At 44.2% G+C, this 60,948-nt stretch overlaps 1 protein-coding gene across 1 annotated transcript; it reads left to right on the top strand.

Moving 5' to 3' along the window:
* The first annotated feature begins 7,039 nt into the window (after nt 1-7,039).
* Nucleotides 7,040-47,235, top strand: DNAJC9 (DnaJ heat shock protein family (Hsp40) member C9). The gene is made up of 5 exons (XM_033943689.1): nt 7,040-7,434; nt 11,575-11,715; nt 33,903-34,160; nt 35,279-35,365; nt 45,384-47,235. The coding sequence occupies exons 1-5, from the start codon at nt 7,240-7,242 to the stop codon at nt 45,507-45,509; spliced, it is 807 nt and encodes a 268-aa protein (XP_033799580.1). The 5' UTR covers nt 7,040-7,239; the 3' UTR covers nt 45,510-47,235.
* The last annotated feature ends 13,713 nt before the right edge of the window (nt 47,236-60,948 follow it).

Genomic DNA, 60,948 nt, shown 5'->3' with positions numbered 1-60,948 from the left:
CTTCATACCTTTTACTAGCTTTGTTGCTCATCTCTGCACCCTCTCCAGCAGTTTTATATCCTTCTTCAGGTTGGGGGACCAATGTTGGATGCAGTATTCCAAGTGGGGTCTGACCATTACTCTATAAAGTGGCATTATCTAATCTAATCTAATCTAAATCTTGGGTTTATATACCACATCATCTCCGCAGATGGAGCTCGACACGGTTTACATGGTTAGGGAAGGAACGGAACTCCAGTGGAATTATATAAGTATGAGAGAAGAGAGGTTGGTGTGAGAGTGCCAGGAGCGGGACGGGGTTACGTTCTGGAGAAGAGCCAGGTCTTCAGATGCTTACGGAATGGTAGAAGGGGGCTCAAATTGCGGAGAGGGGAAGGGAGACTGTTCCAGAGCTGAGTGATTCTGAAAGGGAGGGAAGAGCCAAGTTTACCAACAAGGGAGATGCCTTTTAAGGAGGGGTAGGATAGTTTTAATTTTTGAGTGGATCTAGTGGAGGTTGGATTATGACCCTGACACAGGAAAAATTAGAAAGATATCAGAACTAGTTTGCCATGCATCCCCTGTGCTGGAGCAGAACGGAGGCACTTTCTTGTTGAACAGAGTGGCACAAAGTTTGATTGAGGGGTTGCCCCATTCTCAAAAGATCTTGTGGGTGACTTAATTGTCCAGGGACCACTCATAAAGGAGGAAGTACTCAACTCAGTTTGTCTGCGTGGATGTTGTCCTTTCCCAATGGGTATGTGGCTCCGAGAAACATTCTGTATAAAATAGCCCATTTCTACATTCTGATGGTCTCCCAATACAGTAGGTACAATCCTATCCCTCTCTGCTTCATATAGTATGTGACTTCCTTGTATGTTTGATCCAGGAGGGATGTGGGGAGAAAAAGTGGAAATTACTGAAATACTTATTTTTGTTTTCATAGGGCTAGGCTTATTTGATATTCTGTTTCTTTGAAAGAGAGAGGTTCGGTGGGAGACCAAGGGAACATGTTAGACTTAAGGAAGAAGATAATTGCACTGATGCTATTGTTTTCCATGCTGGAGTGGAGTCGAGCTAGCATTGCTGCTCCAATATGGAAATCAAGAAAAATACACTATAAACAACACTTCACAATTAAGATAATATAAACCAGCAGCCCACAAATGATACAATTTGATGTGTATGCTTTGATAGATTGTGAGGATGTGCAAAATCAAAGAAAGTATAGTGCTGAAGAAAAATATATGTGCCTGGACACTTCTTGTCCTGTTTGGGAGCAGGTGTGGTTGACCAATCAGGCATCTGCGTGGACGGCCCAGGCCCATTCTAGGATTAAGGAGTTAATTTCTATTGTAAAGGGATATCCTAATCCTAATTATGAAGATAAGCAATGCAATATTATTTATATGACTATCAGGCAGACTTCATGGAAAGAACAAATTGACAGACAGAATCAAGAAAATAGTGTCAACAACACTTTGGGATGGGAATATTAGTTTCAGGGATAGATCCAGTAGCCTGTTTTAAAATTCTAGTGGACAAGAGCAAGGCAGCCAGTCAGATAGACCAATGTTCTCTTCTACCCAAACATAAGCCTTTCAAACCTCCTAATGATCCCAAGATAATAAAGGTCTTGGAAATCAAAGATTTAAGACAGACCATTGAAATAGAAACAGGTTATGGGGATAAAAATGCCTGGGTAGAATGGGTTAAATTTACAGTAGCAAGTTTGCACATGAGTAATTGTTATGCATGTGCCTCTGGGTGTCCAGCGGCACAGGTAGTACCTTTCCCTTTGGGGTGGGAAAAGAAGAACTGAGGAATGCACTGCATGACGGTGCTGTACCAGCACCCGAATGGCTGGGGAAGAAAGGATTGTCAGTCTCTCTCTCTTGAATGTTCCCTGCTATGCAACCAAAAGGCAGGAAGGTACCACCTGTGTTCTTTACAGTAAGTGGGAATCACACTGCTTGACTCTCACATCAGGGAGCCGAGTTCACACACAATCTGGGGGAACTGAAGACTTGTATTACTATCTTTCATGTCACTCGCAGGAAGGAACAAAAGAACTACTCTGCACTGATAATTCCTAGAGCTGACCTATGGTGGTACTATAGAAGAAAGATCCTGAGACTGATACTTCCCCCAAAATGGAAAGGTACATATGCACTTGTATAATTGGCTATACCATTTACTTTGGAATTTGAAAGGAAGTAAGAGGAAGGAAGGGGTAGGTTTAAGCGAGACACATTAGAGACTTCATTTGATGACAATATATTTATTTATTTATTTCGATTTCTAGCCCGTTGTTCCCAAAGAGCTCAGAACAGGTTACAGGTTAAACATAAAATAGTATATAGTTAACAGGTTACACTTTACACTAGATTTGCCATAATTTCAATACAAGTTTCTGATACAAGTTTTTTTCTAGCTAGACATATTAAGGGTCTAATACTAATATACGTGGAGGGGCATAATTGAAAGGGACATCTAAGTCCATTTACGTCCAACTCGCAAGTCATTCAAAGTAAAAAACAGCTTAAGACACATTTTCGAAAAATACGTCCAACTTTTTTTTCGTTTTGAAAATTGTCTAATTATACGTCCTGCCGATTTGATCGTCCAAGCTGCTAAATTGTCCATCTTTATACCACATTTTCGTCCAACTTTTCGTCCAAGTCCAAAACACCTAGAACAAGCCCTGTTGGACGTGGGAGGGGTCTGCAAAGTGATGGACTGCATACCCAGACATGGCACCTAAATAGTGGAGTACCTTACAGGGCACTGCTGTAAGCTTCACAAAAAGGGTGTCATGTCTTCTCCTCACTACAGCTCCCTTATAGGTCATAGTGAGCCCCCCAAACCACCTCCAGAATCCCCTAGACCCATTTATCTACCACCCCAATAGCCCTTATGGCTGCAGGAGCCACTTATATGCCAGTAAAAAAGGGTTTTGGGGTGTAAAGGGGAGTGCACATGTTTAAGTATCAATGCAGTGATTACAGGGGCTTATGTGCTCCTTCTCTCTATGGGTCCCTAACCCACCCCAAGACAACTTAAGCTGCCTCTGTGCTGGACGATTAGGCTTTCCTATGCCCGGCTGCCAGGTGATGGTCTGGAGGCTGAATTTTAAAGGTGTGATTAATATTTTTATGGGGATGGGGGGGGGGGGGGTCGGTGATCACAGGTGTAGTGTGGGGGGGGGGGGGTCTGTTGTATGTGTTTTCAGTGCTTATTTGGTTAATTTAGGTGGGTTTTTGTGACTTAGACCATGTTTTACATGGTCTAAGTCATAACATCCAAGTTCCGTTGATCGTGGGCTGTATAATTTTCAGTTATATGTACATGCTGTACGACTAAGTCTAAGCCGGCCCACGTCCCACCCTCGATACTCCTCCTGAAACGTCCCGTTTAGTTTTGTTTGTTCAGCGGCACTATGAAGGCCTAGGTCGTTTAGAAATATGTCCAAAACCCGTTTTTAGTATTGGCACGTGGACGTTTTTGAGAAATGTTCGTCCAAGTGCCGACTTAGGCCGGTTTTTGGACGTATTTCTCTTTTGATTATGAGCCCCATAATATACAGTTTACCGGCTATAATTTACCCTGGTTATTCTTACAGTACAAGTTTTATCCTAATTGACACACAGACAGTTGGTTGTTGGATTTGTTGGTTGGATTTGTCATAATTATAATACAAGATTTTACCTTAAAAGCTTTCATTACATGATACATATGGGGTTCTGGTACCAATGTACATTTCTTTGGAGCCCATTGGTCAGGGGCAGGGGTTTAGGTGAAGAGGCATGTTTTTATTGCTTTCCTAAAGTTGAGTCCTTCAAGTGATCTGATCTGCGGGGGCAGTTGATTCCAGTGACTCGGTATGTAGTGGGAGTAGGAACGTCATTTGGCGGTTTGCAGTTGCAAGGCACGACTAGGGGGCATTCTGAGGCATATTTCACCTGGGAGCGGAAAGACTGGTTTGGTACATACAGAGGAAGCTTAGCCATCACATAGCCCAGTGCCATGTCATGCAATGATTTGAACATTAGAATCAGGCCCTTGAAGACACCAGCGAGCATACACTAGAGCCTTGGAGACAGGGTCATGGGTACAAAGGTTTTTTAAAAAGCCTGATCACCCCATTTTGAACGCACTGAAGCTAATGTACGTTCTTTGCCGTGAGACTGTTGAATAACGCATTGCAGTAATCCATGAGGGAAGAGTACTAAAGCATAGAGTAGTTAGGTGAAGTCAGACTCTGAAATGTATATACATAGATGCCATAGGGATTCCGAGGGGGGGTTCCAGATAAGTTTAAGGCTAGGAATCAGATAGCAGCTGGATTTGAGTCTGCTTTGTTTTGGTGGGTTACAATCAATAAAAATGTTGACTGGAGCAATTACATCTACTACAACCAACAGAGGTTATTTAAACTAGAGATGCAATAAAAGGAATAGCTGAACAACTTGACGCTACTAGCAGAATGACATGGGAAAATAGGATGGTATTAGACATGATGTTGGCAGAGAAGGGAGAAGTCTGTGTTCTGGTGGGGTAGCATTGTTGTACTTTCATTTCCAACAACACAGCTCCTGATGGAACCATTACCAGAGCATTGCAAGGATTCAACAATTAATAAACTAGGAGGGTGGTATATCATATGATGTAAACAGATTTCAGTGCATAGGACCTCTCATAACATATGTTATCCCAAGTCCACATTCTGTTTAGTTTTGAATAATCATTTATACCATGACCTCCTTCCCTTCCCTTAGTTAATGAACATCTATCTTTATTTAATTACATTAAAATCTAATAAATTGATGGAAATACTTCCGATTTGTTGTGCAATATCATAATTCATAAATTTAGTTGCAATAATTTTTACCAATTAACTATATGGCTTAAAATTACTAACAGCAACGCTTATCTTAAACAGCGAACTGCTGATCCAACGTTGGCTTTTTAAACTACAACTGCCCGATGCTCCACTTTTGCATGAGCATTTCAGTCAACGGACCTTCATTGGGGGGAGGTTGTGGTGCTGCAATTCCTACAACCTATAATTACAAACAACAAATTAAAAACATAAGATCTAAACCTAATGTAAATACAAAAAAACCCTTTCTTTTATTGCACATTGCCAAAACACTGCCCACATCACTCACACAAAACTCTATGTACCTAATAATACTACTCACATGAACAACCAGCATCTAAATTCAGCTCCATAAGTTTACTCAAAGTTCTTATCACTTCACAGGCACAAACTGCTGCTCGCACTGTATAAAAAAGTGTGTGATATGGTCTCTGCCATTTTAACTCTGTTCTCCGTGACATCACATGCACGGATTGTGCCTATGTGTGCGTCAGAAACGCATAGTAACTCCGGGCAACAATCACTATGTTAATCCTGTGTGTATAATCAATATTGAGCCAACCAGAGTACCAAAGTTAAATGGCATAAAATGAAATAAAGAGAAAGTAGATGTCTAAACATCCCACTCCCTGTTGAGTCCAGTTGGGGCTAAACTTTGCAGATGAAAAATCCAACGTTTTTTCTTTCTTAATTAGAATTGCGTTTATATCACCACCTCTAACTGACGCATTGACTACTTCCAAAACTACAAACTGAAGATCATTAAAATTGTGCGCATTCTAGGCAGTGGGATATCATGGGTGCAGCAATATCACACTGTCTCGGCTGAGACTCGGGCCTGGATTTCTGTAGAGATTTCTGGTGTGGAGAGATCTGGAAGTCATCAGCATAGAAATGATACTGAAATCCATGGGAGGAGATGAGTGCACCATGAATGTGAATATAGATGGAGAAAAGAAGAGGTCCCAAGAGCCCTGAGGTACACCGACTGATAGTGGGATAGCAGTGAAGGAGGAACCACCACTGCATACACTGAAAGTACGATGGAAGAGATCAGAAGAAATCAAGAAATAACAGAGCTCTGAAATCCAAGTGAGGACAGTGCATCAAGGAGTAGGTGATGATCAACAGTGTCAAAAGCTGCAGATAGATCAGAAGGATGAAGACAGAATAGAGGCCTTTGGATCTGGCCAGTAAGAGGTCATTGGATGCTTTAGCAAGGACAGTTTTAGTGTAATGCAGAATGCAGAAAAGTCTAATTGAAGTGGGTCAAGAGTAGCTTGAGATGAAAGTCCAGACAATCTAATTTAAACTAGTCTTCAGTTTATATACCGGGTTATCTCCCGTTGGAGCTCGAATTGGTTTCCTTTCTGCAAATACCTAAAAACCATGGCTGTTTCAAAAATCCATAGGAAAAACTAAAGCAACTACAGTTACACATGAAAGTAAAAAAAGATTAGTTAGATCTATCATAAAAGTAGATATTGCAATGCTGTCAATTGATAGATTCTATAGGTAAACCGTTTAGATATTGTGAGAACAACAGAGTTTTTACGACTTTACGAAATCGTTGTAGTTGTCAATCTAACAGAATCAGGAAGTCAATTCCAAGTCTCCACCAACTTGAAAGCAAAAGACTGACTAAGCGATGAACAGTGGAATTGAGCAGATTGAGCAGGAAGCCTGTGCTGTTGTTGCTCATATGGGTCAGAATTGCCCTTCCGCAGTGCGGGGACAAATTTGGTAAAACTGGCAAGGATAGAAGGGGCTTATTTTCAGATGTCAACATAGTCTGGCATCGATGCGTCCACTAGAGGGCGCTACCCAGACAAACAAGCTGTCTTTTCTCATCAATGAAGGACGGGTTGCCATAGTTGCAGAAGCTCAGGCCTAAGAGACCCAAGTGCGAGCAGAGGAAGACGCAAGTCTCTGGCTTCTTAAAAACGCTCACAATTGTGCAAAAAAACCAAAGCACTGAATATAAAAAAAACAATTAATTAAAAACTAATGAAATAAATAGCACAGGAGCCAACTTTTCAAAAATTATTGGGGTACTAAACCCAATGGAAATGACCTCTCCCTGGACATAGTGAAGGAATTTGTTCACTACCGGGGTGCTCAAGCTACCACAGAGCTGGCTCCTATGAATATAAATAGAGATATAAAAAGTTGCGTGCGCCGCTGCTCACGTGATCGGAAGTAGTTTATACTGTTTTCTTCGTGACGTCGGCGGATGACCGTTTGTGGCGCCAAAATTTTACTACGGATTCTGTGGGGGCAAACTAAAGTGAAAGGTTTCTCCTTCCTTCTCTGTTGAAGATTACATTTAGGGAGGGTAAAAGCCTTGGAAGTAAGCGACTCTTCCCCTCCTGTCTCCTATGGCCGCCATGCCGGGGCTTCTGAAGCTGTGCGAGCGCTGTTTCGGTACAGCCGACCTGTACCAGGTACTAGGAGTAAGGAGGGACGCGGCATCGGAGGCGGAAATCCGACGCGGCTATCGCCGAGTCTCCCTCCAGGTGCACCCGGACCGCGTCTCGGATGCTGAGAAAGAGGAGGCCACCCGCAAGTTCCAGGTATGGAGGAAGGGCGGCAGACCGGCTGAGGATTTCAAGAGGCTCTCGGTTTGAATTATTTTTTCAGTTGTGGTTCAGGTGTTAAGTCAGCCTAACGAGGAAAAAACAAAGCAGCGGAACTGCATGATCTGTTCTGACTAAACTACCTTCACACGTGACAAGAGAGGACACCCGGACCTTAGTGGAGGCGGCGGAGCAGGTGTCCGAGCAACAAAATAAACACCGTCCACTGCACGTTAGTTAAACATGCTCACCTGTTTTCTGGGAATTCCTAAGCTTTATAATAGACGGGGGTAGCAGATGCACAAGAAGTCTCGCATATATTCAGAAAAACCTCCTTTTTACTCTTGAGAGCTGGGTTTTATACCATTGAATGATGTTGCCTATATTTGTAGTCAATATAATTGTATCTTACAGCAGCTTCAATTATTTTATATATGTCTGGGATTCTGGTGTCTGCTCAATACAGGCATATTTCAAAGATATTTAATGGAATTTTTGTCTGGACCTTGGGAGTACAGCTGGGTACTAAATACTTCCGGTTGCTATCATCTTCATTGGTCCAATTTTTTATTGATTTTTATAAATACTTCTATTTTTGTTCACAATTTTGAAATTTTTAACTTAAGATATTCTTTTTATTTATACGCTAACTAGAAGAGAGCCACTTAACTTATAGTGGATTATCACTCAACTTTCCTTCACCTCTCCTGACATGCATGTTTCAAATGAAACTTTTCTTCAGCGTTGAGGGAAAGCTGTAATGATATAAAAACATTGTATGTGTTTCTATCATTTCCTACCCCTTTCCTCTAAACTGTCTGGAACCACAATTTCTTCGCCTCTGTTACACTGAATATAAACACAAATATCCAAATACAGTATGTCCAAACGCTTACCATTTGAGGGGGCTATCGACGGCATTGTAACATGGCAGCGGTTTGTAATTACAGCTTTTAAATCTAGCTGATGAGATGCTCCTCACTGCATCTGACGTATGACATCACTATCAAATGCACGGAGACTCCTCTCGCAGTCTCACCCTCAAACTTTACAAGGGTGTCAATAGCCTAGCCACAAGCCTTGTTGAAATCCAACCAGAGGACCTAAATAATTGAAAGCCATTCTATTTCTTCACTTAGGCCTGCTTAGAATGGCTTTCAATTATTTAGGTCCTCTGGTTGGATTTCAGCAAGGCTTGTTGGCTAGGCTATTGACACCCTTGTAAAGTTTGAGGGGGGACTGTGAGAGGAATCTCCATGCATCTGATGGTGATGTCATATGTCAGATACGGTGAGGCGCGTCTCATCAGCTGGATTTAAAATTGGACCGATGAAGGTGATAGCAACCGGAAGTATTTAGTACCTGGCTGTATTTCGAAGGTCCAGACAAAAATTCCATTAAATATTTCAGTTTCTATCTTTGAAAATATGCCTGTATTGAGCAGACACCAGAACCTCAGATATAAATAAAATAACTGGAGCTACTGTGAGATACAGTACTAGTGGCAGATATATACAAGGACAGATATGGCCTACTGTTTAAAGAAAGCACTGTATAGCATTTAACTATCTATATGGAGGGATTGTCTCTTATATGCTAATGTACAGTGTTGCTTATATTTAGCAGTGCTATAGAAATGATTAGTAGTAGCAGATACTCCAGGTAGCTTCCCAAGACTTATAGTGATATTAGACAAACCAGAAGGCCATCACAACTCAGACCGATTGGTTTTGTCTTTCCCAACTATGAAGGGTATAAAAATACAAAAGACCTCATTGTAGATCTCTCATCTATTGGCAAAAAAGTGGAATTCGCTTCTTATAAGAGATCAGAGCTACAATCAAATATGCCATGTTCTGCAAAATATCTAAAAACCATGGCTGTTCCAGAAATCCATAGGAAAAACTAATGCAATCACAGTTACACAGACTAAAACCTACTCGGGACAAGGACACCATAAACTGCAACAAAATAACATAGAAACCTAACCTTAAAAAATACTACTAGAATGTAATTGAATTTCACCTCTGTCAGTTAAGTATTTGTCTCTACTACAGCTATGTATTTGTCTCTACTACAAATACCCTCCTTCAGCAACATCAAATACAAAAGCACAAGGGCAAGAATGTTCTCTGTAATGGCTCCAACATGGTGGAATGCCCTACTGAAGGAATTAAAGCTAGAAAAGGAGACTGCAAAATTCAAGAAAGGGATAAAAACTATCCTTTTCTCAGACTACTTCAATTTAAACTGTAACTGACAGAGGGAGGAAGTAGTACACTTCTCCCTCCGTATTCACGGTTTCAGCATTCGCAGTTTTGATTATTCGCAGTTTTTAGCTTGCTGGTTCCTCCACCCAAATTATATCAGCTTGCATAGAAAAATCGCCAATTCCAAGTGTTTACAGAGAAAATTGTCAATTCCCAGCATTTTCTTCACCGTGTTTTACCTCTCCTTTAGGAACAGACCAGGTCTCCCACCATGTTATTCGTGGTTTCACCATATTCACGATGGTTTTTAATAGAAAACAGCGAACAACATATGAAAAGGTTATTTGCGGTTTTTCTCTATTTGCGGTTCTGTTAATCCCCTATCACAGCGAATACGGAGGGAGAAGTGTATAGAGAAAAATAAGCTCCCTCCCCCCCCCCTAGGATCACAATAGAAGGACAGGACATGACATGTATGCAAATAACATAAGAATAGCCTTACTGGGTCAGACCAATGGTCCATCAAACCCAGTAGCCTATTCTCATGGTAGCCAATCCAGGTCATTAGTACCTGGAAAAAACAACATTCCATGCTACTGATCCAGGGCAAGCAGTGGCTTCCCCCATGTCTTTCTTAATAATAGACTATGGACTTTTCCTCCAGGAAATTGTCCAAACCTTTCTTAGTAGATCTTTCCAGAAATGTTTAAAGATATGATGAATATAGTAAACGGATCTAAAATAAATTAGGATGAGTATAACAAGAATTATCTAGGATGAGAGTAAATATAACAAATATAGTATACTGCTAGAGCTATTTAGGATACATGTAAATATAGATTACTGTACTTAGTTGTAATAGTTTACCTATTTAGGAAGGTGTAAATATAGCATACTTAGAAAGAAGCTTCTAATAAAGATTAAGGCTGTGCATCTATTACATTTGTAACCCACCTAGAACTCCATTAAGTGAGGATTTGGCAGGATATAAGATGGCACTTAACATGATAATATAGGTAAACAACTTCCAATTACAGTGATAACCTCGGTTTACGAGTGCTCCGGTTTGCGAGTGTTTTGCAAGACGAGCAAAACATTCACAAAATCGGCGCCTCGGAAACCGAGCGCGCCTCGATTTGCGAGCGCTCCCCCCACTAACCGGCACCCTCCTCCCCGCGATCCGGCACCCCCCACCCCCCCCGCTGCCATTGGGCACCCCCCCGCCGCGACCTGAGGTCCCCCAACCCACCCGAACCCTCTTCTTACTTCAGTGTAGCCTCCGCACCGGCACCAGCATGTCCTACCGGTGCCTGAAGATCTGCCTCCTGTGCTGGGCCTTGAGCATGTGTGCATGCTCAAGGCCCAGCACAGGAAGCAGATCTTCGGGCACCGGCAGGACATGCTGGTGCCGGTGCGGAGGCTACACTGAAGTAAGAAGAGGGTTCGGGTGGGTTGGGGGACCTCAGGTCGCGGCGGGGGGGTGTGCTGAATTGCGGGGGGAAGGGTGCCGGTTCGTGGGGGGGCCTTCGGGGGGAGCAATGCCGGTTCTCGGTGGGGGGGAGCAGCGCTGCTGGCCTTGGGGGGGGGGTGGAGGGTGGGAACCTAGCAAAGCGAGTTTCCATTATTTCCTATAGGGAAACTCGCTTTGATAAACGAGCATTTTGGATTATGAGCATGCTCCTGGAACGGATTATGATCATAATACAAGGTACCACTGTATTTTAAAAAAAAAACTTTATTTAAGAAAGTGGTTTGAATAACTGAAAGGAGGTGATAAAAGTGATAGTTTCTAAAGGAATTTCCCTAAACTGGAGGACTATGTATTATTGATTTAGGTTTTTTTTTCCTTTTTAAATCCTTAGCTTTTTTTAATGCATACCTGGCAACTGCTAATTTGGGTATTGGGATCTATTTATTTATTTTGCAGATTCTAGGTCGAGTTTATTCTGTGCTGAGTGACCAGGAACAACGTGCTATATATGATGAGCAGGGTACTGTTGATGAAGAGGGAGACAACCTTAGTAGGGACCGAGACTGGGAGGAGTATTGGAGGCTTCTTTTCAAAAAGGTACAATCAAAAGAATGTAAAGAAATAAGGGAATTTGACAGACTATGCTTGGTTTCACAGGGAGGGGGGGGGTGCTGGGGGAAGGGAAGGAGTTTGTTGCTATACAGACCTTGTTACTTGGGGCTGAGCTTAATTACTGGAGGAAAATGGGATCATTTTATTTTTTCTGCCATTAGAATCCTTAAGGGTAATTCCCTCTTTTTATAAAATACAGTACCTTCAATTATGGTTGTGAAAGTCTTCAGTGACAGAAAGCAAGGAAATTGCAATATTTACTTTAGGTTTTATGTCTAATCTAATCTAATCCTTAGGTTTGTATACCGTATCATCTCCACGTTCGTAGAGCTCGACGCGGTTTACAGTAGGAGAAATAGGAAGGAACTACAACAGAGGGTTAGAAATAGAAGTGTGAAGAAAATTTAGAGGACTTGGGATGCCAAGATATAAGAGTTTCCTTGATTCCTAAGTTGGAGGGAGACTTACATTTTTTGAGAAAAGCCAGGTTTTCAGATGTTTGCGGAAAACTTGGAGAGAGCTCAAGTTCCGAAGAGGGGAGGTAAGGTTGTTCCAGAGCTCAGTGATTTTGAAGTGGAGGGAGGTCCCTAGCTTTCCTGTGTGGGAAATGCCTTTTAGCGAGGGGAAGGATAGTTTTAATTTGTGGGAGGATCTGGTGGTATTAGGGTTTGAGGAATTCCAAGAAAGAGGGATAAAGGGAGGGAGGATACCATATAGGATTTTGAAAGTTAAACAGGCGCATTTATAGTGGACCCTGGCGATTATCGGAAGCCAGTGGAGCTTGGCCAGGAGCAGGGAGACATGGTCAAATTTACTTTTAGCGAAGATGAGCTTGGCCGCGGCATTCTGAATCCGTTGGAGTTTGTGGAGGTTTTTCTTAGTTAGGCTTAAGTATAAAGTTGCAATAGTCCAATCTGGAGAGGATGATGGATTGGACAAGGAGGGTAAAATATTTTTGATGGAAGCAGGATCTAACTTTCCTCAGCATGTGAAGGCTGAAAAAGCATTTTTTTACCAAGGATTGGAGGTGGTCATTGAAGGACAATGTGGAATCAATGATGATGCCCAAGACCTTGCTCGAAAACTCAAGCTGCAGAGAGGAGCCAGAGGGTCACTGATTCTGTACAAGTCCTGGGTGGCCTCGAACTTTGTGGAATACATTACCTTAAACAACTTATCAATAAAATGTGTGTGTGTGTGGAGAGGGGGTTTACAGCTTTTTAGCTAATGCTAGCCTTATCTGTTATCTTGCTATTCTTTTATACCACAAACAAATGGATGAAGGGATGCCATGAGAATGAATGAGGTGTCCTGTGGAGGTTTAACTAGTGTGTGCCCCTTCTTGTGATGCAAATAGTGCTCATACAGTAAATAGAAGAACCTTTTGAACCACTCACCTCAGTCTCTTTGGCATCTGTCTTGGAAGGACTTATTTTTGATGGACATCACCATCCTAGACTGCAAGTCTTACTACTATTTACTCAGTTCTTCAAATGGCCAGTCTTAGTTATCCTCCCCCCTCCCAATCACAGATGTTTTGCAGGGGAACTACATGAGCTTCCATATATATATTTGCTAAGCATAGGTTGGACTCTGACCAAATATATTCTTTTTACAGGAAAATAATCTCTATTAAATCTTTATGCATGACTCCATCTTTCTCTTTTCCAAGTCATGAACTAGTATGACCATTGGCTCTGGAATCATCCAGACCTGTGACTTCATACCGTTGTGTCCATGGAAAAAACATAGAAACATAGAAAAAAGCAGCAGAAAAGGGCTATAGCCCACCAAGTACATAAGTACATAAGTAGTCGCCTCCGCCGGGGCAGACCAGAGGTCCATCCAGCCCAGCGGTCCGCTCACGCGGCGGCCCATCAGGGATATTGCCTGGTCAGCGGTCCCTGACTAATTTTATTGCCTACCTCTACAGTTATCTCTAAACCTTCCACTGCTCTTATCTGTACCCCTCAATCCCTTTGTCTTCCAGGAATCTATCCAGTCTGCCCATTCCAGGTATCCCCCCCCCTGAATTTACTCCCTTAAAGATCCCACGTGAAATTACTTACCTATAATAGGGGTTCTCTTGACAGCAGGGGGATGGAACCTTCCAATTCTACCCATTAGTCTGTTCTTCTGTATCTAAGGTATATGATATACTGAGGCAGAAAGGTAGCTCAAGAATTCACGTATATGCCATATCTCACATATACCATGTTTCACTGAAAATAAGACCTACCCTCCAAATAAGCCAAAGCATGATTTTCGAGGTAGGTCTTAATATAAGCCCTACCCCAAAAGTAAGTCCTAGTCCCCTGAAACCTAACCCGAATGTCCCTGGATTCGCCAGCAGCAGCGCTTCCCCCATCCCCACCGCACAGCTGATCCTCCACTGACCCTCACATATTTCCATCTCTCCCTTCTGTCCGAACCATTCCGACCGTGAGACCTACAAAGAGCAGTGTCGGCAGCACTCTAAACAGGCTGCTTTGCGGCCTTCTACCGCCGGGGCATTCCCTGTGCTCCCCGGTGGGAGAAAGCCATGAAGCAGCCTGTTTAGAGTGCTGCCGACGCTGCTCTTTGGAGGGGAGGTATGTAGGTTTCGCAGTTGGTGGGGTTTGAATGGGAGGTGAAGAGGCTCGCTGCCAGAGCCCTTCACATGTTGACACGGAAATGCAATGTATTACACAGGCAGACAATATTTTATTTGAGCAGAATATAAAACATTATAATAGCGAAACATGTTAAAAATGTGGAGGACATAATCAAAAAACCGTCTAAGTCCCTTTTTGGCCTAAGTCCTTAAACGTTCAAAGCAGAAGCAGGGAAAGTGTCCATAACTAAAACAAATGTCCTTGTTTTGATTATGGCCTGCCTCTACTAAACGCCCAGATCACCACTATGTCTACAAGTACACCCCCACGACGTCTATTCTTTTGGCCATAATGAACCAAAAAAACTCCTAAGCCTCAAACGTCCAACAAAAGGGCTTTTAGGTGAAGGAGGAGCCAGTCCTTTGCCTAAAAGCTGGATTCTGTAACCGGTGTCTGTCAAAAACAACACTGGTTACAGAATCCCCCCCCACAACGATCCAGGCAGGAGGGTGCCCAAGCCCTCCTGCCATGTTGAACCACGACCCCCCCCCCCCCCCGACAACATCGGGGCAAGAGGGAGCCCAAGCCCCATTGAACCACGACCCCCCGACAACCTCGGGGCTAGAGGGAGTCCAAGCCCTCTTGCCCCGGCGATCGTGCCCCCCCCCCCCCCGACTTAATATGGCCAGGAGGGAGCCCAAGCCCTCCTGGCCCCGGTGACCCCCCCCCCCCCTTCTATATAGCGGGCCAGGAGAGAGCCCAAGCTCTCCTGGCCCCGGCGACTCCCCCGACTAACACAACGGGTCATGTGCCTAAGGCCCCGCCCACAGGTGGGGCCTAAGGCTCCCGGGACTATTCTGATTGGCCCAGGCGCCTCAGGCCCCATTCTGGACCTGGCTGGCCGGACAGGCGTGCTTGGCACCCATCCCTCTGGCCAACTTACAGGTACGAGGTGGGGGTGGGGGGGGTTGCGGGTATGCGGGGGGGGTCCGATCGGGGGTTCTGGGGGGGGGCGGTCGTTGGGGGGAGGGGGGTTGTGTCGAGGGCAGGAGGCCTGAGATCCCTCCTGCCCGTATTGTAGTGGGGGGTGGGGGGTAGGGGGTCGCCGGGGGCTTGGGCTCCCTCCTGGCCCGTTGTATCAGAGGGGGGGGTCGCTGGGGCCAGGAGAGCTTGGGCTCCCTCCTAGCCATATCGGGGGGGGGCACGATCGCCGGGGCAAGAGGGCTTGGGCTCCCTCTTGCCCCGATATCGTCGTCAGGGGGGGTGGTGATGTATCGCGGCAGGAGAGATTGGTCATCTCCCCTGCCGCGATGCGATCACTCCTGTACTCGAACTGCCACAACCCGCGGCAGGAGAGATTGGGCATCTCTCCTGCCGCGGGTCGCGGCAGTTCGGGTAGAGGGGTGATTGCATCGCGGTAGGGGAGATGAGGCATCTCTCCTGCCGCGATGGCTGCAGTGGGTGGGTTGCCGGGCCGCTGAACTGATCGAGCCAGCGGCCATCAGCTCAGCGGCCCCTTTTTCGGCACTTAGACTTGGTTTGACTTCGTCTAAGTCAAAAAGGTATAAGTGCCGACTAGGCAACCTGTGAAATGTTTTGGTTATATCTGTTGTGCGCCTAGGTGTAGGTTGACCCACCTCCCGCCCACTGCCCACCCTTTCCCCTCCTTTAAACACGCCTCTTTTCTCTCTGTGCGTTTAGAGGCAGGGGAAAGGCCTAAGCTGTTTTTAGATACGTTTAAAAACCAGCTTTGGTTAAGAGTACTTGGACGATCAGGCTTTTTGATCGTCCAAGTAGCCATTTAGGACACTTTTTAGACTTTTTTTTATTATTATTATGAATCCCATATTGTCTCAATGGAACTATATTGGAGAGATATCACAGATAGATGGGTGCCAGGCAAAACAATATCTAGCTGTGAAAAAATATATCTCTAGCTTGTTAAGTGGTCATTCATTAATTTTTATAACTTCTCTTCATGGCTACATCTTTCCCTCCTGTGCCAATCAAGGCCCATCCTGTTATATTGCAAAGATGCTCCTATTTGCCCAGTCTTATCATATCCTGGCTACCATAGTTGCACTGATCCATAAATACTAGTCTTAACCTAATTCTCATGTTCCTTATTTGGCAAGTTTTCTGTGTGCTGTGGTGTCAGGTTGAATTTTAGCTTGATGTTAATGAGCACATTCCTGTGGACTGACACCTGTATTTTTTTAATACAGCCTTGTTTTTATGTACCAGTTAGTACCAGGATCCACATCTGCAGCTTTCACATACTCTTGATCACATGATCCAAGTTCAGGTACAAGATAGACCTGTATTTTTCCAGCAAAGTCTGAGCATAACCTTACTTTTGCAGGACTGTATCTTTCTCCAACAAAACCTTGGATCCAGGAGGACCCCTTAGCCTACCTTTAGTATATGAGACTTTAAGCAGGCTTAAAATTCAAACTGAAATACAGAACAAAGCTGCATATAATGTCTTGACATCAGTAGTTCATAAGAGTTCCATTGCATGGGGGACAACGGGCCCTTGGGGAGCAGGGGGAGCCCTTCCTCAGAGGGAGAGATGGAAGGATGGGGGGGTTCAGCTGCACAGCGGGGGGGGGGGGGCTGTTGAAGGGTTCTGCTGCACGGAAAGGAGGGATAGAAGCTGTGCAAGGGTTCTGCTCACCAGGGATGGGAGGGAGGGAGGGATAGAAAGATGTACACAGTGTAAGGGTTCTATTTCACAGGGAGATGGGAGGGAGGGATAGAAAGATGCTGCAGAAGGAAGGCACTAGGGGATGGGTGAGAGGGGAGGAAAGATGCTGCACATGTGGAGGAGAGAAAGGAAAGAGGAAGAATTGGGGTAAGGGAGAGATGATCATGTACATGAAAAAAATAAGACCTACCCCAAAAATGAGCCCTAATGCATTTTTTGGACTTAAAATTAATATGATACTGTCTTATTTTCGGGGAAACACAGTATCTTGAAGCTTTTCTGAAGATAATAGGAGAGTAGCCAATTTGGATCCAGGCAGTATTGCTGACATCACCTATATCTGTGGTTCCATACCCCTGCAGTTTAGAGAACCCTTGTTAAGTTAAGCAATTTCACTATCTTAAATGCTTGTTTACTTGTCTACAACCTGGTTGTCTTAGATTTATATCTAGAGTAGAGAATGACATGGGGGAAAAAAATCTGTCCCCGTCTCTGCCCCATCACCAGACCACAGTCCCCTTCACCGCCCTGTCTCCACCGTCCCCTTCACTGCCCCGTCCCCGCAGCATCCACCCTTCCCTCTCGCCACCTCACCACCCTTCAGTGGCCCGAGAATCTCCCTCCCTCCCCCTTACCTTCGCAGCGTAAAGAAACTTAAGGGAGGGAAGGCACGTGGTCACCGATTGCTCATGTGGCCCCTTCCCTCCCTCCGGCCAAATCTATCTCCCTCCCCCTTACCTTCGCGGTGCTTTAGAAAAGAAACTGATGTCGGCGAAGCCTGCCTGTGCCGCCCTGCAGTCGCGTGTGTGTGGGCGGAAGCTTCTCCTCTGACAGTTGTCATTTTATAAACACAAATAAAACAGAGCAAGGTTCAACAAAACCCAACTCCCCTCCCTTTCACAAATATCCCCTTCACTATTGTGAAAACTGAACAAACCAAATTACTACAGAATGCTACATAGAAAAATCAAGCTAACAGAATACTTTAGTCACACATGGCAAGAATAATGTTAAGGGAGTGCAAATTGGGCTTATCCCAGGACAAGCAGGCATGATATTCTCACATGTGGGTGACGTCATCTACGGAGCCCCGATGCGGAAGCATTTTCAAGCAAACTTGATTGAAGATTTAAGTTTGCTCTGCTGCTCCACGCATGCGTGCCTTCCTGCTCCACTAGGGGGCGCATCCCCTCGTGGTCTCCAGTTCAAAATTTTCCGCTGAGCCTAGAAGTCGTGTTTTTTCAGGCTCTGCCCCAACTGCCTTCTAGCACCGCGATTTTTTCTTGTTCTTCTCGATTTAGTCGCTGTGCGCGAGTTTTTTCTTGTTTCAACTGTTCCTGCTTCGTTTATCACCGACCCGGAGGCTTCCGGGTCCCCGTGGCTACTTGAGCCGCGGCCAGTTTTGATTCTATGTCCCGGCCTTTGACCGGCTTTAAAAAGTGCTCCTGGTGCGAGCGGCTTCTTTCCATCACAGACCCGCATCGCCGGTGCATCCTCTGCCTGGGGGCCGCTCATCCAACCGACTCCTGCCCCCAGTGCGCTACTTTCCAGAACCGGGCCCTCCGTCGAAGGAAAGCCCGCATGGCGGATCTTTTCGCCCCGGACCAACCCTCTACCTCGGCCTCGAGGTCGGCCCCGGCCTTGACCTCGGCCCCGAATACCTGGGCATCGCCTCGAGACTCGAACCCGAAATCCTCGGGACAACAGAAAACCTCGGCTCCGGGTAAGTCCCCTCTTCAGGTTCTGTACCAGCAAAGAAACCAGCCTCGGGGACACCAGCGACGCATGGCGGAAGTCCCATGCTTACAGCCCCGGCGAAGCCCTCCAAGCCTTCGGGCCATGCCTCCACCACACGGGAATACTCTGATACGAGGTCGCCCCCGGTGGAGTGCACCGAGGCAGTGGACATGCCCTCGATGCTGTCCGTGCCCATTTTCCAGGACCTACTCCGAGCGATGATCTCGTCGGAGCTGTCCGCTACAGTGGCCCATTTACAACCGGCCTCGACCTCGACCCCGCATGTGCCAGACCAGCCTGAGCCTCACGTCGAGCCACCTCGAAGAAAAGCGCGCAAGCTTCGCCGCATTCCATCCTCCTCGGACTCCTCACCGAGGCACCCAAGGCGCTCTCCCTCCACAGACCGCTGCGGTGCAAAACGTCGTGCTAAAACGACAGAAACCTCGAACTGCTGTACCTCCAAGAAGGCCCGGGGTTCCCCCACTCTACGATGCCGTTCACCTACACCTCGTACAGGACCGCTAAGGGTGGCTGTGTTATCACTCTCCAACCCGCGCATCCTCCGAACTCCCCCTCGGACCGGGACTCCGACCCGAGATTGCAGGTTTTCACCGGGGGAGCCCAGGTCGAGGTCACCGATTCGACATCGATCGGTACCCCGAACCCCGACATCGTCTCCGAGGGGCTCCTCGAGACGTCAGAGATCTACGACCCTGGAACACTTTCACAGTACTTCCCCGGTCTCGGAGCGTGGATCAGAGCAGGAACCTCGATACTCGAGGGAAGCCTCCCCATCCTTCTCCACCCGACGGAGGTCTCGTTCACCGACCCCGCACGGGGCCTCAGGAACATCTCGCCCATCCTTCACTCGCTTTGTCCAGGACATGGGCCACGCTTTGGACTTAGACCTCCAATCCGACTCCAGATATTCTAAGGAATACCTAGCGGAGCTGGATATGCCATCACTGCCCAGAGAGTCCCTCCGCTTACCGCCTAACCCGGTACTCCAACAGGCCTTCTTCAGGAACCTGGAGACCCCCTACATGGTCACAGCCGTACCCTCCAAAATGGAGGCCAAGTACCGCACAGTACCCTACCCGGAATTCGAACAACCACAGCTCTCCCACCAGTCGCTGCTAGTAGAATCCTCCTTGAAAAAGGCCCACCCATCCCGGGTCTCAGCCGCGGTCCCCCCAGGCCGAGAAGGCCGAACCCTAGACAAGTTCGGCAGGAGACTATATCAAAATGCGATGATGGCCTCTAGGGTGCAAAGCTACACTTTCACCTTCACATCCTACCTCAAACACCTCATTGGACTATTGAGAGCCTTTGAGACTGACCTACCGGCCTCCCGCCAAGGAGCGTTTGGCCTGCTTTTAGAGTCCCTCTCCAACCTGCGCCTCCATCTATTCCACGCGGCCTACGATGGCTTCGAACTCTCCTCCAGAGAGGCAGCCTTTGCTATCGCCATGCGCCGACTAGCTTGGCTGCGCCTGGTCGACATGGACCCTAACTTACAGGACCGGTTGGCTAACCTACCCTGCGTGGGAAAAGAACTGTTCGATGACACGATCGAGGCGGCTACAAAACGCCTCTCCGAACACGAACGCTCGTTTGCCTCCCTCGTCCGGCAAAAACCTAAACCGCCTGCGCCCAGGCTGTTCAGGGCCCCTCCACGCCGCTACCCACAGAAATCCACCCCTCCCTTCTCGCGGCCTCCACCCAGGCATCCGCAAGCCCACCACCGGGCCATGCCCAAGTCCCAACCGCCTGCGACTTCCAAACCATCCCCGTCCTTTTGACGGGAGTCGCGGAAGGGGGCGGGCCCCCTCCGCCATAGTCCCAGGCCTCCTTCCCATCGGGGGTCGCCTCAAAACCTTTTACCCTCGCTGGGAACAAGTCACGTCGAACGCATGGGTCCTTGAAGTGATCTCATCAGGATACTCTCTCAACTTTCGGGCCATTCCTCCAGACAACCCCCCAAGGAATTGCCCTCCCAACCGGACGCAGCTACCCCTACTCCTCTCCGAGGCTCGAGACCTGCTTCGTGGAGGAGGTTCCCCCCGACCAACGGGGGAAGGGCTTCTACTCCCGTTACTTCCTGGTACCGAAAAAAACGGGAGACCTACGCCCAATACTAGACTTGAGACGCCTCAACAAATTTCTGATACGGGAAAAATTTCAGATGCTTTCCCTACCGACCCTCTACCCCCTGATCGACGAGGGCGACTGGCTCTGCTCCCTCGATCTGAAGGAGGCGTACACACATGTCCTAGTGCACCCCGCTCACTGCATTTTCAGGTAGGGGATTGGCACCTACAATACCGAGTCCTCCCCTTCGGCCTAGCATCATCACCTCGGGTCTTCACCAAGTGCCTCGTGGTGGTCACAGCTACCTTACGCTCCCAGGGCCTCCAGGTATTCCCCTACCTGGACGACTGGCTGATCAAAGCCCCGTCCAGGGAAGGGGTTATCTCAGCGACCCAACAGACTATTACCTACCTACAAAGTCTGGGGTTCGAAATAAACTTCCCAAAATCCCAACTACGCACCTCGCAATCCCTACAGTTCATCGGGGCCACGCTGGATACGGTTCACCTCCGTTCCTTCCTCCCCCCCCCGCGCCTAGAGGCGTTAGTAAGTCTGAGTCGAAGGATCTCTCTGCTGACCTCGGTATCAGCTCGACAGATGATGACTCTCCTAGGCCACATGGCCTCCACCGTCCATGTCACACCCTTCGCCCGCCTCCATCTGAGAATCCCTCAATGGACCCTGGCCTCTCAATGGCGTCAAGACCGGGACCCGATCGACCGCCCCGTGACAGTGACTCCTTCCTTGCAAAGATCGCTCCGCTGGTGGGCCGACTCTTCAAATCTTTCCAAAGGTTTACTCTTCCTCGCCCCTCATCACACCAAGGTACTCACCACGGACTCGTCAGAGAACGCTTGGGGAGCCCATCTGGACGGTCTACGCATGCAGGGGATGTGGTCAGCGGAAGACCGCCGCTGTCACATCAACATGCTAGAGCTCTGGGCCATCTATCTCGCAGCTGTAGCCTTTCAACATCTGCTCCACAACCGGGTGGTCCTCATCCGAACCGACAACCAGATAGCAATGTACTATGTAAACAAACAAGGAGGAACAGGGTCCTGGTCCCTCTGTCGGGAAGCCCTGCGCCTCTGGAAATGGGCAATCTCCAACAACACTTTCGAGCGGTGTACATACAAGGAGAACAAAACTGTCTGGCGGACAGACTCAGCCGCCTCCTCCAGCCACACGAGTGGTCACTGCACTCTCAGGCCCTACGACAGGTGTTCAAACAGTGGGGGACACCTCAAATAGATCTGTTCGCATCCCCCCCACAATCACAAACTGCCTCTCTTCTGCTCCCGGATGTACTCCCCGGACCGGCTCAAGGCCGACGCCTTCCTCCTCGACTGGGAGGGAAGGTTCCTGTACGCGTTCCCGCCGTTTCCTCAGATCCTGCAGATGCTTGTCCACCTGAAAACAGTACAAGCCACCCTGATCCTGATTGCTCCCCGCTGGCCACGCCAGCCTTGGTTTTCCCTTCTAATTCAACTCAGTGTCAGAGATCCACTGCCTCTGCCTCGGTTTCCCTCTCTACTATCACTGGGTCAGGGTTCGCTGTTACATCCCAATCTTCAATCTCTTCATCTGAATGCTTGGTTTCTTTCACCCTGACTTCTCTCCCTGTGTCTCAATCAGTCAAGGAGATATTGGAGGCCTCTAGAAAGACCTTGACGAGAACCTGCTACTCCCAAAAGTGGACCAGATTCTCAACCTGGTGCTCCTCTCACAGCCAGGACCCGGTGTCGGTCCCAGTCCCCCTGGTCCTTGACTATTTACTTCAATTATCTCACTCCGGCCTAAAGACTAACTCCATTCGAGTACACCTCAGTGCGATTGCAGCCTTTCATCAGCCCCTGGAAGGGAAAGCCCTCTCGCTCCACCCCCTAGTCTCTCGCTTCATGAAGGGTCTTCTGAATGTCCACCCTCCTCTCAAACCCCCTCCGGTGGTTTGGGACCTTAACGTGGTTCTGGCTCAACTAATGAAACCTCCATTTGAGCCCCTAGACAAATGCCATCCAAAATTCCTCACTTGGAAGGTGATTTTCCTGCTCGCGCTCACTTCCGCTCGGCGGGTTAGTGAGCTACAAGCTCTAGTGGCGGACCCACCCTTCACGGTATTCCATAACGACAAGGTGGTACTCCGCACTCATCCAAAGTTCTTGCCTAAAGTAGTGTCTGATTTTCATCTCAATCAGTCCATTGTCCTACCTGTGTTTTTTCCCAAGCCCCACTCTCATCCCGGAGAGGTGGCGCTCCACACTCTTGACTGTAAGAGAGCGTTGGCCTTCTACCTCCAACGCACTCAGCCACACCGGAAAGTCCCACAATTGTTTTTGTCCTTCGACCCAAACCGGTTAGGTCACCCAGTCTCCAAGCGCACCTTGTCCAACTGGTTGGCCGATTGCATCTCCTTCTGCTACGCTCAGGCTGGTCTCGCACTGCATGGTCGAATAACGGGACACAAGGTCCGAGCGATGGCAGCCTCCGTAGCGTTCCTCAGGTCCACACCTATTGAGGAAATCTGCAAGGCTGCCACGTGGTCTTCGGTTCATACTTTCACCTCCCACTACTGTCTGGACTCACTGTCCAGAAGCGATGGCCGGTTCGGCCAATCGGTATTGCGAAATCTATTTGCTTAAATTACCAACTTCCCTCCATCCCTTTTCAGTTAGCTTGGAGGTCACCCACATGTGAGAATATCATGCCTGCTTGTCCTGGGATAAAGCACAGTTACTTACCGTAACAGGTGTTATCCAGGGACAGCAGGCATATATTCTCACAACCCGCCCACCTCCCCGAGGTTGGCTTCTTTGCTAGTTAAGTGAACTGGAGACCACGAGGGGATGCGCCCCCTAGTGGAGCAGGAAGGCACGCATGTGTGGAGCAGCAGAGCAAACTTAAATCTTCAATCAAGTTTGCTTGAAAATGCTTCCGCATCGGGGCTCCTTAGATGACGTCACCCACATGTGAGAATATATGCCTGCTGTCCCTGGATAACACCTGTTACGGTAAGTAACTGTGCTAACTGAGAGAGCCCTAAGCCAGCTGGAAGCTAAAAAAGCACAGCCTGGACTTTGCGGTCCCCAGTTATGTCTAATACCAACTCTAGCAGGATACATATTTAAAATCTGAAATATTCTAATCACAAAATATAAAATAAATTTATTTTTTTTCTTTTTGATGTCTGGTCATTTTATTCTTCAAATCACATTGGTCTCAGGCTTTAGTTTTAGGTTCCTTCTGTCTTCATCGTGGCACGGCTGGCTCCTGAAGGTAAAATAGGCACAAGAGGAGCTGAGGAGAAGATGCCGAGTATGACACGGATGCAATTTTTTTTTACCACAGGAGTAAGACTTTTCACCGCTCCCACAGGGCGGTAAAAGGTCTTGTCCCCATTCCCGCGGGGCGGTAAAAGGTCTTGTCCCTATTCCTGCGGTAAACCAGTTGCAAATGTCTCCATTCCTGCGGATTTACTGCAGTGACCCGCGGTTTGCCCGGTCCCCATGTCATTCTCTAATCTAGAGTTTATATTTCTTTTAAAACTGATAAAATGTCCCTGAATTCAAATCTAGTTTCCCTGAGGAAACGCAAGCTCAATATATTCACATATGGGTGACGTGATCTGACTGAGCCTGATGCAGAATTTGACTCTTGTCGGATGACATTGTCCACATTTAAGACTACTACTGTCCTTGGAGAATACCTGCTACTGGTGAGTAATGTATCAGTTTTAGCTAATAAACATCGCAAACCACTCAGTCCCCCAACGTCTCCTACCCTGTAGATTTTCCTACTAGAGAGCTGGAACCAGACTGAAGCCCAGTCGTGCTGGTAGCAAAAGTTTCAATGCAAGCAGCAGTAGCAACCTTGGAAGAAGTGCCATTAGGTATTTAAATTGATACCAGCAGCTTATGAAAAAAGATGAGGTATGTTGGCTTCTGGGGAGCTGTGTTTAGAAAGCATGGTGGAAGGAGGGAATGAGTGCAGGGGGCTGTGGTGGGAGAGGAGAATTCTGGCTCTGTAACTTAATGCACCTCAAATTTAGTGTTCTGCAGTACAGTGGGGAAGTTAGTGTTACCAAAATGGATCAGCAGAATTCCTATTATCTGACTGATGCCAGGCAAGTGAGAACAGAAGACAAGTACGTGCACAGCATCATAGTATGACTGGTGTTCTAGCAAAGAGAGTAGCTTGGGAAGGAGGAACCTATAGGGGGATGGTGGGAGTTAAAAAAGAAAAAGGAATCTAGAGTAAAGGGAGCATGAAAAAAAATGCATGGTGAAGAGTTGATCATGGGCTGGGCTGTAACTTTTCACCAGGTTTAATTTGTTTATGTTCAGTTAGCAGTTGCAACAAAAATCATTTTGTTTTTGTTTTTTTTTAATTTAATTTCTAAGAGATTAAGATTATCCTTTCCCATTGGTAGATTAAGTAAATCTGAGATTATGCTCCTCTTCAGAACACAAACCAAATGCCTCTGGTAGTTGAAGAGTAAATTCTGTGCAAAAGTGGTGTTGAAGTAAAATACAGTTAAAAAGCAACAGCACTGAGAAATAAGGCGAGTTGATGATGTTGAATCAACTAGGTCTGAATTCCAGGTTGTTCTCAAAACAATTTTGTTTTTCATGGAATCTAAATCCAAATTTTTTGTGGTTTTATATGTTCTTCAAGGACATGCAGGCATAATAATCTTACATGTTTGACATCCACAGAACCTGATATGAACACTACCTACCAAGTGCACTTTCGCTTTAAATCTTTAGGCACTGCCCATACTATGTGTTTGCCACTGCCGGGCACTTCCTGCCTGATGTCAGCTTGCAGGACCATCAGTTATTGGTTTTCTGGAGAGCTGAGAAGCTGTCTCTTCAGCATATATTTACCCTTTTTTTGCCTTCCTGTACTTGTGCCTGGTGGTTAGAGCTGCTGCCTTAGAGGTTGTGGGTTCAATCCCAGCGCTGCTGTTTGTGACACTGGGCAAGTCACTTAACGTTCCATTGCCCCAGGTACTGTAGTTAGATTGTGAGCCTGCCAGAACAGATAAGGAAATACTAGTACCTGATTGCTATTCACTATAAACTGGTTAGATAAGAAGTATATAGAAACAAAGAAACATGATGGCAGATAAAGGCCAAATGGCCCATCTGCCCATTCTCTCGAGTTTTTGCAGCCCAAATGCATGTCCTGTTCCCTTGGATTTTTGCAGCCCAAATGCATGTCCTTGCATTTCTTAGCATTAAATTTTAGCTGCCAAATTTCAGACCATTCTTCAAGCTTCGCCAGGTCTTTCTTCATGTTATTCACACCATCTGGCGTGTCTATTGCAGATTTTGGTGTCATCTGCAAAGGGGCAAATCTTACCTGACAACTCTTCAGCAATATCATTTATAAAAATGTTAAAAAGAACAAGCCTAAGAACATAACCTTGAGGCACACCACTGGTAACATCCCTTTCCTCAGAACAATCTCCATTGATCACTACCCTCTGTCATCTTCTACTCCAGTGATTCCCAACCCTGTCCTGGAGGAACACCAGGCCAATCGGGTTTTCAGGCTAGCCCTAATGAATATGCTTGAGAGAGATTTGCATATGATGGAAGTGATAGGCATGCAAATTTGCTTCATGCATATTCATTAGGGCTAGCCTGAAAACCCGATTGGCCTGGTGTTCCTCCAGGACAGGGTTGGGAACCACTGCTCTACTCAACCGGTTCTTGAACCAGCCCGTCACTGAGGGACCCATCCTGAGGGCACTCAGTTTATTTATTAGACGTCTGTGTGGAACACTGTTAAAGGCTTTGCTAAAATCTAAATGCATCACATCTAGTGCACATCCTCTATCCAGTTCTCTGGTCACCCAGTCAAAGAAATTGATCAGATTTGTCTGACTAGACCTACCTCTAGTGAACCCATGTTGCCTCCGGTCCTGTAATCCACAGGATTCCAGAAACTTGACCATTCTCTGTTTTAAAAGTGTTTCCATTAATTTGCTTACCACAGAAGTCAGACTTACCGGCCTGTAATTTCATGCTTCTTCCTTCCACCTTTGTGTTGAGGGACCACATCCACCCTTCTCCAGTCCTCTGGTACCACTCCCGACTCTAGAGACTCATTGAAAAGGTCAGCAGAGCTACCAGAACTTCCCTAAGTTCCTTCAGCACCCTAGAATGTACACCATATGGCCCCATCGCTTTGTCTATCTTTATTTTAGCTAGCCCCTCACGAACACAACCCTATGAAAATCGATAAGGGCCATCCCTATTCACATTTATCTTCTGCAGTCCTGCTCCCGGCACTTCAGCTGTGAACACAGAATATAAATATTTGTTTAGCAATTCGGCCTTTTCTTTATCAGCTTCTACATATTCCTCCCCTTTACCTTTGAGTCTCACAATGCCACTTTTGCACTTCTTCCTATCACTAATATCTAAAAAATGTCTTGTCTCCTCGTTTTACCGAGTCTACTATTAAATCTCTATCTACTTCCATCTGTGAAGAGGCCTGTATATCATACCAATGTAAATATATTCACCATCCCCTCTTTCCAAATTGATCCACAGTGCCTCTTCCTTACCCTGCAGATCCTGCAATTGTGTGGCTTCTCGGGTATTAAAGGCTTCCATGCCTTCCTCAGCCCAGCCCGAGGATATATCAAACTGTTGATCAAGGACAAGGTCACGCATTCCTGCTTGATATCGAGCATTGGAGTTGGTATGGACCTACTCAATGTGTGTGTCAGCAGAGGTGTTGTCTTCTGGGTCAGACCATCGACCTATACCGCGATGCAAAGTCAATGCTCCTCTCAACATACACTTCTTGATTCACCTAGTACGGAGTACTTCAGGGACTTGGATATGTCCAAGCATTCAGATGAGTATTTTCCAGAATACTCGGCAGAAAAATCCTTTAGTATACCTTCTGATCCTTCCCACCTTTCAATGACACTAGTCTCTGCCAAAAAAATATATCTTTTACTGGCTTTGTAAGCCAGATTGTAGGTCAGGCCTTTCCCATCAAAATAGAAACAGAGGAGGAACCTCACTCTGAGATTTTTGAACTCCTTGACTGTAAAGCACCAGTAAACAAATGCTTTAAAGTGTCAATGCATAGGGTCATGAAAGATGCTTTATTTAAGAACTGAGAGCATCCCTTGTAAGTCCAGGTAGCTCTTAAAAAGATAGACATGATGTATTAAATTCAAAACCCCCCCAAAACTTGTCCCCAAACTTCTAAGGCAGGAGGGAGAGACCTCGCATAATGGCCCACTTGATACCATGCAAAATTTAAACCCAGTGGGGGGACCCCTGAAGCTGGCTGCTACTAGGCCACCTCAGAAATGACCGAGACCAGTCTTTTTATAGTGAATAATAAGCTTTAAATTTATTTAACAATACAAATAACTATGCAGCGACTATTATTATCCAGATAAAGAGGAGAGATCCAACACTGAATGCAAGCAATTCAGAGTGGAGAGTTTTCTCTGCGTTGGTAAAGCAAATCTGTCCTGCTTATATACACAGCTTATCAAATAATCTCCCTCCTTCTCTTATCCTGGATTGGTACAATAATTTTTTATAACAATATTATTGGTCAAGCTACAATTAACATATTGTTCCTTCGTTCCAGGGTCTGCCTTTTAGAAATCAGACAAGCGTAACCACTTTTAGGTCTGGGAGTTTACTTTGTGTTCCCTCTATAGAACAGGGGAACTTATTCATGCATTCTAATTCAGGGCTGGTTCCAAGTTCTAAATTCAGCTGTGTTTTGGTTACGTGGTCTGCACATCGTGGGTGTGAATCTGTACTGTCAGCAGTCTGGTCTTTCCATCAATCTGGTTTTTATTCAAACCCCAGTTCCTGTATATGTGCTGAGGCCAGCCATAGTGCTGTTTCTTCACCTACCTGTATGGCAGGACTTTGGTCAGTGTCATCTGCACAGTGATAGTGATATTTCAACTTACCCCTCTCTGTAATAGCTCCACACAAGAGAGGGGTACCCCCATCTTCCTGTAACACATGCGCTAACTGAAACACCCCTATGAGCCCTCCAATGACTGAAAACCAAAGGAGTCATGCCAGGCAAGAAGGATAGAGTCCCCACCAAGGGTAATAGTAATGTAACAGGGATCTTGATTCCAGAGATGAAGCACCTGCCTCCACACTTCCCAAAGCAGCCGAAACAAGACACTATACCTACATTGTCGGGGCAACTCAGAAACATGAGCATGTGACAGAAATAGTAAATGAATGGAGTAGAAATAATCACGCTCTAGAGCGACATCCATATATTGAGCAGTCTCTAATATGCTGCAAAATACATGACTGATTGTAAACAAGAAAGTCTGGCACATCAAGAACACCTCTCACCCAAGACCCCAAAAGATAACACCAGTGCAGTTTATGTCCCCCAACTCCCCCCAAAAAATCTTGATAACAGAGTAGAAAAGCTGAATATCTTTGCGGAGCAGAGACAAGGGAAGAGTTTGGAGGACACAAAGCCATCTGGGGAATAAGACCATCTGAATAAGATGTATCTGGCCTAACAAAGACAACAGCAAACCTTCCCACTTAGCCAAAGTGCTTCTCATATCCGAAAGCAATTTATCCACCTTGATGCAATTACATTTGAGTAACATCTATGGTCAACTGAACCCCTAAATACCGAAAGGAGACCTCCACCCATTTCAATAGAAACCTCTCCCTCCCACAGCATTGGAGAGGAGGCCAATGCTTCTGACTTGTCTACAAACCCAGAAAAATCCCCGTATTTTTGGAAACTGTCCAACAGGATCAGTAAAATCTCTGTGGGTCAAATAAATAAACCAAGAGATCAGCAAATGCCACTATTTTGAAATGAGTGGTCCCCAACACCAGACCCCCTAATATCTACGTTGGATTGTACCTCCCGAATTAATGGATCTGAGGAAAGCTTAGTTCTCGTCTTATCGCAAAAGGAGCCAAGAGATCCCCATTCACCAAAAGTTGCGCCCTAGGATCACAATACAGCGCTTGAATAGCATTGTAAAAGAAGGGGCCCACCGCATAGGCTCGCAGCACAGCAAACAGGTACCCCCCACTTCATACGATCAAAAGTCTTTTTGGCATCAAAACTGATAAGGAGGAGGTACCTTTCGTCTGTGCTTTTTCCAGGGCTAATAATATACATCGTATATTCTTAGCCACCGTAAACTCTCTAACAAAACCAACTTGCTGTTCTGAAACCAGAGAGGGCAACACCTACGCCAGACATTGCGCCAGTATCTTTGCCAATAATTCGAAAGAAAAATGAGTCTATACGACTCGGGTAAAGTTGGATCCCTTCCTGGCTTCGGAAGAACAATGATTTGAGCCAAATTCAGTTACCGCGGTAAGAAGCCTTTTGAGATGCCCAAATTGAAAACCTTAGCCAACAGAGGTGCCACGTCATCAACTAGCAATTTGTAAAATTCTCCACAGTATCCATCTGGCCCAGGTGCCTTCAAAGTTCTTAAATGATTCATAATTGAATAAATTCTGGCTTCTTTTACAGGTGACAAAATGGCTTGTTTACAATTACATGAGCAGTTCTGGATTTTTGAACTTAATGACTTAAGATGATAGCATTCCACTCAAGGACTTAATGACTTAACGATTGTATTCCATTCAATAAAGTTAGGGATGTTTAATCAGTTTTTGAATTTTTATTAAAATTCCCAACTCTTTCTGAAATCTGCTTTTACTTCTTTCTTTTTTGACGTTGTCACGTATTTTAACATCTTGAATTCCTCTCCAGCATTTCTCCTTACGGCCGGAAGTGGTTGATCACATGGTGCGGTGCCATCTGAGCAAACTGTTTTCATCTTATCAAAATAAGCAAAATTGACTGTGAAGTTCCTGAAGGGACTTTTTCCCCGAAACTGAGTTTAGTTGAGCCTGAATATACAGTTAAATCTACAAGTGGAAGCGCATTAATTTTTGCTGAATGGTGGACTTCCCAGTGAACTTACAGGCATGTTACTGTCATTAAGATAAGTGTTTGCTCTTGCCATTTTATTGTTTGCTTCCTATGTGACTGATTCTATTGGTTACTCTCATGGAATAGTTATTTGCATTATGATTCACTAATTTGGGCATGTTAAGGCACATGTTTTTTTGAATTGTACATAAGTGATATCCTATGATGGTGTGCAGCCTAAACAGTGAAAGTTAGTTCCCCTCTGGTTTGATTTGGGGCCATGCATGAGCAATAGAGCTTCTTCCTCTGTTTAGGGACAGTGCTCTTTAGAGTTCATGACCTCACACTGAGGATTCACTCACTGTATTTAATAATTTATATATTGTATCATTCTACTGGAGTGGTCCTATTTATTGTGTAGCTTTTAAATATTTAAGGTGAAAGTGCACTTGGTAGTGTCTGTACTGTATTCTGTGGATGACATCACCCACATGAGTTCAGGTTAATTTTCATGTTTGGTTACATTGGAAATGTGACTTTTTTATATATATATATATATATATATATATATATATATATATATATATACACAGTATATATATTTTTTTTTTTAGGATCTAGATCAGTGGTTCATTCATGTATACTCATTGAAAACTTGACTGACTGGGTGTGTCTCATGGATGGGATTGAAAATCCCTGATCCAGATTGGAGTATTTATCTAGATAAATACGAGTATTTATCTAGATTGGAAATTCTCAACCTGTGTCATGAAGCACAAGGAGGTGTTTTAGGGGGCATGGTAATCCTGCACGCTGCTCTCTTTCATTTGGAATAAAGAGGGGTTTGAAGACAAGGCACGCTCTGCTCTATTATTTGAATCCTGCAGGATAGTCACAATTTCCTGGTGCACAAGTTTAGAGCTATATTGTAGAACTTTGCAAGACAGATGCAGTTTCTTAGTGTATACGCACACAGCTGTGCGTGACCTGTAAGAATTGTTGCAACCATTGTTTCTCTCCCTTTGCCTGCTGGTGAAGTGCAGGCAGGCCTGGGTGTGGGGCTCATCTCATTAACTGCAAGATCTGCATCAGAGCTGCACGTAACCTCGTTTTTTTTCAGCATGTTCATGTGCAGGCCAGATAAGTGGCAGCTGCTAGAATTTTACAGGTTGTGCACAGCTGTGAGCATCAGAAAATTGCATTTGTCTCGCAGGGCATTGACATGGCTTCAAACTCATGCATCAGGAAATTGTGACTACCTTGCATCAATCTTGGGAGGGAGCATCATTGCAGATGTTCACATAAAGGAGGTAAAATAAATGTACTAGGTCAGAGAGTAAGAGAAGCAGGCAGTACATGCTAGAGTGCTGATTTGGGGGAAAAGAAGGAAAAGGAAGAAGACATATGTTAGGGGTAGTTGAGAGAGGACTGGGATGTTTAATAGAAAAGCAGGACTTTTGGAGAGGAGACAGCATGGACTGTGGTTCAGAAGAAAGCAAGAGAGGTCGGGAGGAGAGAATGGTGCTCAAGATAAGGAGGTATGGGAACTAGATTAATTTTGGGGAGAGTTAAAGCAAATGAGTGGACCCATGTAGAAGTGGGAGAATGGGGACTAGTGGGAGGAAGAGACTTGGTTATTTGAGAAGTCACCCAGAGATTGAGTGGAAGAGCCAGGAACATGGAGAGTGAGATTAGCAAGGAGAAAAAAAATAATGGAGAAAGGTGGGGACGAAAAAGCATGGGTTTCCAATGGGCATTGAAAGGGGGAGAATTAGAGGGGGAATGATGGAATTGAGTGGTAGGATAGGCCCTGGGTCAAGAGGGAAAAGCAAGATCAGATGAGCATGGACAGGGGGATTGTACTGAGGGAGAAAGGCCTACAAGAGGGATAAAAGAGACAATGAAATGCAAGCAGAATGCTAAAACATGGCTATATTTAGTTAGGTTGATTAAATTGATAAATTTTAGAGTATATTTATAACAAAAAAGTATTTACAGGGAAAGGGGGAAGTGCAGGTAAAAAAGTAAATTGAGAGCGTTTGGGAGACAGGGAAGTGGGATAGCAAGGAAAATAGAGTGCAAGGTTGAGTGGCAGAGGAAGGAGGAGTTCATGGACGAATGGCAGGCAGGAAGAGGATTGGCAAAAGGAATGAGAATCTTGATGCCATATATGTATACACAAACACACACACCTCTAGGAGGCAGAAAAGAGTACAAGGGAAGAGATGGAAGAGTGCAAATGTTAGTTGAAGGGAAGTGTGTGTAAAGAAGGAAGGAGAGTGACAGGGTAAAGGGGAAGACTTCATGAAGGTGGAAGGAATAGTGTGTAGGACACATGAAAGAAGCTCTACATCTCAAACCTTCCCCTGCTTGCATATACCCCAATGTACGCATTCACACACCCTCAGCATGCTTATCCCCACTCATGCAATTACTTGCATGTTCATCTCCCCCTCCACACACATCCCCAGTACCCTTATACACTACACACAGATATCGCTCCATGCTCCCATATTCAATTCGTACAACCCCAGAGATGAAAGCTATTCTCACTCCATGAAGATATGCGGAGCATAACACACATAGGTCACTAATTACATATGTATCTGAATCTGCAAACAGAAGAAAGGGCAAACATGCCATTAAGTCATACTAACGGCTCACTTTTAAGCTTTTTATTTTTTTGTATGGTAACTCCATGGTGGTCACAAGTGCAGTGTCATATATACAAGTGGTTTCCATCAGGAGTGTCCTAAAAGAAGAAAAAAGTTGAGAACCACTGATCTAGATAATGACCACTTTAACAAGTGAGTGGGGAAATTTAAGCAAATTCAAATTTATTTATTTTAGAATTTTGAACTGCATTTATTGACTTTTATTCACCAGTGAAATCCTAATGAGCTGATCAGATTAGCTGACGGCCTTTTTTGGTGAATAAAGGTGTTACATCTGTATCTGTACGACATATAATTTCATTCTGCTCCTTAGTGTTTACATCTCATTTGGATGGTCCTTTGAGCATGAAACATTAATAAGCTATTTGGTAAAAATACAGGCATTTACAGTTTTTATTGAGCTTGACATAAACATATGATGCTTGATTGTTCCAGATTACTGTGGAGGATATCAAAGCCTTTGAGGAGCAGTACAAAGGTTCTGAGGAAGAGGTTACTGATGTGAAGCAGGCCTATATGGACTTTAAGGGAGACATGGACAAAATTATGCAGTCTGTCTTATGTGCTGTAATACTGGAGGATGAGCCCAGGATCCGAAAGATCATCCAGCAAGCCATAGATTCTAGTGAGGTTCCTGCCTACAATACTTTTGTAAAGGAATCGAAGAAAAAGCTGGATCGAAGGAAAAAGAAGGTATGCCACAGTTAATAAGCAAAACGTTTATTATGTATATAGGTCTATACCAGGGATCTCAAAGTCCCTCCTTGAGGGCCGCAATCCAGTCAGGTTTTGAAGATTTCCCCAATGAATATGCACTGAAAGCAGTACATGCAAATAGATCTCATGCATATTCATTGGGAAAATCCTGAAAACCCAACTGGATTGCAGCCCTCAATGAGGGACTTTGAGACCACTGGATACAGATCTGCTCCAAATACTTTGTCAGAAATTGGCTGTTTAAACTTGTTCCTCAATGATGCCTTTGAAAGCTAATCAAAAAATGTATTTAGTCCAATAAAAATTATATCATCCTATTTTCTTTTCTATGGTTTTTTTTTGTTTTATTTCTATTTATTACCTTTAAAAGTGGACTAACATAGCTACCACACTACTTAAGTAAAAGAAAAATTTGTGCTGAAATGAAAACTATTTTGAGAACATTTTTTTGCCCAGCACTCAACAATTTTATTATGCCAACAGTGCATTTCTTAAACTTGGTGATGTTATCTTTTTAGCTTTCTTTTAGATTTACTTAAGATGTTATAACTTTAGCAGCCTTCTATTATTCAGCTTTTTGTTTTCTATCTAATGCTTGATTTTCTTTATAGCACTAGTATTGCATTCTCCTGTAGACTCACCTAAACTGCGGTTAAATCTCTTTCCTACCAGAATGCTGTTTATTGTGATGGAGTTTTCCCTCCCTGTTTACCATTTAGTGCTACTCTCAAGGGTGTCTTTGGTAATAGTCTGATGACCTGTCCCACTATGTGTGTGGGGTACTATATAAATAATAGTCTACAGTCTCCAATTGAATGCAACAGCTGTGGTAGATCATGTTTAATGTAGAATAGAGGGTGATCTCTGGACAGAGTAGCTTCAAAGCAAATTTTTTTTTTTTTTAATATTAAAGGAGAGCAAGTGAGATGGAGGATGATGTGATTTTTATTTTCATTGTAGGAATGCTTTTTCTGCTCAATGAAAGGGCATGTTTCTTTGGTGCTTTTAGATGATTTTATGAAGTATTTACTTTAATCCCTGTGTAACATTTGAGCAGCAACTTTCAGATTTCATGAGTAAATTGCCTGTTTTAGGCCCAAAGAGAAGCTGAAGAGGCAGAGAAGATGAAGGCAGATTTAGGACTTGGTGAAAGCTCGGAGAATCTGAAAGCCCTAATTCAGGTAAGAATTTGAGACCTCTTCATGAATGTAACCAACAGTGAATTATCATTGTGCTGAAATTCATTAGAGTACAGGATGGTCTAGGCTTGTCGGGGATGAGATTTCTTTGGTCAGCAGTGACTGTATATGCACTTTGTCCTACAATGCAGAAGGTGACTATTCCTACCATACCATTCCAGCAAGCAAATCTTTTAGAAAGAAAGATTTTAAGGAAACATCTTATAATTTGGTTGTCTCACTTCTTACCAAGTTAAGACAACTCTTAAAATCTGCTTTTTTTTACTCGGGCATTGAGGGTTTCTAGGGGATTTTTGGTTATGGTTTTGTATTCTTGGGTGGGGGAGTTGCTAAAGCCAGGTTCTTTTTACCACCTTCAAACTCTGGTCTGTTGTAAGTTTTAAACATTGATTGCAACTCCTTTTTTTTTTTTTTTTTTTTTAACTTTCTCATCAGTTGTAACCCACTTTGATGCATTGCAAAGGGTGGTATAGCAAGTTTGGAATAAATATAAACTAAGGCTGCACGTTAATTGCGGTTAAGGTGTTCATTATTAATTATGATTGCAGCTGACTTTTGCCCATCTGCACGGTCAGTCCAGCATCTCATCTCTCCTTTCCAACCCTTTGTTTTCTATCCATTAACCAGTTTCTAATCCACAACAGAGCATTGTCTCCCTTATCCCATGGCTTTTAAATTTTCTCAGGAGTCTCATGAGGAACTTTTGTCAAGAGCTTTCTGATAACTTTCTGAAAATCCTAGGTACTTCATCAACTGACTCACTTTTGTCCCCCATCTTTATTCACGTCTTCAAAGAAATTAAGCATATTGGTGAGATAATACCTCCCTTAGCTGAATCCACGCCGTTCCATTAAACGATGCTTGTCTGTGTTCAGTAATTTTATTCTTTATAACTGTTTCCACTATTTTGCCTGGCACTGAAATTGGGCTTACTAGCCTGTAATTTCCAGGTTCACCCTGGAACTCTATTGGCCTTCAGGTACTATGAATGATTTTAATGACAGATTGCTGACCTACTGTTAATGATCTGTAATCTCATGTTTAAGTTCTTTTACATAGTAACCTCAGATGCATACTATCCGGTCCAGGTGATTTACTACTCTTTAGCTGCTGAACCCAAGAGAGGCAGAGCTCTAGAGTCTCAATATGTGGATGAGACAGTGGTGCAGTGAGGAGGGTTTTAGATTTGTTAGGCCCTGGACAACATTCTGGGGACAGGGGAGCCTATTCCAGAAAGATGGGCTCCACATTAACCAGGATGGAATCGGGCTGCAACATTTTAAAAAGGAGCTAGAGCAGCTTTTAAACTAGAACCTGAGGGAAGGCTGACATTTGCTCAAAAGCGTATGGCTTGGAACAAGGTATCTTTAAAAAAAATTAACACCAAGCAGATCCAAAATGACGCTGTGGTGAAAGGACGCGCTGCAGTGGCGCACTGAAAGGTCGCATTGTAAAGACGCACGAGCAGGTGCTTGATGTTTTGAGGAGTTATCCTGACATACCTTGCTTCCCTTTTGTTTTTTTGATGGAGAAGCGGACAGGAAAAGTGCAGGAGCCTCCCCCGGTGGCACCATCCACTCTGGGAATGAGACAGTCTACTCTTGATTACTTCCAAGCTCCAATGGGACTGGTGATCTCTTCGCCTTCAGTCGTGCCCAGAACTTTTGTTTCAGGCAGCAGTTTGAATAGGGTGTCTCTAAGCAGTTTGAATGGGGCGTCTATAATATAAATTATATTGTAAATCGTTTAGAGTACCTTGAAAATCAATCAAGGTGATTTTAATCTAAGATTCTTGAATTTTCCTGTCTCCACTAATTCCAGCTGCAGATATGTTTAAGAAATTTCTGGTGGAAGTTTTAAGGATGCCGTCGGAGGCACTTCTCCTATTACACGAGCTCAGTATCTTCAGGGTCAAATAATTTCTGTTGGCCCGGAAGCTGCAGCTGAGAAAAAAGAACCCCTCAAATTTGCTGCTTTTTTGGAGTCCATTCTGGAAGTGATAACTCTTAGAACTATATTACTAGTTTTCCTTTGCTTTTGAACTAGAATGCAACAATGTTCTGAAGCTTTCCTTTAGATTTTTGGACTCTCGGGGCCAAATTCTGTAAACAGTCTCCTGATTGTAGGTGGCCAACTGCTGCCTAACCAACCAATCGGGATGCACTTAAAAAACACAAAACAACCCCGAGGCAGGCCGCTTATATTGTAGTCGCCTCAGGGAGCCTAGGGAGGCGCGTAGACCCACCTAAGCTTGGCTGGGCGTGCCTTTGCCCAGATGTAGCCGTAGGCGTCCCTACGCACCACCCTAGGCCCACAGTAGGCGCCTACAGCAGCCCTACATGCCACCCTAGGCCCGCAATAGACACCTACAATATAGGCCAGCAAAATGCTGGCCTACATTTCAAGCAGACGCAGTCGCTGTGCTTATCGCGGCAAGGAATCTCCCTGCTGCGATAAGTTTAACAGCCGCTGCATCTCACCTTCCACCCCCCTCCCCCGAACATCGCCAGCAGGAGGGATGCCCTGTCCCTCCTGCCGGAGGCCACCCCAAGAACATCACTGGTTTTCCCCATAGCCCACCCCCTGGACTCCCCCCTCCTACACCCCCCCTTATAATGATGGCTGGCCAGAAGCATTTTTCCTGCCTCCAGCTGGCTGACCCGCCTTCGTACAAATGGCAGGCCTCACCCTTCCCAGTGCATCGTGGGATGCACATGGGAGGGGTCTTAGGCCCTGATTGGCCCAGGTGCTTAAGGCCCCTCCCATAAGAGGGGCCTTAGGCACATGGGCCAACCGAAATATTAGGCCCCATGGGAGTGGCCTAAGGAATCTGGCCATTTTGGAATTTTAGGCCACTCTCAGTGCATCCCAGAATGCACTGCGAGAGGGGCCTAAGTTTCTGATTGGCCCAGGTGCCTAAGGCTCCTCCTACGAGAGGGGCCTTAAGCACCTGGGCCAGTCAGAGCCTAAGGCCCCTCCCCAGTGCATCCTGGGATGCACTGTGAAGGGGCAGGCCCGCCATTCGTGCGAAGGCAGACCAGCCGGCTGGAGGCAGGAAGGATGCCTCCGGCCGGTCATCATTATAAGGTGGGGATGGGCCTGGTGGGGTCCAGCGGGGGAATGAATTTTTGGGGTGGAGGTGATGTTTGGGGGGGGGTTCCTAAATTATTCTTAAAAGTTGTGGGCAAAGAATGTTAAATATTCCTTATTTTGAGGTTTATTGTATTTCAGGAATTTGTTTCCACTTGTTGGTGATGTAAATTTGGAAACTAATAAAGAATTAAAAATAAATTAGCACCGTTAGTTGTATACAGCATGTTTGTATTAGTGTTACCCTGTTTTGGTGATTTGAGGAAAAACTCTCAAACTTTTAATTTGAGCAACAATCACAAATGACAGTGCCACAAACACCTCTTACCCTGTACTTGCTACCTATAGAAATAAGTAATAGTAGTGATGGTGGTAGTAAAGCAAGATGAAGGAAGCTATTTGAGCTGAAAGAACATCCTTAAGATCCAACTGAAGATAATATAAAACATTATAAGTAATGGTAAGTCCAATGCTAAACACTCATAAGGAAGGCAAAGATTTGTATTGATGACAAATACACACTAACTTTTTAAAAGAATCAGTTGAGCTACTAGATGACTGAGAGGTAAAAGGGGAGTCAGGGAAGACAAGGCCATAGCAGAGAAAACAGGGTAGATAAAAATTGTTTTGCTTTATTTGTTGGGGGTTTTTTTTTTTTTTTTTTTTTTTTTAAATAAACAGATTTAATTTGGATTTTTTTAAATGCTTTTTTGAGGCAGACTCTAAGATACATTATAGTCCAAAAGTTATTCATCATGAAATAAGGATTAGTTTTTAATTATGTGCATGAGGCTATATATTCATGCAATGTTTAAATTTTTGGGTAAATGAATTCTATTTATCTAGTCATAATTACATTACATTAGTGATTTCTATTCCGCCGTTATCTTGCAGTTTAAGGCAGATTACATTATTACAGTTTACAGTATTACATATTACATATGAGGTTTTAGGTCAATTGGAGATGCATAAGAAGTAGTCTAGAAATTTACTAAGATAGTAAGGATCAGGGAGTGTTGCAGGTGGTGCTTGGGTCAAGTCTGGTTGTGTTAGTTTAGTTTATTGTATTTTTTGAATAGTAGGGTTTTTGTTTCTTTTTTGAAGGTTTTGAAGTCTGGTCGTGATTAGTAGGTTGGAGAGTTGGTGGTCCAGTTTTGCAGCTCTAGTAGCTAGGAGGTTGTCATATAGTTTCTTTCGTTTGACGTTTTTTGTCGGCGGGTACGTGAATGGTATGTGGGTTCTCCTGTGTCTGGTTGAGGAGGATTGATTTAGTCGATTATTCTAGAATTCTGGGCTGTCTCCGTTTATGGTTTTAAATAGTAGGCAGTAGAATTTGAAGAGTACTCTCGCTTGAACTGGGAGCCAGTGTGTTTCGAGGTAAGCCTCTGTGATATGGTCGTATTTCTTCAGTGAGTAGATAAGTCTTAGGGCTGTGTTTTGTATTGTTTGAAGTTGTTTTATCATGTTTGCTGGGCATGGGAGATATAGTATGTTGCAGTAGTCTATTAGTCCTAGGACTAGGGATTGTACCACGAGTTGAAATTGTTTTCTGTCGAAGAATTTTCGAACTTGCCTTAGGTTTCTTATAACTGCAAATGATTTTTTTTATTGTTTTGTTGATTTGTGGCTGCATAGTACAGCGTCTGTCTATCAGCATTCCCAGGAGTTTTAAAGTGGGTTGAATGGGGTATGAGATAGAGTTTATGACTAGGTTTGTTATGGTTGTGGTTTTGCTGTTTTCTAGTAGAATGAAGTTTGTTTTGTCAGGATTTAGTTTTAGTTTGTGTTCTTTCATCCATGTTGCTATTATTTTGAGTGTTCTGTGTCTTGTGTCTGCCATGGAGGGTATTGGTTGGTCAAAAGGAAGGAGGATGGTTATGTTGTCTGCATAGCTGTAAGAGGTTAAGTTTAGTTTATCTTGGTGGAAGCTGAGGGAGGCAATGTATAGGTTGAATAGCGTGGGTGATAGAGGTGATCTTTGGGGTACTCTGCATGGGTTGGACCATGGTTCTGATTTTTCATTGTTTGTTTTTACTCTGTAGGTTCTGGATTGTAGAAATCCTTTAAATGTCACTTGCAGTTTTTCTATCTAGAAGATATCACAGATACTTGGATTTGCATTTCGCAAAACTGTGAATTTGTGTCTGAAGACATGCGTCTTAACAGCAAAAATGTTATAAAATATACAGAATTGAAAAAAAAGACTTTAGCCCCATTGTTCCTTTGCAAATCAATGTCGTAGAATCAATCCCTTACCTCTTAAGTGCTAAGTTTATATGAAATTGTGTTGTTAATTTCCAATAAAGTATTTTGCAAACAAATTAATCAAAGTAGTTTTTGCTGTATGTAAACGTACAAGCCCTTCAAACATCCCTCCCACTCCACCCCACCCCTGTACATTACATTCTCAAATTGCTTTCCAACAGGATTAACTACTGTATATACTCAAATATAAACTGAGATTTTTGTCCAAAAAAATGAGGGTCTCTGTTTATATTTGAGTCCCCAACTGATGACTAACTCTTTTGTCCTCCACACCCAATCCGATCATTGGTAATGTTAATTTCATTCCCCTAATTTCCGGATTAGCTTCTATATCTCTCAGTAATGGATCTAATGTTAAGATAAATAAGAGGGCTGTGGGTGACTTCTGTTTTGGCTTGGACTGTTTCATCTCGTACTGAAGGATCCCAGTATGACTTTTGGCTGGGTGGGAGGGCATGATTTTATGGGATTTTGATTGTATTGTTTATGGTTGTGTATATGTTTGCATTTCTTCAGTAAACTCTTGGGGAAAAAAAATAAAATAAATAAGAGGAGATAGATGGCATCCTTGCCTGGTTCCCTGCAGATTGAAAATTGATCTGATATACATCTAACTATTCATCCAAGCATAGGTCTTGGGGGGTTATACAATATCTGAATTGCTTGCACTGCAAAGAGAGTCCCTTTTCACCTCTGGTCTTCTCTGCATCAAAACTGATTGAGTAACAGAAAAGGCCTCCTCTCTCTGGCCATCCATTCTAGGAAAATAATTTGTCTCATGTTCTTAACAATATATCACCCTTGTATGAAGCACATCTGAGATTTATGGATCAAAGAGGGAATGAAATTTTACTGGTGGTTTGTCATCACTTTAGCCAAAATCTTTGCTTCAGAGTTCAAAATCAAGATTGATCTATAAGAGCCTGGAAGTGTCAGGTCTTGCCCAGGTTTAGGAAGCACGACTATCATAGCAATATTGAGACTTGCTGGTAAACAGCAGTTTTCTATACATTGATTGAACATCGAAAATCTCAAGACTGCCGATATCACGCATATGTTGGTGCCTTCCTGCCCAACGTCAGCTCATGGGACCATCAGTTTTCCGCGGAGCTGAGAAGCTCTATTTTTGGAGCTACTCCAAATTGCATCAAATTTACCTCTTTGTTTTGTGCCTTTAGTATTTCATTTTCTTTCCTAATTTTATCATCTTTATTTTATCATCTTTATTTCAGTTTTTGGCCTTCTGGCCCCGTGGAGCCTATTTTTTAGGCCAAGAGCATTGACCGTCTTTTGGTATACGACTTACTTGACTTCCCTTGGACCATTGAGTCCTTTGACTTTACATCGGCATTTTTTTCCTTGATATCAAATCCTTCTAGTGGGTTTAAGTAGTGCACTCGGTGCAACAGGACCATTTCAGGCACTGATCCACACAATTGATGCCTCCAGTATCTGGACCCTGATTGCTGCCAGCTGCAAAAAAGATTCTTGAAAACTAGGCGACTTTCAGCCAAAACATTTTTTGGTTCGTTGTCGGGAATATCAAGGATGTCTGCCATCTCTGACTCCGAAGCCCAGAGACCAACATCGGTATCAAAGCTGGCACTGGTATCAACGCTCTGCTCGATGTTGGCTTCATTTCCTTTACCTCCATCTGGGACGCCCAGAGATCCACTCTCCTTCCCTACAGTTGGTGTTGCCTCAGAGGAGTGCCTTGTCATCACCAATCCCTAGACACCCTTCGGCACCTACTATACAATGTCCATCAAGTTTCCAGTGCTGTCAATCCAGGAACAGATCAGAGGACTAGTGCAGAGGGAGTTGGCTTCCATACTGCAAACACAAGCAGCTCATGCCACTACTGTGATAACCACCGGTATCGGCCCAGCCTGAGCATCGCTCCTCGAGGACCAGATCACGCACTCCCCATCAACATCGGTCAAGAACCAGAACATCTAGATGTCGGAGCTCTTCCTCCCATTTGACGTCGGACTGGCATTGATTACCAGGAGTGCTTCCAGGAGCTCACATCGTCGCAGCCAACACTCTTCTTCTCATCAGCGTATTTCATCGATCATCAAGGTGATCTTCCTTACTACCACCAGGCACCAAGGAGTATGATTCAGATTTCTCACATCATACCTACTCTGAGTGCCTGGACATCTTGGCAGAGGACATCACCATCACTTTGTAGGATATCACCTTCAGAGAGTCTCTCTTTTACACTTTTCATCCATCAGATCGGTCAGGCTCTGCCAGTGAAAATGAGCCCGAGTCTGAACCCAGAGCAGAACTCTTTAAAGCTTTGGATTTTGACCAGATTCCCAAAGACTCTGAAAATGCCTTTTCATAACCTCTTGAAGGATACTGTGTTTAAAAATTGGGAGGCCCCCACTCCTGGTCCCAGTGGCTCCCAGAAAGCTAGATACCCTACATAGAGTACAATGTTGTCCAGGATTTGATAAACCTCAATTGCAACATCAATCCCTCCTGATGGGGTCTGCACTTAAGATAGCTAGCATTTCCAGAGCTTATGCTAGCACTCCTCCAGGAAGAGTGGGAAGAATCCTGGACAAGTTTGGGAAATATCTTTTTCAAAATTCCATGCTTCTCAGCCAGATCCTTAGTTATAATTTTTATATGTCTTTCTGCATGAAGTCATTAATTCAACAGTTAACTCAATTTGAACAATTTTTACCAACACATCCAAAAATTTGTTGAAAACCAGGAAGTTTATGGCCTGATTTTGGTTTTTGACATCTTTGAGGTGATCTTTAGAGCATTTCGGCTAACAGCCCTTTCTGTTGCCATGAGAAGGCAAGCTTGGCTGTGAGTCTCAGACCTCAATCAGAACGTGCAAGTCTGATTAGCCAACATACCATGCCTGGAAGATGAGTTATTTGTGAGAATATAGAGGAGGCTACCCAGAAAATCACCAGACGAACAGAATATATCTACTTTCTCTGCTTCAAAAGCTTCCAGATCTTGGCATCCCAAGAGGCTAGATATCATTCCTCCTCGTACAACAAAAGGAGATATGTCCCATCCTCCACTACATCGAGCGCTCCTACACAGAGGAGGCCTATACAACAGAAACTTCAGAAGACCCAACCCCAGCCGCAACAGAAGACACAAGTCTTTTTGATCAGTTTCTGGAGAACCTAGCCAGCATTCTACAGTCTCCTCGTTCCACTCTACCAATTGGAGGCCGTCTCATACATTTCCATCGTCGTTGGTCTCTCATCACATTGGTCACTTGGGTTGTCAGAATTATAAAACAAGGATATACTTTTCACCTGCGGAGCATACCTCCGAAAACAGTCCTCCAAAAGAGTATTCTTTTATTTCTCAACTCTTCTACAGCTCAAAGCCATCAAACTAGTATCCCTTCTGCAGAGAAGCCAGGGGTTCTACTCCAAATACTTCCTCATACCGAAAAAGACCGGAGGTCTTTGTTCATTTTAGATCTCTGTGCCCTCCAAGAAATATTTGGTGAAGAGAATGACACGGTGGCAAAATTAATCACCAGGAAACCATCTCCATGTCATTCTTTAAGGAGAAAGGGAAGAATCTGAGTATGAATGGGCACAACCATTGACCTTCAAGCCTTGCATTAAAGGATGCTGGTGTAGAAGGACTGAGGTTGAGAGAGACACTAAAGAATGACATGGGATTGTTTCCCGCGGTTATCCATAGGGAAAGGAACGGTGATGAATTTTTGTCACCGTGTCATTCTCTACTCTGGATCTCAAAGAAGCATGTATGCATATTCCAATTCTTCCAGCCCTCAAAAAATATCTTTGCTTTCGGATAAGAGTCGACACTTTCAATACAAGGTGCTGCCATTCGGCCTAGCATCAAGCACCCAGGGTATTCACAAAATGTACTGCCTGCTGTCCCTGGATAACGTGTTACAGGTAAGTAACTGTGCTTAATAGTTACTGAATTGCATAGTTTGCTACTGACTACTGTATATACAGCCTCCTAGTAGTATGACTTGTGCTTATTTTTTGTAAACTGCCTAGAACCATTTTTTAGTTAGGTGGTATATAAAAATAAAATTATTATTATTATTAATAGCTGTTGCCTTGTCAAAGTGGAACCCTGAAAATAAAATGCAAATTTCTTCCTTTGAAAATCTTGACAGTGACATCTAATTTGATTATTATTATTTCACTTAGTCATTCTTTCCAAATAAACAATATTTGGGAACTGCTCCATTCAGGCTGCCCAGCTCCCTTCCTCGTCATGTAGACAGTTGGTTTGGAAAGAAATCCCTTGAGGCACATGCTTTTTACACTTTTATCATTATGACATGCATTCTATTTCAGTGATTTTCAACCCAGTCCTCAGGGACCAGCTAGTCAATCAGGTTTTCAAGATATCCACAATGAATATGTGTAAGAGATTTGAATGCACTGCCTTCTTAGTATGCATATTCATTTTGGATATCCTGAAAACCTGACTGGCCAGATAGTCCCTGAGAACTAGGTTAAAAACTGCTGTACTATCATTACAGTATATACTTACTGAAATGGCAGTGTGTGTGTGTTTTGGTTTTTTTTATAATGAAATATGAACTGTTTTCTTTGTATTCCAAACTGGAAATGAGTTAACAGCTGCTCTCATTTTTGCATTCCAACAGAGCAGGAAGAAGGATCGAGAGCAGGACATGGATAAATTCTTGGCAGACCTTGAAGCAAAGTACTGCAAGCCATCCAAGAGAGGAGGTGGCAAAAAAGCACCCACCTCTAAGCGATGCAAGAAATGAACTGCTTACAGATGCTGTAAACTTAAATACTGAATTTCAGAAGACTTTGGAGATGAGGTGGCATTATACTGAGACTTTAAGACTACTATTATAGCAAGTGCCCAGTCCAAATTTTAGTGAAAAAGGTGGATGTGAGGTATCCCTGTTCTCTGGGACTGGAACAATGATTCACTCAGTGAGCTCTAGTTATGAACTATATGAACTGTGCAATGCTATATGGTGCCTGTTGGCATTCTGGCTATTCCCACATGGTTGTTGCAGGTCTTTCAGTATTTTTGCAGGTTACACCCTGAGATGAGAAAAGTAGTATTTTTATGTAACATAAATTGGAATCGGGTAACAGAATTCAGTGAATTGGATTTATGGTATGCTATATCAGTAAAACTACTGCTTGGCAAGCTAAGGAGTGACCATAAGCAGATCCTTAACTCTTAAATATAAGGAAAGCTTTCATTTATATTGTATAATAATATAGTTCCATTGTAGTAAAAATGGTAACCAAACAAAATTGTAAACTCTTCCTTAAGGTCTGGTGACTTGGCCACCTTTCTCTTAGTTGATAATACTTCTAGAATCTCTCTGTTAAATTATAATTAGGGCCCATCGTCTCCTGCAGTGCCACCCCCTCCCTTAGATCTAGGGCTTTCTTCTCTCCAGTTCTGTGCCCTTAATACTCCTAAACTCAGAAGGTATTCTTTCCTGTGATTTGTTTCTCTTATATATCACCACCTCTTATGCCTCCCTACTACCGAACATCTCCTTTCTCTCCCTCTTTTCTCACTGAGATTCTCCAATCACACTTGAAAACTCCCTAAAGATAAAAATTATAATAAATCTGAAAAACAATTTTATTGTACAAAATTGTAATCGGTGAACAAATGATGCAAATTAAGTGAGCTGCAGTTTTGCCACAGAAATTTTGGTCCTGTAATTCTTCCTTTCTTCCAATTCAGTTGAAATTGTTGCTAGGATCCTGGCACCATAAGCTTTCATTCACAACTGCCTCTTAATAGACATTCTAGCTTTCAGGCCAGGGTGTTATTCAGAATCTTAGATCTTGGGTTTAAACTCCATTCGGTTCTCTCTCCACAAGGGACTGTGAATATTTTTCCCTAGCTTGCTCAGGTTTGGAAATCTGCTTCAAGATCAAATGAGGGATGCAGTACATGGCATATGCAGTGCTGCTACAGAGTTAATTGCCCAGGCCACAATTGTCAGCTGCATAATCTTACCTTGAACTGCTACAGCAAATTTGTGACTACATAATTTTCTAATTCAGTATTGCCAGTTATTTATCTAAATAGATAGCAGATAAGTTTACTCTACTGCTACTCTGTAGCTTGAGTGAGAAAATGATTAGGGCTCTGTCTTTAAAATTCTCTGCAGCACTTCCAGCTGTTTTAACTAGACAGGACCATCATCTTTGTCAGCACTTGTAGTTCTCTATATTAAAAAATGTCCAGCATTTTTCACTAAAAAGTATGAAAGTAGATATTTCTGCTACTGTAGTATTTTTTGCTTAAATACCTGGGAAGCAAAGTTTTATATAATTTACCAGCAGTGTCGGGAAATACAGTCTACTGAGGGATGAAAAACACGATTAATATAAACATACACAACTCGCTGAATAGATTTAACAGTCAGGGTATGTTTAAAAAAATACTAGAAGGGGATCACTTTCAGTCACCTGCATTGTATGGAGGCAAAATGGTGTACGGTATGTATACAGTATACTGTTTTTTTCCTGAGCTAAACATGTTCCCAAGAATGCCTTGTTTTAATTGGGCTAAAAATATACATGTTGTGGCAACCATACAGACAAAAACGAAAAAGGAAACAAAAACCAAAATGAAAATGCCTTTAAACCTCAAAGGTGCTCAGAACCAATATATGGTAAGAAAGTGACCAAACCGGGGCAACAACCCCTATAAGGACTTTCAAAGAATCTATCATTGCACCATCCTCAAACGGTAGAAAGATATTTAAATTTTGCTTTTGAGGATGGTGCAATGATAGACTCTTTGAAAGTCCTTACAGGGGTTGTTTGGTCACTTTCTTACCATATATTGGTTCTGAGCACCTTTGAGGTTTAAAGGCATTTTCATTTTGTTTTTTGTTTCCTTTTTCGTTTTTGTCAGTTCACAGCCCTTTGGGAACTTTCTTTGTTTGAATTTCACCCAGTTGTTATATTGGGGTGGCAGCCATACATATATTTGTGAAAGGTTGTTTTCAGTCAGGCTGTTCTATCTGGGTAAATAATTTTGGAAACTGTTCTGTAAATGCTAAATAAGAGCATAGAAGGCAAGACTTTTATAGTTTTACTGGGGAAAAAAACATGGTAGAAATCAAGGGTACTAAAAGAACAAATACAGATGACACTTAAAAGTGAGAATGTTATCAAACTGAGCACAGTATGTCATTCACTCATGTTTTCCTATTTTAAAGTAAATATTTTCTTCCTGGTTCTTGAGGAGGAGTTTAGGATTAAGTTAATGATCTATATTGAAATTATATTGGTTGTTGCTGACTTAAGATTTGTTAGAGATTTAATAAAAATATATATATTTAAAACTAAAGGTGTACCAGATCTCATCACTAGAGGTAGCAGCACAATAACTCCATATTGAGAGAGCAGAGCAATAGCTGTGACATTCTGTATGGATGGGTAATATCCCCTTGCTCGCAAGCCATTCAAAAGGAATCCAGTCTAGGTTTTGAATTCCTTCTCCTTTACTAGAGGACTCTGCTACTCCCTTCAGTTTGTCATGCGAGCCAGAAGGGGTGTTTTTGATCTGCTCTATATTTCTTTATAAAACCCTAAGTGCGCATGTGCACTCCTACCTGCGTGATCCGTAGGCCGTGGCAGGTAGGAGTGCACATGCACGCTTAGGGTTCTATTAGCTTGGGAGGAAATATGACAACGGCATCACACTCGCGGATCCCAAGGTAATGTTCTAGCCAAAGTTATTTTTAAGTTCAAAGCCACCACCGCCGCGGCTCCTCTCACGAGCCGCACCTGCGTCGGAGAAGGCTTCCGACGCAGGTGGAGATCGTGAGAGTAGCCTTCGCGACAGCTTTAAACTTAAAAATAACTCTGGCAAGGAACTAAGGGAGTCATGGCTCCCAAAGCCCCAATTGTAACGGTCAGCGACAGAACGCCGGGCATTGCTTGCGATCCCAGGCGCTCCTCACACCAACTAGCCCGCAAAACAACTTCCCGAGTACCCTCTAACCTGGTTACAGCCCCGGCTTCTCACCCTGCCAAGCATGTGCCGAAGGGTACGTGAATGCGCTGCCCCGTGTGACAAGGGGCGGGCTCTGTCTTACCTGGATGGTTATTATTAGCTCACACCCTCAAAATTTAGCACCAAAGTTAGAACAGAGAAGTGAAATCCGTCATTTTCCTGCTTACCCACTGTACTTTTGGTATCCCCAAAGCGATCAGGTTGTCCTGTTCAAGTTTCAGGAAAACAGCAGCAGAAGAACTAAAAAGCCTACCTCGGGTGAGGGAGTAGGAAGGTTTCCAGATGATAAGGTAAAGTTTTTCAAGTTAGGTATTTAGGAGTATGTATTACCTTACAATTTTTAAACCAAAGCAGTATACAATTTGTGACAGATTTTTGGTGGTGTTTTTTTTTGTTGTTCAATATTTTTATTGTGCACATGGAAGGGGGGGAGGGAAATGCTGCTGCTGCACAGGGGAAGTGGGGTGGGGGAGGGAAATGCTGCTGCACAGGGAAATGAAGGAGGAGGGAATGCTGCTGCGGCTGCTGCACATGGAAGTGGGGGGGAGGGAAATGCTGCTGCTGCTGCATAGGGGCAGGGAGAGAGACATATAGAAAGAAAGATGGAGGGAGGGAGAAAGAAAGAAAGATAGACAGCGGGAGGGAGACAGAAAGAAAGGAAAAAAAGACACAGGGGCAGGGAGAGAGACAGAAAGACAGACAGACAAAGGGGGCCATGGAGAAAGACAGCGGGAGAGAGAGAGAAAGACAGACAGACATATATTCTAGCACCCGTTAATGTAACGGGCTTAATGACTAGTTTCTTTATATTCATTTTTAGCCTTTCACAAATTTTTGATTGCTTTCAGTGCTCAGAGCTTCCCTTGTCGAAGGTTCAGCTCTGCCTGCATGGAGTAGCAGACTGAAGTCTGCAGCTGACAGTCCAGTCCCTCTGTGGTACCTGTTGGCAAGCTTGCTGAAACTTTTCTGGAGCTTGGGGTTCCATTCCCCTTGCAGCATTGCTTGCCTACTGTGTTGCAGAGCGCAGAGAGCCAGTTGCATTTTGCTTCCCCCTTTTTGTGTCTGCAGGTCCACAGGGATTTGAGACTCAGTCAGACACCAATCCGACTGGCAGCCCGAAGATTCAATGTTGGAGGAGTGGCCCGTTTGAGGCAGTGATTTCTTCTCCTGCATCCAGCTACAAGGGGGCGTTCAATGATTTATCTACTTGAGTATGAAAGAGAGTAGCAAATGTGTTGAAACAAGTCGGTGCATGTTGTGACATGTCTCAAGGTTACTCGTGCACAGTTGCGGCTCAGTGCAAGTCTAACATTCTGAGAGACAGAATGTCAGGAGAGACCTCGTGCAAATCAAGTAAGAAACTGCTAGATTTGGAGCACCAGTCAGCGATACAATTTTTCACAAAAGAAGAGAAAAAGCCAAAGGAGATCCATAAATGCATGACTACAGTTTATGATGAGCCTGCCCTATCATCTTTCAAAGTAAAATTTTGGAGTAAGTTGAATGGAGTCCATTGAAGATAACCCTCACACTGGACAGCCTGTGGAAGCAACTTCCACAGAAATGTACAAGAAAGTCGAGAGATACTTCTCCTTTTTTGCGATCCTTGCACTGGCTCTTTTCATCCCTATCTGGACGACTGGTTGATCTGGCAAAGTCTTTGCAGGAGAGCTCTCAGGTTACGGTTTGGGTTGTGGAGTTCCTTTAGTCACTGGGATGGGTGGTCAACCTGTCCAAGAGCCAGTTGACTCTATCTCAGCACCTGGAGTAGCTCGGGGTTCTCTTTGACACCAGCTTGGGGAAGGTCTTCCTTCTAGAGGTCTGAGTGGGCAAGTTGCAGTTCCAGATCTGCCTCCTGATGGCTTCCGGTGTCCTCAGGCGCAGGATTTTCTACAAGTTTTGGGGTCAATGGTAGCCTCCCTGGATGTGGTTTGGTGGGCTCGGGCTCGCATGCAGCTGCTTCAGTATGCTCTGCTTCAGTGGTAGTTGCCTCAGTTGCAAGATCTGGATTCTCCCGTTCCTCTTTGGGAGTTAGTTCATCTCAGCCTCCATTGGTGGCTACAGTCTTCCAATCTGGTGCAGGGAATGAGTCTGCGCCAGCCACAGTGGACAGTGCTTCTCACAGATGCCAGTCTCCTCGGCTGGGGAGCTCGGTGTCTAAGTTGCTCGGCTCAGGGCAGCTGGTCTCCGGAGGAGGCATCTTGATCGATCAATGTTCTGGAGACCAGAGCCATCTGGCGTTGCTAACGTTCCAGACGTTGCTGACAGGCAAGCCAGTTCGGGTTCTTTCGGACAACGCCACAGTGGTGGCTTATGTCAATTGTCGGGAGAAACTAGGAGTTGTCTGGTGGTGCAGGAGGTGGCTCTGCTCAAGCCTGGGCAGAGGCTCATCTTCTGCACATCTCTGCCTCCCACATAGCAGGAGCGGAGAATGTCCAGGCGGATTTCATCAGTCATCACATGCTAGATCCCGGCGAATGGTGTCTTGGTCCTGCGGCCTTCAGGTTTATTGTGTAGAGCGGGGCGGGCCGGTCATGGACCCGATGGCCATGAATGTCAATGCCAAAGTGCCACGGTTTTTCAGTTGGCGCAGAGCTCTTCAGGCCAAGGGGCTGGATGCTTTGGTGCAGCCTTAGCTGATGGAGGGCCTCCTCTACGTGTTTCCCCTATGGTCGATGGGCAGAGTCCTTCGCATTGCTCGGCACCCCGGCCATGTGATATTGGTGACTCCGGGTTGGCTCCAGGTGCCTGTGGTATGCAGATCTGGTTCGTCTTTTCGTGGCAGATCCTCCGATGCCCCTCTCGCCCAACCTTCTAATGCAGGGACCCATTCCAATGTTCGATCCGGGTCCCTTTTGTCTTAAGGCTTGGCTCTTGAAAGGGAACACCTAAGTAAGGTTATTCAGATAAAGTGATTTCCAGTATCTTGGAGTCCTGGAGGCTTTCCACCTCACAGGCTTATTTGCAAGTTTGGCGTATCTTTGAAGAGTGGTGGTCTGCGCGTGGCATGGATCCTGTTTGCGCTTCTTTGCCTCATATTTTGGAATTCTTGCAGAGTGGCCTGGACAGGGGCCTTGCCTGGTTGTCCCTCTGGGTTCAGCTTGCAGCTTTGTCTGCTTTTCATGGTGTGCTGCATGGTCGGCGTTTGACCTCATCCCCTGATGTGATTTGTTTTTTTGTTGTTTTTTTTAGGGCAGCCAAATTGCTGCGGCCTTCAGTTCCAGCCTGGGATCTCAATCTGATACTGTCCGTGCTCGTGTGCCCTCCTTTTGAGCCTCTGGGCTCCTGCATGTTGAAGGCCTTTACTCGTAAGACAGTCTTCTTGGTGGCCATTACTTCTGCGAGTCATGTTTCTGAGCTGCAGGCTTTCTCTTGTAGGCCTCCCTTCCTGGAGCAAGTTGTGCTGCGGCCGGCTCCTTCTTTTCTGCCGAAGGTGGTTTCGCCTTTTTCATGTCAACCAGTCTGCGGTCCTCCTGGTCTTGGGTAGTCAGGAGGGCTCTTTGGAGCAGAGACAGTTATGCAAGTCGGATGTCTGTCGGGTCTTCCGCTCTTATGTTCAGCGGACCCAGGAGTTCCAGACATTGGATCATCTTTTTGTCCTCTTAGTGTGCCTTTGTAAGGGGGATGGTGTTTCCAAGACTACCAATGCATGCTGGATCAAGGAGACTATCGCTTCAGCGTATCTTCTTCAAAATAAGTCAGTTCTGGAATTCCTCAAAGCTCATTCTACTTGTGGTCAGGCTGCTTCTTGCTGAGTCTTCCCTGGTGCCTCTGGTGGACATCTGTAAAGCAGCGGTTTGGTCCTCTCTCCATTCCTTTGTGCAGCACTACTGTGTGGATGTTCAGGCATGTCGGGATGTGGTATTTGGGGTGCGCATACTTGTGGCTGCCCTTCGGGGGTCCCTCCCATGATGGGTACTGCTTTGGTAAATCCCATCAGTGAGCTATACCAGTCTTGAGAGACGCTTAGAGGAGAAATTAGATTCTTATCTGCTAATTTTCTTTCTTTTAGTCTCTCCAGATTGGCCAGCCCCCACCCTGTCTGTTCTCTATTGGGATTCATGTGAAAAGTGTGGGGTTTTTTCTGCGGGATCTTGTGTTTTTGGTAGGTATGGGGAGATTAAAAGAACAGCGGCCTTTGGTTTGTCCGGTGTAGCTGGTGAGCTGTGAGGACATTTCTGAAGGTCCTGCTCCTATTCAATTTCCAACAGTATTTCTCTGTTAGTTGTTACTCCTGTGGGGAATGTTGTTGTTATTATAATTCACACTTATTAGTTTTCTTAGTTCTGCTTGGCTATTCGGCAGACTGATTGTACTTGGGACTGCACAGCCCACTTGTACTACAGCCAAAAGTTTATATGTCTCCACCTGCTGATCATGGTGAGCTATTATCCATCAGTGAGCTGTGCCACTGTGGAGAGACTAAAAGAAAGAAAATTAGCAGGTTAGAACCTAATTTCTCCTTTTTATTTACTTGGCAAAATTCCCTTTCACTACTCATCTCTGTTCACCTGAGACATGACATGTTTCAACTGCTATTTTTGGCCTGATCGTTCCTGTATGTACTTTTCCCAGTGATAATTTATTCTTTTTGAATCTTTAGGGCGTCTCCCTCGCCTATGCTTGGATTCTCCTGCCGTTATGAGGTCATCTATTTTACAACCTCTATTCATATAGTTTTTTCTGGATTCTTCCCTTTTTCCTCTTGTTGAGGACAGGGTTTTTCTGATTAGTCTTTATTTCCTTCCCTTATCTCTGCCTACTCGTAACACACAGTATACTTGATTTTCTTGGGAGGCAACAAACGTTTGTTTCCCCAGAGGCCAACTCTCCCTCCATCCCATTACTATAGCTAGGGAATTCCTCATGTGAGAATATTCTGCATGCTTGTCTAAGGATAAAGCACAATTACTTACCATAATAGGTGCTATCCAGGGACAGCAGGCAGATATTCTCACAACCTGCCCACCTCCCCTAGTTGGCTTCTTTACTTGGGCATAGAACTAATGATCTTGTGAGCCAGCGTTGGGCAGGAAGGCACTCATACATGTGCGGTGCAGACGGTCGTGAAGGTTTGCTAAAAGCTTAAAGTAACAGTACACTTTACCACTGACTGTACCGGGCTCCGTGAATGACGTCGCCCCACATGTGAGAATATCTGCCTGCTGTTCCTAGATAACATTTATTAACGGTAACTGTGCAAATATGGTACACCATTGCTAGAGCAATTAGGATACTTAGCATACTTAGAATGGTTAATAGTAATCTTGTGTAAACAGCACACACAAATGATAGTATAATAATGCAAATGCAATCATGGTACACTAGCCAAGCAGTTAGAAGACTGACAACAATCACAGGGGAATACATCAGAATTTGTATTTTAAAATCCATTACAGATGTCTTTGTAACCCACTCTAAATTGACTCCCCAGTCATTTGTAGCACTATAGAAGCTCCCAATAAAGATGAAAAAGATATTAATTTCAGAGATCTCCAATTTTATGTCTAATGTGACTATTATGTTCTGCTGTATTAGCTCTTGATGGCATTTCATTTCATCAGCCAGAGAGGTAAGTTTTTCTGATGAATCTGGGCAAGGCTGTTTATTTGGGAGTGCGTTTTGTAGCTGATTGCATTGTGTGAAAATGATTTGTTTTTAGTAGCCTTTGTTGTCATGCTGTAGTAAGCTTAACTGATAATGTTAGCTTCTTAATTTGCAGCTTTGCACTTGATTAATAGGACTAAATTATATGAGGCCATTGTGGAGATACTTGATCATGTGTCCATCATGAGATCAGTCATGTGGTTCTTCCTGCTTGCACTACCAATCTAAATGGATCTTGCTGTAAATATTTTCTCATACTACTAAGTTTTCTTAAAAGTCCAAAAAAGCACTTCTAGCAAGATAATTAATTTGAGTTTCCATAGTCAGTTTGCTGTCTAGAATAATTCCTAACAGTTTTAAAGATGATTCTAACTTGTAATGAATACATCTACTTTAAGAGTTAAACCTCCTTGTATGTCTTTGGAACCAATTAATAAGAATTTAGTTTTATCTTTGCTCAATTTCAGATGAGAAGCATTCTTCCAATCTGTAATCAAATAAAAACACTAAGAAATTATCTGTTTAATATCTTGTAATATATAGTATTATCCAATTAGAATAAGACTGTAATATCGTCAGCATACTCTAGATAAACATACGAGATAACCTGTCTAATTTTTTTCCTTAGTGATGAAAGTAATACATTGAATAAAATATTTGTGTTTAGATGGAGAAGACCCCCCAGGAAAGAGACTTGGGAGTACTGGTCGGCAGGTTGATGAAGCTGTCCACGCAATGTGTGGTAGCGAAAAGGATGAACAAAATGCTAGGAATGATTAAGAAGGGGATCACAAACAGAACGGAGAAGGTTATCATGCCACTGTACTGGGCCATGGTACGCCCCCACCTGGAATATTGTGTCCAGCACTGGTTGCTGTACTTGAAGAGGGACACAGTACTACTCAAAAGGGTCCAGAGAAGAGCGATTAAAATTGTTATGGGGCTGGAGGAGTTGTCGTACAAAACCCAAACCAAACAAAACCCAAACTAAAAAAGGCAAGCGAGATGTCCACAACTTCAACCAATGGGCCTGTATAAATATTAAAAGTCTCAATATTACACTCACAGAACTAAAGAGTGAGGTCCCAACTAGGATCCCAGTTTTGGAAGCCTTAGATGCCACCTTCAGGGTATAAACTAATGACTAAAACTAAATAAAACAAATGCTTGCAGATAAAATTATGCTTAATTTTATTTATCTGCAAGCATTTGTTTTATTTAGTTTTAGTTATTATTGTTAATGTTTTAGTCATTGGTTTATACCCTGAAGGTGGCATCTAAGAATTCCAAAACTGGGATTCTAGTTGGGACCTCACTCTTCAGTTCTGTGATGATGATTATTAAAATTCTCAATATCCCAAACAGTCCCATTGGTTGAAGTTTTAGACATCTCGCTTGCCTTTTATGTTTTGTTTGACAATTATTGAGGCAAGAATTCTTCCTTCCTTTGCTTGTTCTCTTTAAAAAGAAAAAAAACACCAAAAAACCCAATGTAAAAACAGGAGCCATTCCCTCTACTGTTGCAATGGTACCATCTTCATTCTGATGAATAGAACAGCAGTTAGGACCGCAAAACTACTGTTTTTATTCTCCCCAGGCAAATGCGGTGATGTCTTCAACAACTTCAGTGCTGCTGTGCACCACTGGCTCAACAAAGTCTTCCAGCATGCATTCTGCACAACTCACAGGAAACAGCTACCTCCACTCAAGCCTAATCCTAGTTTTTGACCAATTACCAGTGGGGGATGGCTAACTCATTTCTTTTCAGAATGGCAGTGCATCATGACGGCCAACTGGGTCTTAACCGTTATCTCTCAAGGATGCTCCCTAAATCTCAAACTCCAACCACCCATCCTTCTTCACCTTCCAACACCCCGCCCCAGCATATCCCACAGCTTTCAGAAGAGATATCTTCAACACCATTGAGAAGGTACCCCAGCATCAGAAACATCTCTGCTTTTATTCCAGATTTTTTTCTCATCCCAATGAAGACTCAAGGCCTCCATCCAATTCTAGACCTTTGACCTCTAAATGTCTACCTCAGAAGAGAAAAGTTCTGAATGATTTCCCTTCTGGCCATACTACCATTTCTTAGACAAAACGATTGGTTAGCCGCTTTAGACTTCAAGGATGCCTACACTCACATTTCTATTCAACCCTCTCACTGGCAATTCCTTCGTTTCAGATTTCTCAACCACTACTAATACAAGGTTCTTCCTTTCGGCCTCTCATCAGCACCTTGAGTCTTCATGAAGTGCCTGGCTGTAGTAACGGCCCACTTAAGCAGGCAACATCATGCGGCATTCCCTTACCTTGATGACAGGCTACTCGTGGCACATTTTTGAAGAACATTTGCTACACACCTTACAGGATTTGGGGTTTCTAATCAACTACACAGTCGCAACTCAAACCAGTTTGCTCCCTCATGTTCATTGGTGCACATATCTACACCATCACAGTGAAAGTTTATCTTCCAGAAGATCACCAACAGACCATCATCAACTTAGCCTCCCATTTCAGGAAATCGTCCTATCTTACAGCATGAAACATCTTACACCTCAGGGCTATATGGCAGCATCTCTTGTCATTGGTACTGCATGCAAAACTACATATGTGCCTGCTCCAATGGCACCTCAAGATACACTGGAATCAGCATGTGTAACCACTCCAGAAAGATTTCTCTACCAGTACACATCAAATCTTCCATTCTATGGTGAATCCAATCCTCTCCCCTTCCCACAGATGCTTCCACCAAAGGATGGGGAGTGCATCTCAACCAGATTCAAATTCAAGGTCACTGGACATAATCAGAAAAACATTTCCACATAAACCACTTGGAGCTTCAAGCAATCTACTACGCTCTTCAAGCTTTCCATCCTTGGATTCGCAATCAACGCATTCTAATACAAATGGACAACCAAGTGGCAATGTTCTATGTGAACAAACAAGGGGGATCTGGATCCCTTCCCCTTTGCAGCGAAGCTTGCCGTCTCGTGACCTTTGCTCTCTCTTCACATTGCATGCAAGTCTATCTACATTCCAGGAGAAAACAATATCATAGCAGACTTGCTCAGCAGGAAACTCGATCCTCGCAAGTGGACCTTAAATCCAGACACGCTTCACTGTGTGTTCCAAATTTGAGGACCCCCACTGATAGATTTTTTTGCTACTCAAGACAATGCACAATGCCAGAGGTTTTGTTCCTTAAGCCCAGCTCTCTAAGCCATAGCAAGTGATACTTTTTCCATTCCATGGAACCAACATCATCTTTATGCCTTTCTTCCGGTTCCACTCATTTTCAGGGTCCTTCACAAAACCCACAAGGATAGGGCTCACTTAATTCTAATTGCTCTGTGCTGGCCCAGGCAGATCTGGTATCTGCTACTCCAGGACCTTCTCAATGATTCTGTTGGGAAACCATCCTTCTCTGCAATACAGTGGGCATCTACTGCATCCCAACCTTCGCAGCCTCAACCTCACAGTATGGAGATTGGGAGAATGGAATACTGGCTAAGATTTAGGTCTCAATCTGTAAAAACTGTCCTCGCAGCCAGACTAGACTTGACTAGAAAGTCTTACCAATCTAAATGGAAACATTTCTCAATTTGGGCACGTTCTCGAGCACAAGATCCCCTTAAGTGCTTAGATCCTTCATTATTAACATACCTTCTCCACTTATCAGATTCTGGTCTTAAATCAGTGATTTCAGCATATCATTGCAATATTGATGGTAAACCCATTTCAAAACGCCTTCTAGTTTCTCGTTTTCTCAGAGGTCTCACCAATCTTAGCCCTCATCTGAGAGACCCTTACCCTATTTGGGATCTTAATGTAGTATTGGACCACTTAATGTCAGCCCCATTTGAACCTATGGGATCGGCTACATTACCATTCCTCACATGGAAGACGGCCTTCTTAATAGTGCTCACCTCTGCAAGAAGAGTTAGTGAGCTTCAAGCTTTGGTAACATATTATCCTTATCTGCAATTTTTTCCAACAAAAGTGCAGATGCGGACTTACCCTAAATTCCTTCCAAAGGTTGCTATTCAGTTCATACCTTTACCAAACACTACTGCTTGGAGCATGACATTCAGTTTGGGCAATCTGTCTTAAGAAATTTATTTGCACTATAAAGTATTACCACCACCCATATTTTTCTATAGCTTGGGACTCACCTTCAAGTGTGCCTGCATTTCCCCTGCTTGTCTCCAGAGAAAGTGCAGTTGCTTACCTGTAACAGGAGTTCACCGTAGATAGCAGGGGAATGCAGTTGCACTTGCTTGCCCACCTTACCCTCAATATGATACTATTTTAGCTAGAGGATGAAACTAACTACCCGAGGGGAGAGGCTCCAGAGGCAGTGTCCCTTGCACATGCTCAGTAAGTTTAAAACTTTACTATACCTAGGGGAGAGCACCGATACTCAGGCTCGAGTCAGAGGACTTCACCTTCAAGTGTGGCTGCATTCCCCTGCTGTCTACAGCGAACTGTTACAGGTAAGCAACTACGTTTTCTGACACCAGCATTGAGTGTGTGTGCATAGCCTTTGATGGTAGAACTGCTTTGTAATATGCCTTGCTCCAAGATTCCCCAGGAGCAGAACAGATAGCTGAAGAGCCCTTCCCTGTGTCTTGTTTTCTACAACTCCTACTTGTTATGACTTTCTATTTGGGTGTCACCAGTTGTGATACAAAGCAGCTGTATCCACTTTTATGTTGTGATTCCTGATTTACCTAAGTACCTGCATATGGTAATTCCCATCTTCTGCTAAGAAAGGTAAGTATGATTAACATTCCTTGCGGTATCTGAATGGAAATGTTTGCTCAGCATATATGAGAAAGGCAAAAGAACCCTTATCTGTGGTCCTTCTCTAGCAGTTATCAGTGTATTACATGCAGCAATATAGCTTTTCATATAATCAATCGAAGAAATTCACTAGTAAAGAATTAGAGTGCCAGATATCCTGTCTAGGTGAGCGAGGCAGGTCACAAATTATAACAGAAACCTAAAGTGCACTGAGAGATTTTACCTTGCCTTACTTTGAAAAGTAGAAGTGTAGGCATATAGCTTGAGGATCATAGTGCTATGACCAAAGCCCAGAGGGTCTGAACTACTGACAATAGCCAATGATAGAAGGAGAGGGCTGCAAGACCGAAACTGGGACCATAGGAGCCTTTCCTGTTAAGGCAGTGTCAGGCTTTAGTTCACCTAAGGTTACCAAATTTGTGAAGACAAAAAAAGGAAATATGACCCTGCCCACATTTCCCCTTCACCCCCTTTCATCCATGTCCCTTCCCATCCTCGGTTCCTTTTTAGTGCTTCTCTCTTCTTCTCCAACCCTCTTTTCCCACGGGTGCTTCTCTCTACTAACCTCCTCTCCTGCTGTCCCCTCCCATCCAGCACTAACTACCCTACTCCATGATCTTTTCTTCAGCACTCACTCCATAATGCCCCAACCCACCCTCTCTCCATGATGTTGCTCTAACCCTTCCCTCCATACTGTTTCTCCAGCCCACTCCTCCTGATATTGATTATTCAGCACCCCCTCCTCTGACCTCTGATGCTGCTTCCCTTCACCTCTCTCTGTAGCTCCTGACTCCCCCACGTACCTTTTCTCCAGCTGCTGTATTTTAATCTTCAGGCAGCCAGCAGTACGGTGAGCCTGCTACCACTGGCCTACCGTAGATGAAGCCTCTCCACAGCGACTTCCTATTCCAACATAGGTGGGACCTGCAGAGAGGCAGCTTCTGGAGCAGACTGGCGGCAGCAAATTCACCTTGCTGCACAAATATTGAATTACAGTAGCCAGGGAGGAGGTAGGTAGGGGAATCGGGAGATCCAGCTAAACCCAGACTCCCCCATTAAAAAACAAACAAACAAACATCCAGACACCCGGGCAGTCCTCTAAGAAGACCCTAGGTTCACCTCCCCTTGTGGTGTCTAAACATGGCCTTGGGTGAGGTAGTAGAGGTAGCAGTGGTTGGCGGTTGTGGCTAAAGACATCAGCTGACTGTACGGCTGAGCTGCGAGCAAAGAAGAGCCGCTTGTGAGCTCAGCACTACCTGGAGGTAACTGGCTGAGAATCCGTGGTGGTCCTAAAACCCTCCTTGTTCAATCAGAGGCTTTTTACTGGGTTTTCCTTTTGGGGGGGGGGGTTAACTCCTTTAGTACTATGGATGATGATTGTAGCAGGTTTCTGAGTCTTGCCGTGTCTGTGTAGAAAGAACTGACATTTCAGCCATCATGCTGTTGTGGCTTCAGGGTATGCTGTGAGGTCTGCAGTGTCTATATATAGTGTTTTCACAGACCTGATTGAGAACAGGGCAGGCAGTGTGTCAACAAATTTGTATTTTTGGCGGGAATAGAAACATAGAAGATGACGGCAGAAAAGGGCTACAGCCCATCAAGTCTGCCCACTCTGCTTACCCACCCCCTGTCTATGCCCTAATGACCCAATTTCCTTATCTTGACCCTCGTAGGGATCCCACATGGGTATCCCATTTATTCTTAAAGTCTGGCACGCTGTCTGCCTCGATCACCTGCACTGGAAGCTTGTTCCAATGATCAACCACTCTCTCTGTGAAGAA

The sequence above is a fragment of the Geotrypetes seraphini genome, chromosome 4, assembly GCF_902459505.1.
Source record: "Geotrypetes seraphini chromosome 4, aGeoSer1.1, whole genome shotgun sequence".
NCBI lineage: Eukaryota > Metazoa > Chordata > Amphibia > Gymnophiona > Dermophiidae > Geotrypetes > Geotrypetes seraphini.
Note: the sequence above shows the minus strand (reverse complement) of the source record. Positions and strands in the feature narration are given on the sequence as shown.

Excerpts from the sequence above, each read along its gene's own strand:
- DNAJC9 (XM_033943689.1), top strand. The coding sequence starts at position 7,240 with ATGGCCGCCATGCCGGGGCTTCTGAAGCTGTGCGAGCGCTGTTTCGGT. Across the intron at positions 7,435-11,574 it reads AGGCCACCCGCAAGTTCCAG|ATTCTAGGTCGAGTTTATTC; the intron begins GTATGGAGGAAG and ends TTTATTTTGCAG. Across the intron at positions 35,366-45,383 it reads ATCTGAAAGCCCTAATTCAG|AGCAGGAAGAAGGATCGAGA; the intron begins GTAAGAATTTGA and ends GCATTCCAACAG.